This window comes from Sparus aurata, chromosome 5 (genome assembly GCF_900880675.1).
Source record: "Sparus aurata chromosome 5, fSpaAur1.1, whole genome shotgun sequence".
Classification (NCBI taxonomy): Eukaryota; Metazoa; Chordata; class Actinopteri; order Spariformes; family Sparidae; genus Sparus; species Sparus aurata.
Genome location: NC_044191.1, coordinates 24026274 through 24098362, shown reverse-complemented (window position 1 = coordinate 24098362; position 72089 = coordinate 24026274). Strand labels below are relative to the sequence as shown.

General features: G+C 40.3%; 2 protein-coding genes and 1 long non-coding RNA gene across 3 annotated transcripts in view; all 3 read left to right on the top strand.

Annotated features, from left to right (window-relative positions):
• Window positions 1-9396, top strand: part of mccc2 (methylcrotonyl-CoA carboxylase subunit 2) — a 16632-nt gene extending 7236 nt beyond the window's left edge. Inside the window, exons 11-17 of the mRNA XM_030416688.1 lie at window positions 1483-1555; window positions 1669-1745; window positions 3927-3993; window positions 4199-4355; window positions 5476-5590; window positions 7468-7553; window positions 8957-9396. Coding sequence (XP_030272548.1) covers window positions 1483-1555; window positions 1669-1745; window positions 3927-3993; window positions 4199-4355; window positions 5476-5590; window positions 7468-7553; window positions 8957-9074 — 693 coding nt within the window. The 3' untranslated portion in view covers window positions 9075-9396. The remainder of the gene's footprint in view (window positions 1-1482; window positions 1556-1668; window positions 1746-3926; window positions 3994-4198; window positions 4356-5475; window positions 5591-7467; window positions 7554-8956) is intronic.
• A 5476-nt stretch (window positions 9397-14872) lies between these two features.
• On the top strand, window positions 14873-57507 carry tmem8b (transmembrane protein 8B). The gene is made up of 13 exons (XM_030416669.1): window positions 14873-15078; window positions 22145-22334; window positions 22887-23094; window positions 27187-27320; window positions 28334-28602; window positions 30613-30995; window positions 39063-39159; window positions 39655-39778; window positions 45228-45370; window positions 46680-46858; window positions 48604-48750; window positions 53212-53328; window positions 56387-57507. The coding sequence occupies exons 1-13, from the start codon at window positions 14994-14996 to the stop codon at window positions 56720-56722; spliced, it is 2412 nt and encodes an 803-aa protein (XP_030272529.1). The 5' UTR covers window positions 14873-14993; the 3' UTR covers window positions 56723-57507.
• Window positions 57508-66923: 9416 nt separating this feature from the next.
• Window positions 66924-70343, top strand: LOC115581565 (uncharacterized). The gene is made up of 2 exons (XR_003984045.1): window positions 66924-67337; window positions 67929-70343. It is a non-coding gene; the product is annotated as an uncharacterized LOC115581565 (long non-coding RNA).
• Window positions 70344-72089: the final 1746 nt, after the last annotated feature.

The window sequence follows — 72089 nt, the reverse complement described above, 5'->3', positions numbered from 1 at the left end:
ATCAGATAGAGAGATATATCTTATAGAGATATATATATATATTTATTTATATATATATATATATATTTATATATATATATATTTTTTTTTTATATTTTTATATATATATAAAAAAAACAAAAAAAAAAAATATATACTCTATATATATTTTATCTATATATATAAAAAAACAAAAAAAATATATATATATATATATTTTTTTTTTATATACTTGGCTTTTGTAGTTGTAAAACTACTACGTGGGACCACATGATAGTCATTTTAAAATAATTCTTTAGCTCTTTGTATATAGCTGGTTAGATTTATTAAACATTTAAAGTGTGCTTAGCAGAGCATTGCCATTAATTAAACACCAGAAAATAGGAATTATAGAACACGGACACATTTGCACTGTTTTATAATTAAGATATATGAATAAAACAAATGAATCTGGCTTTCACAGGTTCAGACTGAACTGTAAACAACTGTCAGGTTTCTCTAACAGGAGCTCAGTCGATAATGTTACCGACTGCATCAATCACTTTGTATTTGCTCTCTCTGGCAGGGCTTGCCAGATGTTCTCATTTGGTTTAAAGCCCCTGCCTTTGATCCTTGATGTGTAGACCCAGGAGCAAGAATTACTGCTAACTCAAGAGATGTCAAAGTGTTTGTAGTGTTGAACAGTATTGGCAGTCCATTTAGGATGCAGGATCAAGTGGCTGCTCCGTGTTTTCAGGAGTTGTTCAACTCTAATAGACCTTTCAACACAAATATCCCTTACATGACTAATGTATAATGTGTTTAAATTGCATATTAAATTGTATATCTTGCTGTATCTCTCTTTTGCATTGAGTAACTTATTCTTTTAATACCATGAACATCTCAGTTTAGGCATACTCACACCTTCTTAACGATTTGCCCACTGTTCCTACTTTGATTGCCAAGTACTTAATGATGAACACCTGAGTGCTGTCAGTCACACCTGCTGACTATGCCACAAAAGCATGTTGCTGCTGTCCTCCTCCTACATCTCTCTCTTCATAACTACAGCTATTCCTTTCTGACCCACCCTCACTGCTTCAGCTGCCACAGCAGCGCTGGTTAAGGCATTAAACCATTTTTTTTATTTTTATTTAATTGGATAGCTAATCTCCCTGGTCAGAAGGTTCAGCCTTCCTTACATGTGTTTGCTTAAGTTTCTAGGTATGCGTTTTTTTTCCTCTCATACCCCTGGTCCAGATTGTTTGTCTGCTGTTAGCCCTTTTGAGTCTTGTTTTCAATAATCTATTCATCTGCACTGAGGGATCAAACATTTACTTTTGGAGTTAAAGAATTAAAATTCATGTTACCCTCTTGCTCAAGCAGTCATTATTGACTAGCAGCTATATACAGTGTGCCAACTTAAACTTAAAGCTAACCAAAATAAACACTGTAAACTGGTAATGCAAGTTTTGCCTATTTTCTGCATTGTTGGCTTTTACAACTCACTTTATTTGATTGCAGGTCATCGCCAGAATTGTAGATGGCAGTAAATTTGATGAGTTCAAGGCTTTCTATGGAGACACACTTGTCACAGGTATGTTTCCATCTCTATAACCCAGGAATGTATGTATGTATGTTGTTGTTGTTGTTGTTTTCTCATGGAGTCTCCCAACCTTACTGTTTAACTTTCAATAATTTCCTGTTCAGGATTTTCAAGAATATTTGGTTACCCTGTCGGAATCATCGGCAACAACGGAGTCTTGTTTTCAGAGTCTGCGAAAAAGGTAAATATAGTTTGTACCCAGAGATTTCTGGAACAGTTAAACTACATTTTCTCCTAAGAATGGATATAGATTTCTAAAGTCCTAGCAGGGTGTTAATAGAAAACCTAAAATGTACCCTCGGCTTCACAAAATAGTCAGACTCATGGTACATCTTCCATTCTGTGATATTGAACAGACAGGCAACAGGTGTGAAGTGTTTAAAGCTAAGCCTCACAATCATGTTGAATTTCCAAAAGAATAAGCATTGTACTGGCAGTGTGTCTCTCAACTCTCTTAAATGTCAAGGACTTGAACACAGCACTGCAGCACAGTATTTTCCACAGAGATTCACCGCTTACAACACTGACTACCAATATTACTCTCTGGAGGGAGCTTCGGTCTTCATAGATGGTTTGTAGTGACCTTTAACAGTCAAGGCGCCGAGTTTCTCCCTTACAATAAGCTCTCAAATTGCACTTGTCTCGGCCATCTCATGAGTGCTCTGATGAATGGCATTGTAATAACATAGCATTTAGAAACCATGGACAAGAGACAATCATAATTTTCATTCAATATAATTCACTTAATTTGCAAGCCAATCGGCCGTGAAGAGAGCTGAACTTTGCACAGGCTTAGGAAAGATGAGGAGCTGAATTTGTGATTATGGACTAATACGTTTTTCGAACACATTTTCAATTAGATTACAAGCCTGACCTGAAAAAAGGGAGGTTTATTCAGTTCAGTTTTTATGTGAGGTCTCAATGTGACAGCACATGTGTTGGGTATCACATCAGTGTAATTACACTCAAAAGGCACTGATACAGTGCTTCAGACAGACACAGATGTGGAACAGACATGCTCAGAGAGCATATCCAAGAAAAATCAATACAGCACCTGCATTTACAGAGAGGTTTTTGAGACACGCTGTCATCCCTAAGGACGTGCCTGGGCTTTATTATGCTAACAGTTAAAATTGCTGAAAGCTTCTCCCCAGGTGTTTGTGAAAGGCAACAGACAGATTAAATTCTTGTTGTTGAGCGCCAAAACTGCTGGATCATTTTTCACCAAGTGACAGTTTCTAATAGGCAGTCGTCTTTCACACTGTCTCCAACTCCTGTTTGGGCTTTGCGATGCAAGGCAGGATGCTTCGCTGAAAGAAAGCCAGTGGAGGTAACTGCCAAAATAAGGAAAACACCTGAGTAATTCAGTAATACAAAGTATATGGAAATGAGGTGTCTCCGTGGCGTTAGCAGTCCTTTTGTGCTTGCTTTCCTTTGCAATAGCTCCTGGCAGCTTTGTGTTGTGCAGCTCATGTTTTCTGGCAAGTCTGAAGGCCACTCGGCTCCTTCGTATTCAAAGTAAAATTTAGCAAACACAAAGCCAATGTGAAGCCTGATGACCTTCCTCCCACCTTGATAAAATTAATAAAGTTCGGTCATGACTGGTCTTGACTCACATTAAGGTGAGGGCAACTGCTCATGGAAACGCATAAATAATGATTTGTTGAACATGAAGCATGTGTATCCAGAAGAGCTCACTAGTTTATTGATTAGAAGAAAAGAAGAAGAAAATAAATCAACTAACTAACCTGATGATTGGTAAATGTTCTCAGTCGGTTTCCAAGCAAAAATGTCAAACATTTTAATCTGGTGACAGCTTCTTAAATGTGAGGATTTGCTGCCAAATGAAGAGTCTCTTCCACACAGTTTTGGAACCGTTGGTTGGACAAGAGAGGCCATTTGATAGAGTACCTTTCAGCGCTGGGAAATTGCAATAAGAAATTCTTACACTTTTGGCCATTTTGTAGACTAAATGATTTATCACATAATCTTAAAAATTTTATGGCAGATAAAAAACATAATCATTTAACTGCATCCAGCTCCTCAAGGTTGTTCCAGCCTCCAATTATGGTCCAGATGGTACATTTTGTGTCACAGTTCAGCATATACACTAGTGTGCTTTCATTATATAGTATATTAGTTATTCATAAATTACATATTGATTCTGCTTTTTCTGCTAGTGATTGATTTCCAGGTGTTATTGCTGTTCATATCTTTGGGTACCTAGAACAAATAAATCGGTTACAGTTTTGTCATTTGAAATCAGGTGGTACTAACACGTCTGTGCATTTTGTCCTCTGGGCAGTTTGTCTGCAGCAGTGAGAATATACTAGATTTAATAAATATTTGAATTTGTTTACAGGGGACGCATTTCATCGAGTTATGCTGCCAACGAAACATCCCACTTATTTTTCTCCAAAACATAACAGGTCAGTGGGGATTATTGACGTGAGATTCTGTTCTGTTGCTGTGGATTTACTTTCTCTTCCTATTACATCACCTCAGTTCAGAGTAAACACAATCGTTTTTATATGATTTTTATATGAGGGTATTTATTAGTTTTTATGTGCCTCCCTATAGGTTACAACACACAAAGTTTTTATTTGCAATCTCTCCTCTTCATCTCCATCTTAGGCTTCATGGTGGGTAGAGAGTATGAAGCAGGAGGTATCGCCAAAGATGGAGCCAAGATGGTGACTGCGGTTGCCTGTGCAAATGTACCCAAGATTACCGTTATTATCGGGGGCTCCTATGGTGCAGGAAACTACGGCATGTGTGGCAGAGCCTACAGGTATGATGGAGTTAATGAGTCTTCTGTGCTGAATAAAAAGACGACAGCGGTGGCATCACAAGTAGAAGCCTGGCCAAGACCCGTTACATAAATATGATCATTAGCTGTGTCTGAGTTGTTAGTGCATAATTTAAGTGTACAGAGTGTACCGTGCTGTTCAGTATGCAGAATAATATGCATCAGAGATTTTTTACATTTAGGAGAAAGTAAAGCATACAAAGAGGCTCTCAGAGGCGACTCTTTTCAATGCTAAAACACATTTTATAATTTAGCCATGCATTTTAATTTGAATTTCCTGACACTGACAACCTGTCCTCGTCGCTTCATTGTTTGTTTTCTTTAGATAATGTCCCCCGACATTATTGCTTCTCTGGGAATGATAAGACATTCCACTGATTTATTTGGACTCCTATACCATTGTCAGACTCATGATGGACAGGGAAATAAAATCATTAATATTGAGGTGGCAGAACCACAGATAATTATTTTTTTCCCCTTTTAAACATTTCTAAACTGATATTGCCTCAAATGACAGCTCCATACTCAGTTTTTCAAGACATGTAAACAGACTTTTAAAAAGTTCCCTTTATTAAGTATTTTTGTTCCGCATTGTGAACACTTTAATAGAAATAGTAAGATACGCATAGACTAAATATAACGACTCAGACACAAGCTGTATTTCGTCATATTGAAGGATTGAATTAATGTAAACCTTCCTCAGCTTAGTCTCACTCATCTCTTGTTCTCAAATACATTTAGAAAACTAGTGGCAAGCACCGTTCTTGTAAAACCTAAAGAAACGCAGATGATTTTGCCTGTTGGAAATGTTTGCTAGTTCTCACCTTTGGTTGGAATTTTAGACTAATTTAGTATTATCCAAGTTGTTCTTCTACCCAGGCTGAGCTCTCATAAATCATTTTTTGCTGTAGTTGTCATCGGATAATTAGATTATTACTAGAGATTAGATCTTCATTAATGTAGATTTGTGTTTAGATTTCTGTGATTAGATCTTCATGAATGTAGATTTGTTTTTGGTTTTGATCTTCTTAATTGTTCCTCTGTGACAGTTCTGGCCTGGCAAGCATAAGGAAATTGACGTTTCCTTATTTTCCTCTCACAGCCCTCGATTTCTCTACATGTGGCCAAATTCTCGAATCTCTGTAATGGGTGGTGAGCAGGCAGCCACTGTCCTGGCAACCATTACCAAGGATCAGAGGGCACGCGAGGGAAAGGAGGTAATGATTCACATTAATCATCCCATTTGCGCTTCACTGAAAAGGCTCAAATTAGCTTTGGTGCATTTTCTGCCAAAATCATAAACATTATGAAAGATACTTCTCTCTCAGCAGTGCTCTGATATGATACTTGTACAAGGATACAATTATATCAGTGTTAAGTGTTACAGTGGCAGCATATGCTGAATAGTGCAGTCATCAAATGGCTGTAATTAAATAGTGTCAGGTATGCTGTTATGGATCTATTTAGAGTGCATTAATCGCTTTGGAATGACATCGACGCCTTGGTGGTTGGCATTTCAGTCAGTGTTGAAGATAGTTTAAGTGTGAAACTATAATGACTGAAAGGGTAGCAAAAAAATCATTTAATATTGTGAATTTCAAATGTAGTCTTATTATTATTTTTCATTACATTTTTACTTTTGTTTTTTAAATTAATTTACCTGAATTTACAGTGGAAGTGATCCTGTTCTTGTCTTTGGAAATGTAAACAAATGTATCCTAAAACACCTTTTCCAGTTTAGCCCAAAGTAAATTCAAAGCCGTTACTAGACAGTATACAGTATGCAGTATAGTTTTAGGCTCTTTTGAAATAATATATGCTGTTTTATTTCCCCAAAGTAGTGAGAAGCTCTGTAAGTGCTTCTGGCATTAATATCTATACGAGTTTGAAAACACTGAATTATTTTATGTATTTTTCTCGCCTACATTATTTTATGCAAAAATAAGTCTGCAGATAACCCGTAACTGCCCCTATAAGCTGTAAAACACAGTGGGTCCACATTATATAGTCTTACATTTAACATCAAGATCACTGAAAATGAACACTTACTGTAACTCATGTTTTTTTTAAGAAAAGCTTCAGGTGTCTGGCAAAGAAAATGCATATGTGTGACCTCAGAATATCCCTGCTTGAGAGTAACAGAGGGAAATAGTCAATTAATTTCTCCAATTCCTTATTTACACTAACTTTATGCATATAAAATAGTAAAAAATCCTTATGTGGAAAAACAGCCTATTCAAAGAGCAATTGATGTGCAACATGAAGCATCAGTCATCCGGAGGCTGGTGTATAAGTGACTCAAGAGAGAGGAGAAAGAAGAGCGACTGGCTCACTTGTCTACACAGTCACTCATTGGCTATTGTAGGATCAAGGGTGGGCATGCTTTCTTTTAAGAGGATCCAGACATCAGTACTTTGCAAAAAAACTAAAACACAAAATTTAGAATTTAAGTAGACATGTCCCATCCTTCTTCTTCCTGCCAATACATCAGCTTGACTTTAAGTCTCAGTAAATCAGAAATTGGAGTGTGTTTGTCCTCTGTAATGTAATGGAAGATTGTTTGGCTTAGCCAACACAGCAGTAAGACGAGCTGTCTAGGACTGTCAGCCTCCTCCCACACCTCCTCAACCTTGTTATTAGATCAGGGCATGATGGAGAGGGAAAAATGAATAAATTGGACCTCAAGTTTTTGTCAACTTTCATTCAAACACAGACCTCTGAACCATGATATCACTCTTCTTGTTACTGCAACCCACAGGCTAATGCATAAAAGTGGCTTATTATGATGGACATCGTTCACTTGTCACCCCAAATCACATCTGATTCTGTAAATGTATATATACACCCCCAGGTTCAGGATGAGTCACTAAGAATATTGTAAGGTTGAGCGTTTTGGATTTTAAAATACTCAAAATAGCTTTTGTGACCTGTAGTTATTATTTAACAGGAGCTAACTGAATAATTGACAATCTGACACAGGATAAAGAAAGTATATTCTCACTGTGGTTTTCACCAACATAGAGTGTAGTAGCAGTCTCAGAACCCATTGGCTGTTGTCTGATGGCAATCTTTTGTTTTAACATTTTATTCACAGTTCACTGCAGAACAAGAGGCGGCCATGAAGGAACCTATAGTGCGCCGGTTTGAAGAAGAAGGCAGTCCATACTACTCCAGTGCAAGGTGAGGACATATTATACTATATGTCAGAACCTGGTGTGTCTTAAATGATATACCGCCACTACTAAAGTAAGACGTTTAATGCTATGTCTGAGACAAAATATTCCTTGTGGAACAACAATATAGGGCAGAGGTTTTCTACAAACAGGCCATCAGTCTGTGTCTCTGATTTATTTTTAAATCATCTCAATAAATCATGTGATCTTTCCTTTCCAAAGCACTGAGAAACCACAACAATGACTCTTCATGCATGAGGAGTGATGCTGTGATGTGTTTCAAGTGTATTTCTTTTCCATTAGATGTCCTGTTGTTCTGTCAATATGGGCCATCTCTGCTTTTCCATTCAGTCCTGTGGTCTGTCTTTTATGGTGTTTGTTAGTAGGGCAAACATTAGATGGAGTTCTTACAAACAAAATATGCATTTCAAATATTGATATAAGTCAGAATTAGTTAACAGCAGGCCCTCGCTGAGGCTGAAAATATCTTTTTTTCAGGAGTATGCTGGCCGACATAAGTAATAAAACATGGAACACACAACTACAGTGAGTTAGAAGAACAATCAGTATTCACAAATCAGACCAAAATGATTTTAAATGGACAAACAGCTTAAATGAACTAACATCCTGCTGGTTCAGCCAAACCACTAATAACTGTCTAACCATAATTTAAAGCAGCAACAGAGAACTTTTCCCACCTAACTTTTCCAAATGGTATTATTGTGGCACCGCATTTATTTAATAATTGGCTTATACTAGAAATGGATTTCCGGTTAACTTCTTTTCTCAGGTACCCATGTGCCTGATAACAGACAAAGATATGTAGTGATGGAACTAATGTAAATACAGATGTTTCATTATTCTATATCCATTACATTGTGCAATCAATATTAACTTAATAATGATGTGTTGAAGCAAAAAAAAACGTGTCTGTTGCCAGTGTAAGCACACTAGATGTGTAATGGCCAACATTTAGGACAGAACAATGCAGGTGGAATCATAACCTCCGTTGTGATGTGGAAGAAGAACAGAAATGTCGAAAAACAGCCTATTTCGCAATGTTAAAGAAAGTGAGGAAAAAAAAATCCTGGATGTGAATGGGGTCTATTCTGGGCTGAGACACCTCTTCCATCCAAGTTTTGTTGAAATCCGTTCAGTAATCCTGCTGACAAACCAACCAACAAATAAACAGACAGACAAACAAACAGAAGCGGGTGAAAATAACCTCCTTGGCTGAGGTAACAATAGAAAATGAATTTCTGATATATTTTGATATACCTTTGATGAGCAAGGGAGTTATTGAGGGAGAGGAACACAAACTCTCGATCTGAGACTTGCACATGCACGACAACAGGCATCAGATGAGTGAGGTGTGATGCACTTTCATCCATTTATTTATTTGTTTTACAGGCTGTGGGACGACGGGATCATCGATCCTGCCGATACTCGTCTGGTTCTGGGACTGAGCCTCAGTGCTGCGCTGAATGCACCAACGAAGAAGACACGTTTTGGAGTGTTCAGGATGTAGAGCCCTCAGACCTTCCTGTCAAGAGCTGGACGTGTACTGTAATTACACTAGTTTTTGTAGATGTACTTGTGAGAATAAGAGCAACAAACACAGAAAAAAAAAAGAAAAAGAAAAATCACTAAAGTAGACTCACAACAACGTTGGATCCATGTGATTGGATGGTGATGGTGTGCTGTTGTTGTGGGACATTTCCACTAATAAGTTGTGCCTTAACTGTTACTATTCCAGTGTGAATGCAAACTGTTTCCTTCCTCTCTTTGATGGACCTGGTTTTTTTATTTAATATTGTAAATGTTGAATCATAAAGATGTAGAACATAAAAGTGCTGTCTTTTTATTCAGGACCATAACTGCAAGAGGTAATTAAATCCTCATAAGGGGGCGCTGTTTAGCTTTAAATATCTGATCGGCCAGCAGCTAGAGGGCTGACAGAAGCAACATTTGTCAAGCTAATTGCCTTTTTAGATGACACTAAATGGTGTTCTGGTATTGACAGAGGAGCTATTTTGAGGAAAATCCTAACAAAATAAAGTTTTTAAGGACATCCGTGCCCAGTGCAATTATCTCTAAATGCACACTTAGTGTAAAATGACTTGTCCGGAGACATCAGTGCTTTTATTGTGCCGCCTGAGCCACCCCTTCTGTTTGTTTTTGTGTTGCAGCAGGCAGGAATAGGATGTGGTCTATAGATGGCATGTTGCAGGCAGTGTGCCGTGTGCCGAAGCTGAGCCACCGAGGGGAGAGTGCTTAACTTCACCAACTGGCCCCTCTTTCTTTCCCCACCTCTCTCTCTTTTCCATTTTGTACGTTTATCTCTTTGAGCGAGCATGTTGCACACAGTTTTTATGCTCACATATTGGTATAGACCATCTGAATTAACCCTGGCAACAAGTTACAGTTTTTTCCCTCCATAGGATTTCCAGAGGCCAAGGATTAGGTGCAGCAGTGGATTTGAATGTTCGACTGTCTTCTCATGTAGCCAGCTAGTTTAAAATGCTAAACTGGAAGCCCCTTACTGCTCCTGTGTGTGTGACTGTGTAGCGGCTGCACTGAAGCTGTGGAGCGCCTCACCTTAGGGAAAGCAGAAATAACTCGGGCCATGATGTGCATGTGTGTGTGTGTGTGAACGCCACCCACACACATGCACGTCCTCCTACCACCAACTCCTACAACCAATTTTTAAAAACTGGTTTGCCGGTCATGCCTTCATCTACTTCCACCAAATGTCAACGTGGGAGGCATTACCAAACAGCATGAACCAGTTTGAAGAGTCTAGATTTCATTGAAGTGAGCAAAACTTTCTCGAGATTTTTAAGACTCAGAAAAGCTTCGCCTCATTCATGTTTTCAAGAGGAGACACAGCGGGAAAATGTCCATCAGGAGTATTTATGAGGCCTCTCTGTTGTCAAACAGCTCTTAATTGCAGTAATGATCCCTCACTGGGTGGCTTCCAGGTCTCCTCTGACAGAAGGGCGAGGTCGTCCTTTTGTCTGGCCAGAATATCTGGCAAGCTCTCCGTCTGATGTCGAGTATTTTTGGCTTTGAGGTTGCACAACACTTGACAACCTAGAGGATGACAGGCTTCCCCAGCATACACTGGATTAAAAGGGCGATCGGGACAGGTTGCCAGACACGCAGACAGATGCTCTCATTAACGGCTGTGTGCAGCCGGTGTCCTCAAACTTGGATGTTTTTTGGATCATCGGAGGAAATTAGACTGGAAGATCCTCAGAAAACCAGACACTCCACATCAAAAGTTGTCAAGTGTCAAACTTTTCATGTTAGAAATACTTGTAACATCTTTGTCGTATATCTTTATAGTGTCATACAGATGAATTATATCTAAATCTAGTCGGATACAGTGAGGCTGCTTTCTAGCTGAGCTTATCATTGTGGGCGGAAAGTATCACATTACATGTACTCCAATAGTGAACTTTGTGGTACTAACTAGAAATAATTGTACAAATATAGCACATTTTACTCCACTATACTTATTTGACAACTTTAGAATCTAATCAGTATGGTAAATTAACTTGCATTTATGTAGCAGCTTTCCACCTACCAACAATACAGAGCGCTTCACATTCACCCACTCTCATGCACATTTACACACGGATGTCAGTAGATGCCATGCAAGGTGCCAACCTGCTCATCAGGAGCAGTTCATGACATTTCTACGCTCAGCGGTTCTTTCGAGAGTAATTGAGGGTTCACTAGCTTGCAGCTGGTGGATACAGTGATCTCGCCACCGACCTTCTGATTAATGGACGACCCGCTCCACCTCCTGAATCCCGGCAGCCCCGGGAAATTCACAAGACACCTGGCAGATAAACCAGCGTCACCTGCTTTGACAATACAGTGGTGAACAAATGAATGCATCAATAATTATAATCCAATAATACACATCATTCTGAAGTATGCTATATGACATTTTGTGTACTTTTACTTTTGATAGTTTAAGTATATTTTTATTTAAACTTAAATGTCCAGTTTGTAAAGTAGTTGATTGTTGAGTCTCGCTCCCAACTCATGATGTACTTGGCTTGGTGGGTTGAGCCAGCCACCAGCCCAGAGCATCAGTAAATGTCGATTAGTGGATGACACTCAACAGTCAAGTCTGTTACAAATTGGACCTTTTATGTACAAGATCTGAGAACTTCCTCCACCTCCTCATACACAGTAAGTGGCTTTGAGTGGGTTGAGTTTTTCAGGAAATTCCGCAATCTTTACAACACAGCAAGAAGGGAAAACTTCTTGCTGTGTTGTTCCTCATTAAAGTGACAGGAAAGTAGGATCTCCCACTGGCTGTCTTCATCGTTTAAAAAGATTCTAGTTAGATCTCTCAAATTACGATGTACACCTAAACCTCAACCAAACAAAGACCCACAATCTTTAATGGCAAAGTAAAGACAAACAAAACCAGAACAACCTACAACAACACATTTATATCACACATACATACATACATACATACAAATAAGCTCAACTCAACCTCAATATGTCATATCAGAATCAGAATCAGAATCAGAAATCCTTTAATGTCCCGCAGACGGGGAAATTTGAATTGAATATGTTGAATAAAAATACATAAATGTCACGCGTATATTTATTTTCCAAGTCAGGATCTCTTTTCTCTGAATCTACTTCATTTATACACACTAGTTCACCCAGAGTGAACCTCAATCATGGTCTGAAATGGTGTCAAGAACAAACATTTAAAACTCTTGGTTTTGAAAGAGATTCTTTCGGTTTTGAGTTGATAATCGCCCCCTTTGTTCTGCTCTGACCTTCCTGTGGAGGAGGCTAAGTAGAAGACGACTTTCTCCTTTTAGATTTACTCTCATTCTGCATGGCAAACCTTTGTTATCTGGCTTTTGCAAGGCTTATTGTGACTGTTAACATAAATCAATAGAGAGATTACGTGAATTCAGACTTAACTATTCTGTAGTCAGCAGTTACAGGTAGATTGTATTACCTGACCTTGGAACTAATTTACCCAAGAAAACTGAAGTCTGCTGTGTGTCGGGTTAGTTTAAGGTCAACACCGAATTGTCACAATGTGAAACTCAGCCTTCTCGTCATTCTTAACCCCTGAGACGTTTGTTCCCCCCTCAGAGCGAACAATCCAGATGAATGATTCATTTGTGTCAAATAAATTAGAGCCAGTGTGATTCAGGAGCTCATTCACTCTCTGACAGATCTGCTGAGACAATTATGACTCATGTCGGAGTCACCCCACAGCCTAAAAATAATCATGACTGAGAATGTGGGTCAGTCTTAATGTCCACTTCCTGGAGCGAAATTGATTATTGTCTGACGGAAAATGCATTTTATTCTCCCCACTCAGTCAGAACTCACCTGCTGAAACACGGGAGAGAAAATGAGTATTTCAAAGTCCTGGAGATAACCGCTGTGTTCTAATTTTGGAAGAAGAGATATTCTTTGTTTTTCAATTTGAATGAAGGTCATTGACAACAACACAATCATTTAAATAGCCTCTTACGTCCAGTTCAGTGCTGCTATGTTAATGTCATTATTGGTCCCTGGACCAGTAAACAATGTGTTTCTTTAAAGGGTAACGCCACCAATTGTACAAATGAATATGTGTTTACAGGTCTTGTGGAGTGCCACTGCATATGTAAAGAAAGTCGTATAAAACCTTTTGAGGCTCCAGAGAAAGCTGCATGTAAACTGTTCAAAATTACGGAAGCCCTAAATGGCCATGGGTTTATCACAATGTTTCCTCTGTTTTCCCTTGAATTAAATTAAACTGTATTTATTTTCTTGAGCTCATAAGATATTTATGTCATTATCAGGAGATAACAATGTTGTTTTCCTGAGATAACGAGATCATTTTGTCATTATCAGTGCTGACAAAATGTAAAGTGAGCTCGATATCTGTTTTTTTATTCATTCAAAAAACTATTTTTGATAAATCATAAAAGCGCAAAACAAATGCAGATAAAGACTTACTGGCTACATGAGTGATCAAATCGTCCATCAGTTGTCATTGCTTTATTGTGATCTTGAATCAAGGTTATCTCGAGGAAACAAAGTTCCTTATCTGGAGATCTTGACAAACATAATCTCAGGGAAACAACAGTACCCATAATGCATCCAAACCACTCTGTGACATCAGCACTCAATTATGGACAAATGATCAAAATGGATACCGCTGAAAACCTGAGATATCACCTTTTTTTCATTTTCAAAACCTGGTGCCTACATTACCCACAATGCAGCTGAACCACTCTATGACATCAGCGGAGGCAATTCATCAGATTACATGCAGCTTCATCTGGAGCCACAAAAGGCTTTATACTACTTTTTTTCACATATGCAGTGGTGCTCCTAGTGACCGGTAAACAGACTTTAATTTGTAAAATGAAAAACCCTTTGACACTGACTTCACTTCCTTATTGCTGAGGTTTCCATTTAAGAACAGCAAAATAGCTTTTTTGTCCTTACATTTGATGTTATTAAATAGCCAACATGTCACCCAATCCTTTGGGACAAACTGGACTTGAATATCTCATGAATGTGGCCATAAATGAGGACATAAGAGACTAACAAATATAGTCTTGTTTTGTTAAAAAAGGTAATTCACAGACTAATAAATATACTGTACATTTTGTGACATTACACAAACTGTAATAAAACAATAACAGAAATCCAAATACAGGCCCACGTACTTGGTGGTGGTGCTTTGAACACAATCAAGTCTAACATCTGGTTTATAATCATGCATTTAAAAAGAATCTAGGGGATAAAAAATAAATAGCTGAACAGTGTTAAGCTGTTAGAGGAAACACAGGGAGGTTTAAATCATGAAATGGAACAATCTAAACGATTTAAACTTATTAACAGACAGAAACAGAAGCATCTGCTTTGCAAGTGAAACACACTGCAATGCAGACGAAGCTGCAAATCCATCACGATGACCTGTTTCATCAGGACACATGTGAGTTCAGAGCGCTGCTCAGGATCACACCAGGTCACATCCTCCCTCCTCTCAACTTTCTGTCCCGGGTCCTGGGTGAGGAGCCTCCGGGGGCAGCTGCAGCCCTGGTGTCGGTGTATGTGTGTGTGTGTGTGTATGTGTGTGTTGGTGCTGGTGGTGGTGGCCCGGACGCCGAAGTGACGAGCCTTGTGGTGCAATCTACGTGAGCACCGTCCCCGGGACTGACAGGGCCGGAGGTCCAATGAGAACGAGCCGACATATTGAGGTTGTCAAATCAAAGCCAAAGGGGAGGCGCTGTCCCGTCCTCGTCTGGATTACGTCATGCACAAACAGCTGGTCGTTGGCAAAAAAAAAAAAAAAAAAAAAGAAAAAATCTGAAAAAATGTAGACCAGCACAGCGACTGGAGAGAAACTGCACCCGGGCTGGAGCCCCTCCACTCAGTATTTGGCTTTTCAACGATGTGGCAGCCGGAGCGCCCAGGCTCAGGATGGAGCCCTCCGAGGCTCCTCTTGCTTGTTTACACCTCTCTCTGCGCTCTTGGAGGTGAGTGTTGTGTGCGCTGCTCCGATTCACGAGGAGCTGTTCTCTTTGTCGGGGGTGCTGAAATCCTCCCCGAGAGGAGCAGCAGCGGTAGCGGCAGGATCGGATCCCGTCCTCCCTTTGCTTTACAATTCAGTCTACTGAACATCCACAGCTGCTGCTTTTTCTTCCGTCAGAAAACCAAAAAAAAAAACCAAACCAAAAAAAACACCCGATTTCACGCACACAGACCGGGCTTCAGTGAGCTGACGCATGGTCGCCGCTGATAATGGCACGCAACACATTGACAGATTGCTCCTGTAGGTTTGGAGCCGCTGCCGGGCTGAGGTGTCTGACCGTGGCCGCAGGAGAAGCACACCAGGCTGGACGCTTCATGGGGCTGATGCTCGCCTCCCGCTCTGGTTCTTTGTGTGTTTGTTTGTCGTTGTTTTTGCTGTGTTAAAGAGGGCTAGAGACACAAGTTGGCAGGATGCAGAATATGACCAGTGGATGAAATGTTGGGAGTTTACATCTTGTTGTTTGTTTTAATTGGAAAATGAGCAGATTTAATTGGGTTATGTTGAAGTTAAAGATGTCACATCCCTGTAATGTCACATCCCTTTGTCGTCAGATGTGGCCAAAAAGTCCCAAAATGTTCCACCTTGTGTGTGTTTATCGTATTTTCTCAACAAGCAAATGTGTTGGAACACACGAAAGGTGTTTTTTTTTTCCCTCCATCCACCTGGACTGTCTTTGCTGCTTCAAGGCAGAGGCGTGAAACAAAAACCACCTCAGAGCTGAATTGTGGGACAACAATGAATCCATACCTGCAGCACACGCTGTACTGTCTGTGGTCACAGAAAACCTCTCAGCTCTGTCTGAGGACGTTGTAGTCGCCTGATGAGACTTGTTGCTGTTTGTGCTCCATCAGTTTAGGTAAATCATTGAACTTTTGTTGAAGTCAGTCAGATCAATTTCCCCCCTCTGCCCTTTTGTTACTTGGCTTACTAGGGGTTATTTTTCTCTAGTACAGTGAGCAGGATCAGAATGATATTGGAGGACTGACTCTTATTGCAGGATTCAGAAAAAAAACAAAACAACTGCTGTTTATCTGAATGGTTACTGTCTGTCTTTCTCTCTGAATAGACGGGACGCTCGGTTTGATCTTGTCAGGGTTTCACATGTGACAGCTCTGATGTTGCCGTCTTTTGAGGTTGAAAGAAAGAAGGGGTCGTGTAATTTTCATGACTTTGTGTTTTTGCTCCTGTCGGCGGGTGAGGGGCAACATGAAGCAGAATACAGTGCGTCTGACCAGGTGTGGGAATCGATCGGTTTTTGTTTGTTTGTTTCCCTGCCAATCGTTTGTTGTTACAGATGGTTTCCTCTTTTCCATCTGGTGTTTTTAAAGATGTTTTGTAATTCAGCAAGATCTTGTTAGTAGAAGGGGAGTCTGGGAAAGCAGCTTTTACCTATGCCAAAAAAAAATAAAAAATAATATCAAGTTTAAAGACCATCCAGCTCAGCATTCAAGGATAAATCTCTTGTTGAAATAACAAAAAGCAGGATTATGTCTGTATTAAGCCTCTAACAGAGTAAAAAACAGTGGTTGGGAGGCGCTCACTGGAAAGATTACCGAATTCAGAGCCATGTTGTAAGAAAAGCCAGTAAGCACTCTGGCTGCCTTTATCTCCAAATGAAACGTCTTCATTTAGCTGGCAAACAAACGCGCTTATTTAGATATTCTGGCATGTTTACACCTCCACACCGAGCGGAGTCGCAGTGTGTGTCTCTGCTGGATTGTCGCTGAGACTGGTGCTGCTGATTTCTTTCTTTTTTTTTTTTTTTTTCGCATAGAGGGGGGGTTTGAAAATAAATATGCAAGTTTATTATTCAAATCTTCCAAAAATAGCTCGGTATGTGGGTTTCATTCATGCATTTAATTTGTCGTGACAACCTCAGATGCAGATTTGTTTCAAATTAAAGCCTGTCTCTGTTTATTTGGTGTAACTGTATCGTGTTTCTTATATATGACAAAACAATTAAAACCTGGCAAACACAGGCTAGTGACACCCTATTTCAGAATATCGATCACGCATTATATGATATCAGTAAATTTGCTGCACACCACCAGTGCAGAGGAAGGTGTGTAGGAGAATAATTTATTACTAAGAATAACAAAAACAGACCATCGATTCTGACTCTTTTGGTGCAAAGCCACTTCCACACGCCCAGCAGGGTGCAAGTCTTTCAGTTTGGTGAAGTTCAATCAAAGAGCGATTTTTAAATCTGAAAAATATACCTTGAATTTGATTTTCCTACTTCAAGTAATTATCTCAGAGCCCCCTTTGATCCACACTGTGGGAACCACTGACATAAACTTAAGTGTCCTCTGAGACACATCAGACATTCAGAAACAACAGTAACCAAAGATCATCTGCAGCAGCCATCTTCGCTGTCATCACGGTCCAGGCAGACATATAAAGTGCATGTCTACACTTAACATAAGTGCTTCACAGGGTGTGTGGTTCAAGCTCATTGTTTATGTAATAAATTGTGACTTTCTTGTTATTGACATTACAAAGCCTGAAGAATGCAGAACCTGACTGATACTGGACTCTTTGGGCCCCATGCCAATACCAATATTTGGAGGTTTAAATGCTGACATATTGGCCGATATTCATATACATGCAGAACAGGTCGTTAAACACACAATTTCTTGCAGTGATCCGTCAAATTGTGTTATTGGTGAAAATCGGTGATTGTCACACATGCATCCGACCAACAGAAGCAACTGTTTATAGTTTGTCAAAGAGTTTTTAATTATCTATAATGTGAAAGAAACCACGACTGTTCCCTTTAACAGACAGGCAGACGAGGCTCACTGCAGTGTTTGAGCCACGCTCCATCCATCGAGCTATAGCACTTCAGTCTGTGACATGTGACTAGTCACAGGTATCCATGTAATGAAAAGGTAATGAGGACCCTTGACGTGAGGAAGACTCACATATAATGCAGATAGCAAAGCTGAGGAAGGGCTGGGATGAGAGTGGATATAAGGCTGGGGGCTTTGTTATGGGATTAGGCTTCAACTCTCAAGCAGCGAGGTTTTTGCTCCATTCTTCTCAGTTCCTGCCTCCTTATTCTGCGCCTTTAGCATTCGAGGTTGCTTCCGTAGGTGAGAGGCTGCGCGGGCTTTGAGGACTGGCAATAGTGTGGGGGAGCAGAGCAGAGCCATTTCTTGCTCATTTTATTTCCGAACAAACATTAGAACACACTGCACATTCAAGAAGAAAAAAAAACAAAACCTTTCCCTTTATGCGTCCGCTGCTCGCCCGCCTTGTCATCGTAGAGGGTCACTTTGTTGTCTTTTACTCTGTCATCATCAAGGCAACGAAAGCAGACGCAAACGGCAAAAACATGCAGCTGCAGATGACAGCGTTAGTACAGCGGGGCTCGCTTGTTGTCTCGCTGCAATTCTTGACAATGAAATGAATTCATGCCGTTTTAGCGGCACAGGCTTTTCATAGCATCCCCAAAACAGTATTGTGGAATTGTGCTATTTTTGTACAAATATCAGATGAGACAAATTATCCCCCCCCCTCCTCAAAGAAAGAGAACAGTGAAAGACTTCACCACAGGTATTCCGAGTGCAGATGGCTGGTATGCAAAAAACTCAAGAAAAAAAAAATAAATAAAAGTGTGACAAATATTCCACTCCAGTGAAACATCCAGGAGCTGACACATTTTCCCCTTGAAATATTACCTTCTTTCTTATCTACTCATGCTTATGTTCAAGATAAGACTTATCTTATGGACACTATATGTTCTGGTAGAGCAATTAAATGACTCACACGCAATTTCCTTCAGTTTTTGCACACCCGCTGGGTGTGCTTGATGCCAGCTTTGCTCATGTGCGTTATATAGGAGATTACACCTGTCACTTGTTCTGCAGCTTTTATATGCGGTGCCATCGGTGGATGTAATCCAAGGATTTTCCATTATGCAGGGACACGAGTGAGACTACATACCTACATCTCCCTCAGCTGTTTTAAAAGCAGTCTGTGGTCACATATTTAGATGATCTAGCTCTCTACAAGCAGCTTGTCGGGTTCAAGGAGAAGCTTATTATTGTGGACTCAGAGTGGAGTCAGGGAGATGATGCTTACGCCTCTGTTGTGTTTTCGAGAATAAATGGAGAATGTTAAGTCTTCATAAGCAGAAGTCTTCATCAGCTCTGTGTTAGCCAGGGCTGGGGATTGCAGTGTCAGTCTGTTGGTTTGTGGAGCACCCGTTCAGGCCTGTCCTGCTGGAGGGTGCTGGGAAATTTTGTCCAGAAAGATGCTCAGAGGGTGAAGTGCAAGTAACAAATATTAGAATGCCAACATGCAAGCTATGATAGTAAACATTACGTTATCATTAGCAATATTTTAGCATGCTAACACACTAAACTAATCTGCTAACCATTATACCATTGACAGCACGTTGCAAACAATTTGCCCTGCTAACCCGTAGCATGTTAGCATTGTCACTGTAAAAAATGTAGCACACTAACATGCATCACTATACTTGTAGGGGAGAGTGAGGTAAGATGAGCCAGTGGGTAAGTTGACCCACCCCTTGTATCTAGGTAATCGTGCACATGTTTTGTCATGTGACCATAAATTCAGGAATCACCCATCATTTCCATCTTGCTGTGATGCAGAGAAGCACATGGGAGAAGTGATAAGTATTTTTTTACACAAAAAACTGTTTTTTGCTTGTCAAAGTAAATTTTTTGCATATGAGGTATAATGACTGTTATGTCAAAGCAAAATCATCCAGGTCTAAAATTATATATTATACATGTTGGTGATTTGCTAACATATAAAATCATGTGAATCACTTCACTAAAGATTAGCCTGAATTTCTAAGCTAGCCCGTTTTTTCCAAAATGGTGGCTATGGGGTAAATTGAGCCAAAGGCTATGGGGTAAATTGAGCCAATGGTTCAACTTGGATAACCACGAAGCCCACATTTCACTGAAGGCTTTGGACATAGCAAAAACAAATGGTATTGTTATGCTCACAATTCCACCCCACACATCCCATCGCTTGCAGCCTCTGGATAAGAGTGTGTATGGTCCATTTAAGACCTATTACAACAGAGCTCTTGATGGTTGGATGAGATCCAACCCAAGCAAAACAGCCAACATATACCAAATCCCTGGCTGTGTGAATGATGCTTTCATGTCAGCAATGACACCACGAAATATCTCCTCTGGATTCAGATCCACTGGGATTTTCCCTTACAACAGAGATGTCTTCTCCGATGCAGAGTTTGAGCCATCCATGGTGTCAGACAGCCCCAACCTGGAGCAGCAGCCTGCAGGTGATGCACCCATGGTTTCAACCTCCCTTTCTTCTGAGCTACCTTCACCAGGCCCTGCACATGCATGTGTTTCACCAAGTGACACAGATTTACACCGCAACCATGTGTCTCCTACTGAGATTGTACCCTTACCCAAAAGTCAGCAGCCCAGGAAACAAACAAACCGAAAGCGTGTGAAGACAAGAATCCTGACTGATACACCGGAAAAGCTGGCAATCGAACGTGCCCATGAAGAGAGGAAAAATAAACAGAAAGGCAAAACTGAAAGAAGGCTGAAGAGGACACAAACTCAGACAAAAATTGCAATGGAAAGCAGCTCTGAGGAGAGTGATGTTGCCATCCCATTTGATGACACTTCTGAGCATGAGAGCTCCAGCGATGAAAGAAGTGAACCAGATGTCTCAGATCTGGTAGTTGGTGACTTTGTCATCGTAAAATTTGCATCCAAATGCAGGAGCCACCATTACATTGGCTTGGTTGACAGCCTTACGGGCAACGAAGTGAGTGCCAGATTTCTCAGAAGAATCCGAGGGATCACTGGCAGTAAAAAGCCCACCTTTGCATTCAAAGAAAAGGATGAGGCATCTTTCCCACGGAGTGATGTGCTGAAGAAGCTACCTCAACCTCAAAAGGCTGGAGGAACTGCAAGGAGGGAGCAACAGTTCATATTCCCCTGCAACCTTGACAGTTGGAATATTGAATAGTTGTTTTGATTAAATGGTTTGAAACCAACTGGTGGTTTGTTTTGAAACCAACTGGTGGTTTGTTCTCATAAGTTCAAAACTGTTAAAAATGTTTGGTAGCACAATATGCTATGGTTTACATTTTTAAATTCAGATGGTCAGTTTACCCCCAGATGTCTCAACTTACCCCCTGACCTGGTTCAACTTACCCCTAACCTGGGGCAAGTTGAGCCAGAGGAGCACTTTTTTTTGAGAAGTCATTATTTTGGGAAGCTTTGTCAGAGATGCATTCTGTTCATTTCATTTGAAAGGAGACATCCTGAAATAAAGGTATATGTTTTCATTCTATTTCTGTGACATTTTTCCTTGCCTCCAGGACAACATAAGTAAAAAGTGGCTCATCTTACCCCACTCTCCCCTACCCTTAATGCCAAACAACAGCATGTTAGCATTATCATTTATATGTTTTAGCATGCTAACACGCTAAACTAAGATGGCGAACACAAGCACTACACCTGCTAAACATTATACTATTTACAGCATGTCACAGCATTACACCTGCTAAGCCATAGCATGTTAGCATTGTACCCTTTTTTTTTGCACGCTAACATGGTGAACACTGTGAACGCTTCACTGCTGAATGTTACACAGTTAACAGCATGACACTGTGAGCATGTTAATATTACCAGTGCTGTGCTTAAGTAGCCTACAGCCAGACAGATGTTAGCATGGTGATGCAGGACATATTTGGTTCTAATTTATACATATTTGTATGTTTATATGTATGTATATATATATTACCTATTTATTTATTTAAGTATGTATGTATTCATAAGAAATGATCAAATAAGGACGCCTATGCTGAATTACTAGCTAAAGATTAATGGGGAGGGGGTGGAATTTGATCAATTAATCAATCAATCAATCAATCAATCAATCAATCAATTAATCAATTAATCAATCATCGAGTTTTGCTAATCAATTTTAATTTGGCAAATTCTCACAAATCTTTTCCCTCTTTCTCACCTTCTTTCCCACAGACTGCCTTTTTGTGACTGAATACTTCACCCGCACGCCTCGTAAGCTGAATGCTTTCAACTCCTTTGCAAGTGTGGAACTGTTCCACTTCAATGTGCCTGATGACACCATGATGGCCGTATGGAACCTCATCACCTTCAAGGAGCAAGGCGGCACGTTTGGAGACAGCTGCCCGAACCGCAACGTGACTGTGTAAGACGTCGAGCTTGTCACAACGTCCTTCTCTTTTTCTGAAGTTGCCCTGTCTTTTGCTTAAGCTGAAGCCTTCTACTTCTTTGGGTTAAAAAAAGATAATACAAAGCATCCTATACACTTTACCTCTGGGAAAGAGGTGTTACAGTAGCGACTTGTTAAACCTGAGCAGCGTCAGCTAGTACTGGCAGCCTTGACATATGGAGGAGCTGCTGTTAAAGCATTAGCCGCATTTAGCTTTTAATTTTGCTTGTCTATTTCTATCACGTAGGGGGGCAGTATTTGTCAAAAGAGCGGTATCTCAGTTGACTCTCAGTGTCCCTGTGATGTTATGATTGACGTAGACATGGTTATCACATCCAGATATGTGACACTGGATATGATTATTAATGTCTTGGATTTGAATTTTTCATATTTCAAACAGAAGACGCCATCTGTGCTCATGCTGTCAGCTGTTCCTATGGATGGATTATATATTTGGCAGGTGCCTCAGCTGTGTGTGAAAATATTAGGCCTGACACAGGGATTGATTGTCGGCTTTGTGATTAATAGGTACTTCAGGTCTGGGGCTCCTCCAGTAATCAACCCCCTGTACACCAGCTTCCCTCGGGATACAGTCATCCCAGGATCCTTTGCTGTGACACTCACCTGGACCCTTCCGAACCGTACAACAGGAGCGTTCAACGTGACCAGCCCGCTCCCTGGAGACTGGTTCCTGGCCGCACATTTACCCAAGGATGAAGGCAAGATCTCAGTCAAGGTGAGCCTGAACATTTATCACAAGTCACCATCATAGATTAATCTGTGAGTTGTTATTCTGGCATCATGGTTGCTGCACTGCATTTCCTAGATGTCCACTTACACACAAACAGTGTAAACAACACTGTCTCCTGTTTTTGGCACCGTGGCAAACAAAAGCTTGTGATACATGTTTTGTAACTTGTTACTTCATAGCAATCACATGACTTTAACGTCACTACCACATTGCATCTTAACGGTGCAATAGAATACACACTTAACTAGAAAACTGATCAACCTATAAGTTGTAAAGCTGGAGTGAGAATAGTTTGCAACTTAAGTTGGCCTTGTAAAGACGGACTGGTGAGTAGATGAGTCTCAGTGTTCGACGTGATGACGTTTTATGTCACCGACAAGTTCTGCAGTCTTATTTAGCCACTTGTGAGCAACCACCTTTTTCGAGACACGTAGACCTCAACCCTTTATATTTACATGTATGTTTTATATCGTAGAAGTAAATTTGAAAATCTTTTAAGCTTGTGTTAACCCTCCAACCTTATACCTAGCATTTAACTGAAAAAAAAACCCATTGACTTTTAGACGAGGGAACTGAAAGTGCAAAAATGCTAAAATATAAAGTATGGAAGTACAGCTGAGTTTGGTGGGAGTCTTGATAGTTTTACAGGTATTTAGTCATAGACTGAGTAAATGGTTGTAGTGTTAAAAAAATGTAGTGTTAAAAAAACAACCTGATGTTGATGCTAGATGCTGTTGTCTGAATCTCTAAACCCCATTTCAAGCTTGTCAAGACATTTCACTTAATTGTCAACTTCATTTTGTCGTATCAGATTATCACCAAAGTCATTTGGAAAGATTCGACGGGCATCATGAATATCTGCATCAAAAGTCGTGCCAATCAAACTGATAGAGGTCGAGATATGCCACTAGATAAGAGACGATTTTGGCCTGTTGGTGGCGCCGAATGACAAGTCAGAGATTCACCAAAGTCAGTAGCTTTTATCCCCTGGGTACCAAGAATGTATGTACCAAAAGCCTTGGCAGTCCATCCAGTAGCTGGTGAGATACAGTGTGACAGCAGACCCGCACTGGCAGCCCTGCAGCCATGCTAACATGGAGAAAAACGAATCGTTTAGAGCAGTGAATGAGAGGCTTGAGTCACTGTTTCGTTTACATCGCACACTAATTGAGCCTGTTAAAAGTGGAAGCGTAACTCAAATGTGATTTACATCTAAAATATGTTCTTCATGGTTACTTAGGTCTCATTCATGGTGGAGAAAAAAAAATCAAATAAAAGTGATGCAAGTCTTCTTTGGGATTAGTATTCCGGCCTGTGCTGCAGAGCTTAAAGAGGCAGAACAGCGTCAGAGAGTTTTTTCTTCATCTCATCGTGTTCTCCTGTTTGGCCACATAAACACCTGCTGATTTCCATTTCAGGCAATTTATTTGTCATTGGCATGGTGTTCAGTTGTGCTTCCTTTGTGGTTTTCCACTGGCTAGAAAAGGTGTACCTGGAATGCACAACAATCAAAAATATCATCAAAAGTTGCTATCAACATTTCAACAGAAGAATTGATGTGATTCGGGGGCACTGGGAATAGAGGCAGCGGCGGCTAAAATGTGACCAGCCTCCATTGACACACGGTATAGATGGAAATAGCATACCTCCTTCAGATTCTGCTCTCTGAAGCAATTTTCTGGCAGCAAAGATGTGATGTTTGCAGTTCAGAATGGAAACATGGGTGGAGGCAGAGCAAGCGGCACGGAGGGGGATGCACACTGCAATTATACCAATCTCAGTTATGTATTGAGCTTAAAACAAAAGATGGAAGGAGTTAGCACCCAAAAACAAAGAAGTAGTGATCTCGTTATTGCAATTAGGAAACACAAAATGTTTCCCTTTGAGAGCAAGACTGAGAGTAATGATTCTCTGTATGCAGGCAAATTCTTGTATTTCATTCGGGCATTTTTGTTAATTATCTGACCTGTATACCAAGCTCATGATTATTATTTCCGTATTATCATTTCTCCTTTCGAAATCACACCTGCTCTTTTTCCATCGCTTGCTTATCGAGATCAGGTGCATCATATCCTGACTGAAGTCAAGGATAATCAAACAAAGCTCACTGTAAATGAGGAAATTGATAGGAAGTGACAAGAGCGGTGAATGATATTAACTGTTTAGCCATCCATCCAAGCACCTTTTGTGCCCCCAGCTGTTCACTCGTTTGACTTAATTAAAGCATAGGGCAACGGATTTATCTAAATGATGGGGATGTGAACAAGAATCTTAAAGGAGGCATAGTATTCTTATTTTTAGGTTCGGGTTCACTACTAGAATAGGTTCACATGTTTTAATGCTCAAATCAGTGTTCTGAAACGCTCTGTTTTAGCTCCTGTCTCTTAAAAGCCCCTTCACACCAATGATCAGCCAGTGGCTTGGCATAAATCATATGAGTGTGTGAACTGGTGACATAGTGTGATGTCACTAAGTCATCGATTCAAAGGCGGGACTGCTGAAGAAGCACTTCAGGAGCAGTGTTTTCCGTGGGAGAGCGGAGCTTCTGTTGGTGCGGAGTTGGACCTTTTTAACGTTAAAGACCCTTTGTGCACAAGAACATCTGTAAAATGTAAAGAACACTTAAGGAAAGGACAAAAAAGCAGAATAAGTCTCCTTTAATCAGTCACGATTGTGGAGGAGCTCCTTTTGCCCATTACTTACTCTATCTAACTGTTTTATGATGATCTTTATATTGGTTCCATATTGGTTTGACACAGCAGTTTGCCAGTATATATTAGATGTTCATGCTGGACATTGGCCAGTCAGTGTTGTCTACTGTCAGCATAATGAAGCTATTTGTGCAAAAATCTACTGAAACAGTCTGTAAAACCCCCAGGTGCATATGTGTTTTTTTTCTAAATATTATTTCCAAATTCGATTGTTCATATATACATTTGTTTATTTTGTAAATTAGCTTAGTTATCCATCCAAACACATTAAATTATCTTAGCTAATAAAGTGTACCTTTACTGCCTAATGCAATCTAAATTATTATTCTTGCAATAATTCCTTTCCGAGTCTGCCTCAGAATGATATTGTGAAGTGTTCCATTCTGTTCGATAAAGCTGAAAACGTGCTCTAAAAGGTTGCATTTATTGCAGCGCCATTGCAAAGGATTGCATTAGATTGTTCAGGTGTACCTAATAAACTGGAAACGCAGTGTATACCCCAGAGTTTCCCCCGAAATTGCATTTTCTCGCTGGGTCATTCTGACTGAAAGCGCCAAAATAATGCAATTAGTCACAGTTTCAACAGGAAGTTTTACTGCTCTGTGGCCTTAACTGATTATTATAGGGTTTAACATCCTGCCAAGACTGAAATTCAGATGAAAAATAAATTAATGTCTGCAGGTTTTTTTTTGCCATTAAAATGTTCAAATCTAAAGCTATTTTAAAACCATCAAAAGCCATCTGCACTTTAAAACTTTAAAACTAAAAAAATTAGGCTTTGAAACCCATATTGGTCAAGCCTTAATTAAAACACAACTTGCCCTACAAGACACACGTGCCGCTCCGACTGACAGGCTGTAATAAATCAAAGGGTCACCTCGCAGCTCCCGGACTAATGCCACATGCCACAGTAATTGTGGCCCAAACGGGAGGGGTTAGTGACTGGCTGACAGGAATGGACGACCTCATTTGGCATTCACACCTGTCCTTTTGAATCAGGTGCAAAAGGCCTCGGTCCTTTTTTAAAACAAATTTCACAGCAGATCATGTGTTGAAAACAATGCACGCTCGCCTGGCTCCAAGTCATTCGGTCAGCTCGGCTCATCTCACAGAGTAATGCACATCCAGCATTAATGGTTCAGAACCATACCAGCGAAATAGCGGGTGCATGTTACTGTGTGTGGCAGTCAGAGGGAGGACGGAGTCATATTAATCCAGGAGGGTGACAGGCTTTACGCACACGATCCATTAGGATTTCTCGGTCAGTCTGAATTATATCTGATCTCCTCCTTACCAGCTTTTAAGAAATACCAGTTAGTTAACCACGGTAAATGACATTTAAACCACTGTTGTGTTATCTTTGTAGGGTCTTTCTGAAGAATGCCAGTATCTGTTCCAGCCTCAGCTCATCGTCCAGAGGCTAATCGGGATCTCAGTGCTTTATCCCGGATACTTCATCGACCAGATGATCCCCGTCCACAACAGATCTGCACTTTACAAGTAAGTCCTCCAGCTGAGCTTTATTACACACTTAATCAAGAATTATGTGAGAGAAAAATATAGTTTTTTTGCGCACAGTCCACCTCCTCATCTGCCTCTTAAGTTGATTCTCCTGGAGTCCTTCTCTATGAGCTTATCTCTCATTCTCATTTCCAAAAGATGCAATTTCCATGTGTGTGCTTCTAGTGTGAGCACCTTTATTAACTTCCCCTTCTCTCCAAAAGTCACATCAGTTATATGAGCAGAGGCAATAGGATTTTTTTATTTTTTTATTTCAAGGTCTATTGTTCATTTTTTCATGAACTTTTGAAGGTGCCACAAGGAGGGGGATTTAATATTATATGCGTTCTTCATAAATAGAATGATAAGAAGAATATTAAAAAGTTTGTTCATGATTAAGTTGTTGGTGGGTTTGCGATGGCGTATTGCATGTACATATGAACATTATACACTTTTACAACTACTTTTAAAACGCGAGTCTGCATAGTAACAGTGGGCCCTGTGACCAACCAGCAGACCTTTAAACTGGGCACCCACCAGATTCATACTAAAATTGGACCAGGACTAGCTGGTTAGCATGCTAACGACACAAAACATACTGTAGATGGCATGATTTCAAACCTATTTTTATCATTATTATTTATTATTTTTGTTTTTTCACAGTCTTTCTATAATTTAAGTTGAATCAAATTGTTACATTACATTACAAGTCCTACATTCTGCACCTTTAAACCAGATAATGCCACATTAGAGATGGCGTTACTGCAAAGTCACAGTGACGCCATCACATCTCTATTACAGCAGAGATGCAGTCCTTTATCATAATTATTGTGGCCTTTTTGTCTAATAAACATGAATAAACATTAACTTGAATACATTTACATTTAGTGCTATTCTACATTTTCTCTCTATGGTATATCATACAGCCTCGGTTTGTGCTATTGTTTCCTGAAATGTATTCTCGTGTTTGTGTGTGTGTGTTTTTTTTTCTGTGTGCGTGTGTGCTTGTGCAGAGTATTCATCCCCAATTATATATCAAAGGTGAAGGTTCAGCTGGTAAACTGCAGCACCAAGAACAAGAGTAGTGAGAGTTGTCCCGTGGTGCTGAAGATAAGAGCGCGGGCGCCGCCGGTGCATAACTCGAGTGCCCTCGACTGCAGGGAGTGGAACCCTTGTGAATTAGACACCCTTGTACCTGCCTGGGAACAGTGGTACTACATCCTGGTGGAGCGATATCTCACGAACTGCAACGTCTACTTCCGAATCGGGGTGCAGATCACAGGTGAGTTTGTTTTTAGAGAAACAGGATTGATGAGTCTTCAGAGTTTTTTTTTATTTATTTATTTCTATTTATTTCTGGCTTGTAGTGAATTTCAGCTGCCTCAGAGCTCTATTTGTTTTGTCTTCATAAAACACAGCAGCAGTGTACATTCAAGCATATTTCAGTGCACTGGTATTCCTGCTTGTCTTAATGTGAAGATAACCTGCAATGTTTTATTTATTAGTCCCATGCGCAGACAGTTTTGTAAATGAGAGTATTTCACCAATTTTGCCAATTAAACAAAACATTTTAATGGTTATTTGGTGATTAGAGGCAATGTTGGATTTCTCTTCTCTCTCACCGTTTTCAGATGAACCGTGATCATGCTTGTTGCCACAATCTCTGAGCTGTTTGCTTCCAGCGTTGTTCATAATTTTTCTTCCTGCTGCTTTGATGTGTAATTTAAGATGATACCGGAGTCGTTTTCTGTAAAAACCTGAGCACTCATAAATTAAGCCAAACAAAAGCTCAAAGGAGATCTCTGCAAAGATGTAGCCAGAGTATAAAGGATTGTAGCTTTCAGCTGAGATAAAGTAAAAAAAAAATCTCCAGTGTCTTGTATAGCGTGCAGATGTTTGGGGAAATTTAGTTTGAACATGTGTTTTGCTGAAATCAGACCATTAAGAGGCTTGTATAGCCCAAACCGAGGTGATTGGTATGGGATCCCTAAGAGGCCAGTGATACCACGCTTAAGTGCTACACGCTGTTTTGGGGCTCTGCAGAGCCGAGATATTCTTTCTGCTCACTCCACAGGGATGGCTCACAAATCTGTGGGAAGTCTACTCCTGTGTAGCGATCTCCTCCCTCTATACGGTGCACTTTGTCACCATGGCAACACAGACACTAATTATTCACACTCTGTTTCTCTCCTTGCCTGCCAGGCAGATCTCACTTGACCTTTTGTGGATTTAAATTGAAGAACACCTCAGGTTCAGGGACCATCTGGAGTCCTCACCTTTCTCCCGCTTTTCTCGCTGTTGTCGGTTATTGTTGTTTCGCACCGTCTCAGAAATATGTGCCCTTGTTTGAATCCGGTCCAATTTCCGTGCACCGCGGTCGCCGGCTACACAGGAAGCATTGAAACTAGGTTATTTATTATTGTTGTTTGTACAGTATTTTCACTGGAGGTGTCTTGGCCTCAATAGAAGATTGGTCGTTGAATAGAGTTTATGTGTTGTACTCTATACAAGCAAACAGAAGCCAATCCTTTGGATTATAAATGTTATGAAACGATATGTTTTCACAGCCCCTTTCACTCCCGGCCGCCCACACATACATAAATATGTGTGATATATTTGGGTCTTTTATTATTGATTTTGCACAGATTTCTTCCTTGTTTCTACCGAAGTTACATCTGGAGCCCGCAGTATTTGGTAATTGAGTATTTTTAGGGAGTGCTTCAGCTGCCTGAACGGACATCAAAATACTTCAAACCCTTTCAGAGACAACACTATGCAAACGAGGCTGAGCTCGAAAAGCCTTTGAAATCCTTTCCCCTTGGGGACTGGCGGTATTTGATGGTACTTTGCCAGTTGCCATCAATGACCATTTTGCAGCGAGTTGCTTTGTGTTGAGTGAAAGCATACTGTTTGGAATTACCGTGGATCTTTGTCTCATTAAAAAGCAGTGTACAGCGCTGAACCTTGCTGTTTACATTGTGGAAGCCAGCTGAAGGGGATCATTTCAAACATTTGCAAAAGACTCGGTTGCTTAGCATGCATAATAACAGCAAGTCAAATAACTGACTTGGTTATTGTCTGTTTGTTTGAGATTTGCCGGGGATTGGTTCTGCATTGTTCATTCACAGACACAGATTGATTTCATGATAGGGATTATGACTTTACACAAGATGATGATGATGATGATGATGCTGCAAGGTGCTTCTCCAGCAAGACAGTGAACATCCTGCTGTAAAGGAATCAGTTTGATTGATTTCCTCTGTGAATTTGATGTCTTCCTGCTTTTGACTAGATTGCTCCAAGTCCAATTTGTCGAAGGATCAAGCTCAGCCCAGCTCCTCCATGAACATGCCTCAGTCCTTTGGCACCGCGATGGGTTTCTCGCTGTCTGACACCCTGTCGATGGCGGCCCTGCCCGGCCCATCGCAGAACGCCAGTCAACTGCACTCCTCGGAGGACAGCATCGTGTACCTTGCCCCCACCACCGACACTAACAAGTGCTGGCCCATCCGTCCGACTCTGCGCAACGAGCTGGACACCTTCTCTGTGCACTTCTACGTCTTCTTCGGTCCGAATATATCAATTCCACCGGACAGAGCTGCCGTGTTCGCCATCAACCTGATGCCTGTTTTAGACAGTGGAGGAGTCCTCAACATGGAGCTCAAACTCAACATGGTCAGTCATAGTTCCTTTTTTTCTCCTGAAATATTGTTATTGGAATTTATTATGAGCACATCAAGGCACATAAAAATGGATCCCCCAGACATCCCTTTTTTTTTCTCCCTGTTAACAATCCTCACACAAAGCTGCTAAAAGAGAACAAAACAAAAACAAACAGGAACAAGATCCTTTAGATAACACCAGTCCTGCTTGTTCTATAATCCATCGTAATTGTAAAGACCAGTTTTTAAGGACATCTTGCTATTACCCAAATTGGTCGATGGGTGTTTTCACAAAGGTATGAATACTAAATCTAAAGGTACGCCTTTTTCACACAACCCATTCATTGTCTATGTAGGAAGCCGTGCAATGAGATGGGGTGCGGTGTTTCCCGCTCCCGCTACGTTGCATAACATTGAATTATGGCTACTTTATGCAAATCCAGCACAACGAGCCGCCTCTGGAAACTGCTAAAAAAAAAACAACAACATAAAAGCTAACAATAGTTGAGTTAGAAATGAAGAAGGATTCTGCTATTTCTTGCCTAAAATGTCTTCAGAAACACATTTTGCTGAGCTATTTTTGTAATATAAGAGAAAGTTTCCGAACGAGCCACCATGTTGGTCTGGTTTGAGATCCAGGAGCAAATGGCCCATGAGTGGTTTTCATCCAATCAAGTGCAGCCAGTGAGTGATTGCATGGTTGTTGGAGGGAGATGCCTGTTATGGTCAAGTGTTGCATCCCCTCACGTCTCCCGCTTGAAATCATTTGTTTTAAAGAAGATTCTTTTTTAACACAATGTTATTTTTTTTATTGATTTATTTTTATCATGGAGACACTTAAATTAGGTACATTTATGTAAATAAACCTTCAACTTTATGTCTACAAAATGAAGGGTTGGCAAGATTGAGGTGTTGAGTGTCTTGATCATGCAGACATTTAGTTATTGGCGTTGATGAATGAGATATTTTTCATTCAACGTGTTGGACAGCACTCTGTTTCCCCCTCACACTTCACCTGCTGTACACTTAACTACTGCAGAATAGATCAGATAGTAATCAGTAAAGTAAACATGCAACAGAGGGAAAACCCCCAGCCAGCAAGGGCGAATAATTGGGCTCACAAAGTGTCTGGCTGAGCTCGCCTGCTAAATATGGATGCTCGTATGGTCATAGACTTTGCTCTGGGAGATGAAAAAGTTCACAGTGATCCAGGCGCCAGTGTTTGGGCATGTGACATATGCTTATAATTGAGAGGGAACCAAAATACCAAAATTCAGCCATGCAGTATTTGATGTGATGTCTTTGTTAAGCTGTCCTTCAGATCATAACTGCATTAAGGATGCACCTGCAGCTGCTCTGGTGGTCTACAGGGAGCCGAAAAACTGCAGAGCTACAGGCTGGCAGATGGACTTTAAACATTTTCCGCTAATAGAAAGCAAGTCAGCCAACATTGAAAGAACTCGAGGATGAAGCGTAAAACCACAACAAATATCTTTGATTGTTCCGTTCAAAGGAATGTCCTGACATTTTGGGAAATGTGCTTCTTTTCGCTGTCTTCCTGGGAGACAGATTGATATCAGTTTCATCTCTAAGCATTCAGAGGAGATATTGGTCGAGGGTATTTTTAGCATTAGTACCTGTAGCTTAGCATAAAAGGCGTGAGCAGGTGGAAATAACTGGCCGTCAATGAAGGGGGAGAATATCCCCTTTCTGCAACTAAAAAAATCTCAGCGCATGGTCTATCCAAAAGCTTTTCTGGAGCTCTCGACTAGACCGGGTCGTCTTCCTCAACAGATGGAGCTGACCAGTGATCAGTGAGACCTAAATGTTAAAAATGTCCTTTTATTCTGAGCACTGTAAGTACACAGAAACAGGAAGATACACTTGACTGTTGGTCAAGAAATCATAGCAATTGAATTTAACGCCAATTTGGGCTATAAGAACCTGTTTCTCTGAGATTTTATAGATAAAAACATATGTAATGTCATATTAAGGGATAATGAAAAAAAATTGCTTGTTGCAGCCCAACATATGAAAATGGTTGAAAATGGTTTAAAGTTGTTGTCTTGCAGCCACCATGCTGTCTCTCCCTGCCTCCAGACTTTGTGATAAGCTCGGCTAAACACATCTTTCATCTCCATTGAACACACAGAGATGAGACCAATAATCAATCTCCTCATCTAACCCTCGGCAAAAAAAAGCAAACAGTCCTATTTCCCAAAATGTCAGAGAAAAATAGAAATAGCTGTCGTTTAAGGAAATGAGAATAATTGACTGTAATTCATTTGGTGGTTTATTGATTGATTGCTGGTTGATGTGGTGACACGGTGGGTTATTGGCTGCTGTCACCTCACAGAACGATCGCCCTGGGTTTTTATGGATTCTCTGGTATGTTTTTATGTGCATTTTTTTCATGCTTTCTTCATGTTTATGTGATCTTTGTCCCACAGTCCAATCAGAGAGAGAGTCTCTTCTCAGCAAAGTGCATGTCCACCACAGGAACCAGGATTTATTTTAGTTCCAGGGACATTTTAGGCTTAGAGCAGTTATCCCTCCATGATCTTATTTCTCAGAATTCCTAAATACAGTAAAAATTGGTAAGTAAGGACTGTACAGCACCGTACAGTGATTTAGCAATACAGTATTGGAGTTTTACAGTAATGTTGGTAGAGTGACTGAAAACACAGTAAATGTATGTAAATCACTGAATTTACAATAATTAAAGATAATTATTACAGTACTATTTAAATTTTACATCAACATACTGTATTTTTGCTATGAAATTGTCTGATTACTGTAGAAACACAGTATGTTACTGTAATTTTCAGGTATATTACTATAAAATAATTACTGTATACTGCAGTTACTACTACTAGTTCCTCTTAGGGAGTCTCCAGAACTATGTATTTAACCACCCAAAATGTCCCTGTATTGGTCCCTGTGTTACTTTCCAAAAGCACAAGATCTTTGGGGGTGGTGCTTACAAAACTGAAGATTTCTGATTGGTCGAGCGCTTTGCATCATTTTATTTCAGCTACCATTTAAAAAAAAATCTGCATCCTTCAAAACCAGATTATTTTTGTTCACTGTGCTTCAACATATCGACATTAAAATTACAAGAGACAGCATACGATGGGCTGACGATCATTGATTGCATGGAAAAATTGTAAAATGTAAAAACATTTAAACGTCAGTGGGCTAAATTGCCTAATCTTCGGGAGTCTTAGAAGGACGTGAAAACAGACAAGAACCGACAGGAGGAACCTTTTAATTCCTCGAAACAGGACTAAAAGCCCTGGTACGCTAGGTGGAAACATGGCTTAAGTGATAGTTGTTGACTTTGACTTTAACTCAGTGGATTCTACGGATGTTACAGAGACAGTATGCTGTGATGAAACCCGGTTGCCGTGATTGTTGTATGAACCGCAGATTGTATTCCACAGAGAGACTGTCGAACTATATCATTCTATGGACAGATTTCTCTCCCCTCGGCGGTGATCTGTCATTTGCTTGTCACAGGCGCAGAATCCAGTCAGCCGCTGCCGGTGGGGGACTCTGGCAGATTTGCAGGGCTTTAGGAGACAATAGCTGGAGCTGCTTGTCTGCCCTGCGTCACTCTCTGTGAAAGAGTGCGAAAGGAATGCATATGGCTTTTTATTTCCACTGATATCTCAGTTGGCAGCGGCTCGGTTTAATCGCTTTAGATCCATTTTTCAAAGTCTGCTTATGCAAAGAGAGATTGTAAGCACTGTAATGAGTGTTAGTCCTTGAGAACGCATCGATGTATGCCTTGTTAGATTTTATATGTCACACGTGTTTTTTCACAGTAATACCCTCCTCTGTATATGGGGGCCCAAAAGTGACTTTGTAAAAATGTTAATGAAAAGAAATGTTGCAGAAAATAATGAATAAAATGGCGATGGCAGTAAGCAAATAGATTTTTTCTGTACTTGTGCATTTATACATCTCTGCATGTATTTGTATATTCATTTATGTCCATATTTATTTCTATATATACACATACATTTATTGCCACACTTGTAACTAGCCATTTGAGAGCCAAAAGACACAGTTGCTGACACTGTCTCTCAGTGTCACCCAGGAGATTTGCAAATGTGGCACTGAATGTGGAAAAAAAAGAAAACATGAATAAATAAATGTGGAAATAAATTAATGCCCAAAAATGCAATATTCTTTATATATGCGTTGCCCATTAATGTATTCTGTTTGATTTTATTTATTGTAAATTATTTATTTATTTTGTTTGTCACTTTTGGGCCACTGTACATAGGAACTAGTATAGAAAATATTGAACTGAAGCCGAAAGAAAAGGCTTTTTTTCAGTGAGTGAGAAACCTTTGTTTATTTGTTTTTGATTTTGATATCTGATGAGTTTAATATTTTACTGAACAAAATTCAAACTCATCACAGAGTTTATTTTAATTAGTTTGGGCACTGGGCTGTGCAGCATGTAGCACACATGCCAGCGTCAGTCATGTTCACGCATCTGTTGGCATCATGTCCTGCCTGACACACTCCTGGGAAATTTTAGCAAAGCAAATGCCACATGAGGAGACAACAGAGACACAATTGGTATTCATTTTTCCCAATCTGCAGCATTTTTATAATTAAAGTAGAAATATGTGTCCTGGATGCTTTTAAAGACGCGTTTATTCAAACCAATCTCTACAGTAGTTTGCTCAGTCAGTAACCTTGAGCATTGCACTGTTGGAAGATAGCCCCCCTGACTGAATTATGCCCCTTGCCACTCACGTTCCACAAACATAACTAACAGCTGCATAATGGATCAGGCCTATAAATCAAAACATTAAACATGATTAATGTAGCAATGTTCACAGCGGTGTTACAAAGTGCTTTACAAGTAAGAGCAATAAATAAATCCCCAAACAAAATTAGTGTTAAAACTCCAGACATTAATTTAAATGAGGTATAAAAAAAAAGAACTATATTAATTTTACATGAAATAACAAAGATGCCCTGACAACAGAGAGGTCTTCTAAGAAGTGATTGAAATCCTTTCTTGATTGGTTACTGGACAGCAAAGATGAAGAGTGCTGGGAAACCTCTGGCATCCAGCTTCAGGTGAAGTTATATGAGCTGGAGCTGGAAGATGGATTGAGTCTCCACCGTTATCGGTCAAATCTTGATATCAGCTCCACACACACAGACGACAAAGACATTTCCTGGTTAGAACAGCAAATGAATGGTTCGGGTGAAAGACTTCAGAAGGATCAAACATACGGCGAAATAATCTTGAGAGCATCTACCCCCCTCATTTTGAGATGTTTCCTGTTGAATCATGTTGTTGGCAGCCAGTAACCAATATGACAGGAGGGATTCTAGTGCTGGAGGCCGAGTTTAAAGGATTGGTGTCAGTACAATGTAAATAAACCGGGGCCTCTTTTATAAAAATCTTCTTAGATTCATACTGGAAATTTGCCTTAAGATATTTTGATATGGTGTGCTTAATTTTTCGATTAATAAAAGATGCAGAGCGTGAGAAACTTGCTCAAGCAGGTTCTTGAAAAATCCCACTTGTAACCTACACACCTGTAATCTCAAATCAGGTCTTAAATTGACAGCACCTGCCTTTGCAATTTCCCCTCATAGAATGCCAGCACAATGACGGTTCGGTAGAAAATCTAGCTTTTCGGAAGACCAGATCGCGGCCATGGTGGAGGAGATTGAAGCCATGAAACATGTTTAATTCTGCGGACTCAACAGTGGCTTAAATCAAACCTGAAGATCTAAGATCCATTTGATAAATAAGGGCCCTGAATGATGTCAGTAAACCATACAACGTAAATGATACCACGTTTACATCCGTGTAAATCCCTTTGAGACGGTTGCTAATATTGTAATAGCAATCCATACAAAACAGGGCCACGATAAAATGAAGTGAGTTTAAAATAGGGGGAAGAAATAACATTTGTTTTGCACCTTTAATGTGTGCCCAAGAATTTGGGTCAGAATCACTTTTGAGAATAAACTACAAAGAGTTGCCTCCAGGGGAGACTGGGATTATGACTGTAATCAAAAGGGTTTAAGAGAATTTTGTTTCAGATACTTTGTCATTTCATGGCTTGTGCACAACATACGGGCGCTTCTTCATCTCATTTTGGGGGCATTTCATCGTGGACATAAATATATTTCCAGGGTATATTGGTTGTGTTGCGGAGTGTTATGACATTATAATTTTGAACGTTAAAGAAAAATTGTATTTACACCTCTAGAATAGCAGTTAAAGTGAGAATATACAGGGAGTTGTTGTTCTTGTACGTTGCTGTTTTCTATTTAGTGTCATTGTTAGAAGCTGTGGAAATCTGTGATAGTATTTTTGTCTGTGCGCCTCAGTGACGACACAGATGACATGTTATGAGATTTCTCTGTTTGTCGTGAATAACAAGTAATAAGGATTTCAACCAAAGCACAAGAAAATACTTTTCCCTTTTCTGGCTTAGCTTTGAAATAGTTGCCGGGTAGACCAACTGCACTGAGCGAATAAAAAAAACACAAAGAAGTCCTTAAAGGGGAGTTGAGTCATACAAGACCTCTGTGGAGCTTTATCTGGGCCAGGAGGAGGGGCGACAACTTTGAGGGGAACTTGTTTTCTCCTGTCTCAACACATGCCGTGTCTCGCAGTCACACAGGCTTAATAAGGGCAATCTTTACTGTTGCCGTGACTCTCTGGCCTTGATTCTTTACATGGACAGATTATGGGACAGTGGGCACAAACTGCTTGTTTCTCTTGAATGACAAACTGTACCGGATGGAAAACTGCACCTGTAGCCACTTTGTAGCCGGAGAATGTACCATCACCCCTTAAATATCAACCGTACTTGTCGAGATATTTCAGTCTGGGCCAAAGTAATGGACCAACAGACAGATACTGTCATGCAGCTAGCCTGTTTTAAAGCATATCTACTTTTACTTACCTAGAAATGTTTATATCAGTCACTCTACCTGTGGGGGCCTCCTTACCCGTTTTAAGGCCACTGGGCCTGTTTCTGGATGGGCCTGTCTGGTAATCCATCCAGGAGCGTTTGTTGCTCAATCCTTCATCTTCAAACTGCGGGGCAGAACTCACAAAAAGGCTCGAGCCCGTACATTTGCAGGTCTGCCGGGCTGAAAGATGGGAGCAGGAGGAAGGAGACTGTCTTTAAGTGCCAGTAGGTGTGATTGAGTCTTAGTACCAAGAGAGTACAGGCCAGATGGTAAGTTTAGGAAGCCTGAAATCTCAGCACCTGGCAGTGTGTTTGTTGAGTCATTGCATTAATCAACAACTTTGCCAACTCCCTGCATATACATTATGCTCATTTAACGCTCGGGGGGCAATAGGAATCTGATTTATTCAGGAAATAATTGCCCGAAATTATCCCTACCACCAAGCGCAGTTCTCTCCGGACACAAAGCGAAGCATGAAACGTGCTTTTGCTTGTGGTGTAAAGTTCTTGTTTGGCAAAGAATGACTCCTGCTGTTTCTGACTGGCAGGTTTAATAAGTTAGTCAGACACTTTCCACAATAGTCGTAAATCATTTCAATGCTCCTCTTCTTTCCTAAACACAGAGACACTGTGAATAAATTAGAAGACATTTTGTCACATTTGATGCCTGACTGCACACCGATGCTGCACGAGCACATGCAGTCAGTTTTCTTTCTTTTTGTACCCCTGTTGTTCTTGCACTGATACACCAAATTGGACTGGAGTGGTCTCTCTCACCTCCCTGCAGAAAGAGCCAATTTATATAAGCTATGCAGTTCCCAACGCCTGAATAATTCCCCAGGATTTTTTTTTTTTTTTAAACGCATGAGTGCATTAATGTATAATTGATGCTTTGAGGAGATAAACTGCCAACATCTTCATTTAGGTGCCTCGGGCAGACAGAGAGGGAGCAGTTTCACTTGATTTGTTAGTTTTAAAGTTTACTAACTCACAACTGAGGGGAAATGAGACCAGAGGTAATCATGAGCAGTGTTAGCTCAACCAGCGTGATGGCAGCAGATGGTTGATGGTTGGATGGAGGGATGAACGACATGTGCTCGTGTTTCCTCCCGCAGTCTACCCTGAAAGGAGCCAATGTGACAGTGTTTGGCTGCCTGAACCACGGGATGCCTCTCTTCTTACGGGAAAACTCCTCGCTGAAATGTGAATCAGGTAAGTCAAATTTTACTGTGACCTGAGCGCATTTGATATACTGCTGATTGTTCCTTCAGAATATTAGAATCTTTTTTCTGAATGAGTGAAACGACAATAACACTTGACTGTTCATACACAGTTTACACCGTCGGTTTTTCTTTAACACTTCGCCTGACAGCATGTTTCTCTTTAATCGCCTGAGTTGGAGCCAGTTTCTTTGAGATCTTCCACTTCATTGACACGTACAGCTCATTTTATCTCCTACACACAGCTGACCTTTCAACATTTTGAATTCAGCTGAATTTGATCTCTTTTCTGTTCTTCTATTATTATAGCACTGTTCAGTATTTGTTTCACGGCTTGTAGCTCAACTGTGCTTCGACGGTTCTTTAAGTTGCTGAAGTTAATAAACGTATTGTTCAGAAAATGTTGAATTTTCTCATTAAGAGTGAGGCTCTTCTGTTGCTCTTTCTCCATTTTCAGTTTTCTGTCATGGTTTTGCTTCTGTTGCAGAATCGGTGGCTGGGTTTTTCCTCTCCGTGAATACCTCGGCGAATATCACCAAACTAAGGATCCCCTACCCGCAAACAGGCACCTGGTATCTCAGTCTGCGCTCTCTGTGTGCTACTGAACATGGGTAAGACAGGCAGTTCTGCTTCTGTATTTCTTTTATCCCATGCTTACACTCAGCTTCACTGAACTACATTATTATCCACCATATGAAACTGTTGGCAAAAAAAAAGAAGAATGTTTTTTCTCTTAAAAGAAGACAGTAAATATATTGACACTTAGGGGTAATGTGCTGTTTGCTCTCTTGACGTGCTTTAGAAGATCGAAACCGCTGCTATGGCTGTATGCTAACAGCTTAATGCAGATGCTGAGATTCAAAGTAATTGCCAGCAGCTCGTTAAATTAGCTTAGAATAAAGGCTTGAAACAGGGAGAAACAGCAAGCCTGGCTCTGTCGAAAGGTAATAATTCACCTTCGAGCACCTTTAAAGCTCACTGATCAACATGTTACATCCTGTCTGTATCACAGAAATGGCCCAAACACAAGACAAGCAGGCAGGTAGTATAACAAAAAGCTAGCCATAATGAGCTGGTTGACTGAAATATCCCAAAAATCAACAGACAAGGACAACAAACAGCAAAACAGGCAGGCAAAGGAAAATACAAAAGTAACACAAAAAACTGAGGACAAACCAGAGAACAACGGGGAATAAATCAGGAACACAGGGAAAACACAAGGATTGGGGAACAGACACAGGAGCACAGGAGACACAGGAGTGACGCAAAGACGATAGCAGGATGAAGCCAGATGAACAGACAAAGTGTGAGGGAAACGCATTGCCATAAATACAAACTGAACTGAGGAAACTAACCAGGAGCAGGGCAGTGCTGCCCTACTAAGGCAAAAGACCTTAACTCTCCAGAGTGTGAAACTGAGAAAAATATCTTTAAAGTTATCTTAATGTCCTGACAGTTGGGTTATAGGTATAATATTGTAATTTTCACAGTTTGTAGTGTATACCTGTATTAATCTATCTACACATTTTTTTTTTACTCAAATTTGACCTTTGACCCTTTTTCGGAAGTTACTGTATTCTGCCTTTGCACTGCCCATAAAATGACAATTGGTTATACCAAGGCAAAAGACCTTAACTTCTATTTTATAGCACAATGTTATGATAACAGTGACAACTTTCACTTAAAATGTAAGCAATATTGACCCTATTGAACTCACTATGATAAAATGGCTTTATATGTATCAACATCATATGAAAATGATAGATTAATAAGTTTTTTTCTATATTTCATACTCATAGTACCACACAGGCAGTCGCATGATTTTCTGCACACTCTCTCTGACAGACGTCAGCATTAACAATGAGAGTGTTTTGATGTTTTAATGCATATAAAACATGTACTTCTGTTTGGATATGAGGCACTAATATAGACTCATTGTTTATGTGGATAACCAGCAGCCTAGAACAGCAAAGATATTTCATAATCATCCCATTGTAGCATCTTAATGTTGAAAGCCAGTCTGCTGAAAACATAGTAGGAATTAATATTTCTTGGGATTTTACTTGCAGTATTTGCATTATTATCATAAATACAGGAATAAACTTTGATGACACGTGTAGGTCTTTTTAAAAATTATGAATAAACACTGTATTGATATATTTTCCTGTCTTTACAACGTGTCACCTGTGACATCAACGAGTCACATGGTGGATTCGTCCAATGATCAATTTTATTTTCTTTCTTGGCAAATCAAGACGTGACATCTTTGCGACCAGCTTTAATTTCTCCATCAACCCACGGCTACAACAAACTGTAGGACTGCATAGATAGAATTGACAGCCTGTTGCTGACAACCTGGGAGTTTTGACTAGCCAGCAGCAAGTTTAAAAAACTCGTGGTGGATTTAATGGATTTGCTTTTTCGTCGGATGTTTGACATGGATTTTAACCAGGGTTCAGCAAAAGGTAGGCTGTAAATTACTACATTCCTGCTGCTGGTGTGTGTGTGTGTGCGTGTGCGTGCGTGTGTGGAAGGTGTGTCGTTTCAGCTCCAACCAACTCACGCAGTTTTCAGTCAGTGGACCGTCATTGGCAGGCGAGAGCTAGCCTATGAGAAGCACATTTTATTTCAGTTGTACGTGTAGCCTTGTATTACGGGTTGTGAATGAAGATATCCTACAAGCAATGCTCTAAAGCACCGCTTGTTACTGGATAAGTTGTTGATTATGGCTTGCAAAGTGTTTGTGTCTAGTTGCTATTGAGGCTGATGTGAGACAGGTGTGGTCGGAAAATAAGACTGGGGAGGAGCACAGGAACACAGGAGGGCAACAGAACACTGGGAACACAGGTGAGGTAGAAACTGACAAAACCATGACAGTTTGTTGGATTTTCTTACGTTTGGAGACAGCTAGGGAACTCTATTTCCAGTCTTTATGCTAAGCTAGGCTAGGCAGCTGCTCGCTGTACATTCATATTTAGAGTACAAACAAGAGAGTTGTCAGCGTGTTTCCCAAAATGTCAAAGTAATCAATCGAAATGGAAACAACAGTAACATTTGTGGCTTCCGAGGAGTGAACTCAGGAAGTCCTCCAAAACATTATTTATGAGCATAAAATTACTGACAACAGTGGAATGATTGTTGCTCATGAAAGCTTTACAGCCTCATAATCAATTCCTGGCCTGCTGCCCCAGAGCAACCTCTGTGATACAATATTTACCATCAATTAGAGGAAGACAATTGCAAAAACAGGACATTCAGTCTTTCTTAAAAACTCATCTTTGTATAACAATCGCCAGTTTATTTACCTAAATTAATAATTCACTGCCGTAATGAAGACACCATGCTCACTGTTTAACCATCGCAGCCTTCTTCATTCAGCTACGTCCTCGCCCATCTGCCACCCGGCAGATTAATTTGGGATTGGCTTCATGAATGTGCTTCTGCTGCTTACCTACCATATGACATGGAAGAGGGTTACATTTTGAGGTTTAGAAAAGCAGATTCTCCACATTTAAACATTGGCATATGAGTGAATGTGAACAAGGTTTACCAGACAGACCTGCAAATTGAAAGTCCGCCTTTCTTTTGCCAGAGTACCTTTGAACACTGCATCTGTTTTCTGTCTTTCTTTTTGGTGTCGCTATTTCTCTGGTTCGATGTGATTTAACAGCTTTGTATCACTTGCTACAATGAATCAGACGGCAAAACATTTTTGAATCTTTTCTAAAAGGTGAAAGATGGATTCGAAAGTGTTCTTTGGTCATTCATCAGCGTTTGCTATTCACACCTGTCGAAAAGTATTGTGAAAGAGGCAGAGACTAGTTTTTCCACATAATGCCTCACACCTACAAGACGTACAGATATTTTTACACTTTTGTTTGTGTGTTCTTTTAAGTCTTTGTGAGAAATGTGTGAAAGAGAAAGTGAGGAAATGTCTCCATTAAGTTGTCAAACACAGTGTTTTCTCCCCAGTTCTCAAGTATTAGCTATTCAGCAGATTGAGCTGTTTTGCCGAAAACCATAATGGCACGAAAATGTGAACAGAATGAAATTAAGCAGATTTTTTTGCAGGCCACTTGGGAGTTCAAATTGAATTTGAATAACAAATAATAACAGATGGTGTGGGACATGGTCTCATCCTCACATGAGAGCACTGCAGAGGTATGAAAATGTGGGAAACAGTCACATACAGTAGCAGCGTCTTCTAACGATTTCTGAACATTTACACATGCCTAATCAATCAGGTCTTGTTGGAGAAAAAAAGACGTGATGTGAAGGATAGGTGCGCTTTAAGGCTACAAATAAGTTGATTGATATCATTTCGAAATAAAGAAGTGAGCAGCTGTGTCAATTAAAAAGTGAGTTCTGGGAGAAGAGAAAGAAACAGATTTGTTACCTCCTGGAGATTCGTTCTTTGTGACTGGATGTATAAACTAGCAATTTGAAAAGATATACTGCAAGCACAATTAAACAGGGCTTTTTTTTTTTTTTTTTTGCTTCTTATCCCATGTAGTGTAAGAGATAAGTTATGCATACATATGTTCATGTGCAGTTATCAGTTTGTTCTGCATAACAAAACACCCCTTTCACACAGGGAATCCACAAAAAAAAGACCTTTTGGTTGAAATGGTTCACTAGAAATACAAAAAAAAGGAGATCCTGAGAGATGAGAAGTGAGAATTTGAGTTTGTTATTATACACACTGTGGTGTGTGTTGTGAAGAATTGTGTTGTGAAGAATTCCAGGTGGGGGAACCTTAGTGAGATACCTAATGAAGGTTAAACTATCTCTGTAGAATGCTTGCTTCCTTGTTATAAAATATAATTTGTGGAAAATTACTTTTGTAATTGCTTCGTAAGATTGCAGAGGTCGAACAAACTGAAGCTCCATTACTGACCTGTTGATCTGGAGTGCTGACAGGCAGTCTACAGTCACACCAACGTCTCTGTAATTAAGCTTTGATTGAAATGTTTATTCATTAGTTATTTGTTTGCTTATTAATGGTACAGTAAAGCTGATGCTTGTGTTAATGTCATAAGTTTTCCTTATCCTCCTTACTTATTTATCTGGTCATAAACCAAGTATTGTAACTGTAGCTTTGACCTGATGGTGATGATGATGGTAGATGGGCCGCGAAGATGTGCACAGTTCAATATCAACGTCACATGAGCTGCAATTTTTTGATAAGGGTCCAATATGTCATGACAACAAACTCATAAATGAAGCAATGTGGTGCGACAGAGATGCCCCAGCCTACAGCCTTCAGATTTTTTTCTTGCAAATCATTCACCCCTAAGTATATCGATCGGTGCAGAGACATCTGAAACAAGACCAGAAATGTGACACTGTGTTTTGACACTAGAGGAAATGTCAGGGAAAGTCATTAGGATCAATCATTTTGGGAACATGAACGTCTGCACAGAGGTGTTGAGACTTTTCAGTCTGCACCAAAGTGGTGGATCGACTGACCATCATTGGCATCTGTATATCCATGCCTCTACACACACAGATGACTTAAAGGGTAGAGCCTTTTGTGGCTCCAGTGAAACTGCTGGTAATCTGATACATTTCCTCCAGTGATGACAATGAGTTGCTAAATTGCATTATGGGTAATGTAGGGGTCAGGTCTTTGAAAAGCAAGAATAACGCTTAATCTATCAAGGCGATATCTCTGGTTCTGCTCTATTGGTTTTGATCACTTTGATTACTTTTAAAGTATAACAGTTGTTTAAATGGAATGATCTACCAGTGACTGCTTTTCAAAAACCCGGCGCCTACATTACCCACAATGCAACTCAGTGTCATCGCTGAAGGCAGTTTATCCAATTACCTGCAGCTTCCTCTGGAGCCACAAAAGGCTTTACGCTACCTTCACACGTATGCAGTAGAACTCCTCAAGACTTGCAAACACACTGTATGTAAAATAGGTGGGGTTACCCTTTAAGTGCAAAAGGTTTTGAAATACATTTAAAATCCAATCTTTCTTCCTTCACACCACCAGTAGTGCTGCAGCGATCTCCCTCGTGTTTACGTCCATCTAATCTTCGGTGTCTTTTCCAGATTTGAGCCGTGCACCAACATCACGGCCGAGGTGTACATGCGCTCATACCTGACTCCATGCATCAACGACTGCGGGACGTACGGACAGTGCAAGCTCCTCCGCACCAACAACTACCTTTATGCCGCATGTGAATGCAAAGCAGGTAACAAGAGAAGCTCTCTTGTCCTCTTTGTTTGTTGATTTGAGTAAACACTTAAGTTAGGCGGTCCACTCATATTTCCACTTTATTTTTCAAATTGCATTTACCTTCACTAAATCAATTCACGGTGGTCAGCCATTTACTGCAAAAACAAAAACAAAAGTTGTTTCATAGAAGTGGAGAAACAATTGTGTACATATGCTTTATGCTCAACAATGTCTTTAATTATTAATCACTCATAATTAATTAGAAACAAGCGTGACCATGAATTAATAATTGGAAGTGATTTTCAGCAGTCAAAAGCTTTCTTTTTTTCTATCCCTACAAGATAAGATAAAACTTTGTGAGAGGAAATTGGGTCATCGCTGCTGCAAGGAATTTTCTAATTTGTTGAAAATACATCATGCAGAGTGACAAGAAAATGAGAGAGAGAGAGCAAGGTCGGATGACACAGGTCGTCCTCAAGAATTGAACCAGCAATACAGCGATTAAATTGTACGCGCCGCTGTCCAATGAGTCATACAGCGGCCCAGTATTAATCTTCTAATATAAGCCGTGTTGATAAGACAATAAAACAGGCTCCTAATTACGAACAGCTTTTCAATAAAAGATGAGCTTATGAAACTAAACAAAGCATGTCCTCTGAGGCTTTTTTAAATCCTGCCTTTGATCTTCTTTTATCGGAGCTGGTTTCTCTTCAGTTAAACTCATTGTCATACTTCATATGTGTGACTGCTTCCTGGCAGGCGCTCTTGCATTCAGCACTCGCCCTTGGCCCGTCTCACGCTGCAAACCCTCTGTTCAACAGTGCTCGCGAATATTTAATTCACACTGTCTTATCCAATCCAGCGCCAGATAAGGATCCAATTTAGGTGGCGGAGCAGGGCTGTTTTCAACATAGGGACACAGTTCACACCAAGATGCTCTATTGTGCAGGGTAAACAACTTCACATGTGTCTGCTGTGGATTATTTTTCACAGGGAAAATGTGTTTATAAGATACGGATGATGTAGCTTTCATCTTGTCGGGAGATAAATATTTTATCCATTTTAAGAGATTCTGTAAATTCTAAAGGGGATGTGCTTCTGAAACAAACCAATTCATCCGCAGTTTCTTCTCACCCGTTCAGACACAAAGCGTAAGAAGAAACTTTCCAAAAGGTTGTTTAAAGTTTAAGGAAGATGGAAACCATTTTAATTCAAGTTTATTCTCACCTGTAAAGCCTCCAGATGCAGAGGCTCTCTCATCTCTCGGATCTGTTCTTTGTTACATCAACATACAGTAATTCTGACTCTGTGTGTTTGTGTGTTAGGCTGGGAGGGCTGGGGGTGCACAGATAATTCGGAGGCATACTCCTACAGCTTCCAGCTGCTCTCCACCCTGCTGCTCTGTCTCAGTAACCTGATGTTCGTCCCTCCGGTGGCCATCGCCATCCGAAGCCATTACCTGCTGGAGGCTTCGGTCTACATCTTCACCATGTTCTTCTCCACTGTGAGTGACTGCTACACACACAAAGCAGCGCATGTTTCTATCCTCTGGAACGAAAGTTGACCTAAAAAAGTATTTTTGGGTCTGGCGCCAGCACAAACAACCGTACAGCTGCATTATGTGCTGTGAGAGAAAGACATACAGATTATTATAAGCACAGCTGTTTTTATGAGGAATGCCAGTTAAAGAGCTGAAGGTTAAGACCAGAATTTTTTCACCAATCATTGTGCTATTGATCACGCATACAAATGTATGAGTTCTTTCTTCTTTATTGTCGATGCACATCAGCGTGAGAGAGCAGCTGGGTAACATGGAAAGAGGTGTAGCAAAGGTGATGAGAAGACTGTAAGCTAGCAACCTATACGTAAATATAGTATATATACACATAAGGAATTCCCATATATACATATACGTACGAACCATATATGACACCTGTTAAACCACTCGAACTTGTTGGTACAATCCTATATACTGACATAACACGCCCATACAATACATATGTAATTTACGGCATAAATGTCACATATATAATTATTCTTACATATAACATATTTGTAGAAATGTGTAATACAATCTATACATGTGGTAGAATATTATCTAAATAATATACAAAAAATTGATATATGTGTATACACATTTTAATATGGGTATTTCATACATGTTTTAAACTTCTGTCTTTATATATATTGTTACATATATGTATATTTGTTAACATGTATGGTCGCAGCATAACATACCATACAAAATTAGATAGATAGATAGATAGATAGATAGATAGATAGATAGATAGATAGATAGATAGATAGATGTGAAAGGATATGGACTCAAAGTGTTCGTAAGCCTGCGTTCAGACCGACTGGAGCCCTGCATGATAAAAAATGCAGCCTCCCCATTCATTTGAATGTGGGCAGTCCATCAGCACAGCGGGGGAGCCAACGCAGGCATGGGGCCACACAACATCAGTCAGCAGGGCGCTGCGTTGGCCAATCAAACACATGCAAACACACATTCCTGGTGGATTGCTTTGAACCGGGAACAGAGTGTTTCTACTCTTCATACCCTTCTAATGGTGAAATAGACACGAAAACTTTTTTTAAAGTTTTAAAATCCTGCGTTAAAGGTGCAATATGTAAGACTTTTAAATAACAACATTCAAAAATTCAACCAAATTATCAACAGAATGTGAAGAAACATTGTTTACGTAATGTCAAAGAGGCTTATCAACTGAAGTTAGCACGCTAACCAGCTCGCTCCTTGCTAGTTTGTACCTCAAGAGTAAACAACACCAACACTCCCCTGGTGCTCCCTACTCACAGTGAATACAACCGAGCTGTTAACTGAGTTTCCAAGTGATGGCAGCTACAGTTAGCAGCAGTTAGCAGCAGTTAGCGGTTACTCTGGTGATTTGCTGCTTCCCATTAGTTCGGAGTGTGAATTCGACAGGTGGCAATTTCTTACATACTGCACCTTAAGTCGGACCATGAACAAGACCAAAACAGAACCTTTTCAAAAGTAATCGGCTTTAATAATGATGGCAAAAATAGACAGACAATTTTGGGTCAAATTCACAGCAAACCAGAGACCAACCAAGACTTACCACTGAAAATACAGACGGACCATATTCAGCTCATCAAACAACGATGCACCCATCTATTATCAGAGTACATTTTGTTTTTCTCTAATGCAGCTTTGCAGGATGTTTTTCTGCTCGTCTGTCTAACCACTACCTTTCCCCCTTCTTCTGACAGTTCTACCATGCATGTGACCAGCCGGGTATCGTGGTCTTTTGCATCATGGAGTATGACGTCCTACAGTTCTGCGACTTCCTCGGTTCGCTCATGTCAGTGTGGGTCACTGTCATTGCTATGGCCCGGCTAAAGTCTATAATCAAACAGGTAGGCGCCTCCTGTAATTCTACCTATATTTATCTTTAAAGGAGAGTCGAGGACTGTCAGAGAGTGGAGAGTGTAGGCACCGTTTGTCCTGATATTCAAACTGCTATTTTGTTTCCACTTAAATAAAACTGTGAGCTTGTATTTTCCATGTGGGAAGTTCGAGGACACTACATTATCTGCTCGGCATTCCAGGTGGATTAAGTCACGATAAAGTGTAGGAGCCGTGAGCCACTTGCAGAGTTGTTAGCATGTCAGTAGGTTGTTAAAATCAACTTTTTTTTTTGGTAGGTTGCCGTACATGACCCCACTTAAACGCACCATCTGAAACAGCTTAATAATGAGTGCACTCAAATTCTGACAATGCTGGTTTGTGCTCTCTATTAACTCTCTATAGGGAATCGATGCACCCGCGACACACAAGAAAATATGGACGCATGTTAAACATTAACCGCACAGACTGATAAAAGCATACTTTACATGGAAAAGGTAAAGTGTTTTTAGTATTAGCTGATGGGAATTCAGTGTTGTAATATGCCACCTGCCGATTGGCTCGTTTGTGTCTCTCCTAACGATGAAGCAGCAATTCGCAAGAGCAACTCCAGACCTCTTTGATTTGCTTGACGAGCTCTTAGACTTGGGCAGTGATTTAGACGTCTGGAACCAGACATCCTCAGACCATAACACATGTCTGCTGCCATGTGTTGCAGCCTGGAGGCACCTAAGCCGAGAGCCACGTGTTAGTGGTGGGCAACTTGAGATAAGCCCCTCCGAAGCACTGAGGGATTCGAGGACCGGGGAGCGGAGCCGCAGAGCTGTGAAGGAGAGCCATAAATGAGTGCCGCATATGCCTCAATTTTTAGTTCTAAATGAAAAGATCAATGTGTGAGAATCGTTGACGCGCGGCGCTAAATCCTCCGGTTGTTGACATATTGCGGCGGATCACAGTAAACACTAACAGGTGCACCTTCTCCCTGGGTCACTCCCTGGCTGCATACCAAGATGGAGCAGTCTCCAGGAAAGTGTGCACGTGTGTGTGTGTGTGTGTGTGTGTGTGTGTGTCCGTGTCGATAAATGAGACAGAGAGACGGGGGAGGGGGAGAGGGGGCGGAGTAGTGGGAGGGAGGGAGAGCACACGAACATCTGCTGTCCTCTAGAGTTTTCATTTTTGCTGAGCGCTGCAGTACGCACTCACTAATCAAATCGCACATGTCAGGACTGGCAAGTGGAGCTCTGTGTGTGTGTATGTGTGTGTACAAGAGTGAGACAGTGTACGAGTGTGTGTGTGTGTGTTTGTGTGTGTGTGTTTGCTCGTTTGTTTGTGTGTGTTTGTTTGTTTGTTTGTTTATGTCCGTGACCACAGCAGCAGCAGCAGAGGGTGAAGGACTCGGAAGGACCTGATAGTGTGCGTATGACTTTTGGACCTTCAGAGGTCAAAAAAACCTCGCTAATGTGTCGACAGAGTGACACGCAAACATGTTTTACTTTCAAGATTTTTTACATGCACATGCACTAGAAACAGCAAGTCTCCTTGAATCTCGCAGAAGATTATTGCATTGAATCACATAAATCATTCTGAAGGATTATTACGTTTCATTACATCTTGGATCTTGGAAGTTTTGACCCTTGTTTACTGACCACTTTTGATAACCCTATTCTCACCAAAGCAACCACTGACATCTGTGCACAACATCACATGATACAGTAGTGTTCAAGTGATCAGAACATTTTTAGTCAGATGATCTTAACTACTAAAACGTTCGGTTGAACCGGGAAGATGGGCTGTAATCCTGTGATGAATGTATAAACAGGTATCTTGTTCAATAATAAAATTGAGTTTTCACTTTCAAACAGGTATTTAAAACCGACAGTCTGACTGATTGTGTTTCTTGGCCCGTTAGACCTCTTTCACAGCTTTTCCCAATTAACTTGGCGAGTATGAAGTATTACACTTACTGATGGGAACGACTGCCACAGCAAGTTGCAAGAAAAAGCCAGAATTTTCCTCTATGCTATGGCGCTAATTAACATTTTCAAAATTCTGTCATTCAATCATTCAGAGAGCTCGTCTCCTCCAGCATTGTTATTCAAATTACACTTAATGTTTATGCAGATTAGATGCATGCAATTATGTCTAATAGTTAGACAAGGGGTTCAACAAATCAGCAGGTGCACAAAGAATCAGCGGTGCAGGTAGAAACTCTGAACAGCTCTGAACTTGATGTTGCATGAAACATTATTTTATGTTGTGTGGAGCAACCGTAAAGAAAGCGGATAATAGATGTAGATCGGCAGACTGGTGAAAACCTTGAAAACGGGGAGTTGTGAAAGCACATGTAATAACGCAGAAACACAGCGTTTCAACATTAATACATTATTAATTTCAGCGTGTTGAAGCGCCAAGGTCTTGAATTTAGTGAGCGACCGTGAGATTTGTTGAAAGCACTCGTGTGCTTAGAAGCTCTCCACCACTTACTGTTCACAAGGGGCACGAAAGAATGTTCATGGTAAAACATTTATTTTGTTGTCTGTAAACATGTTCTTGTAAGACAGTATATTGTGGCATGTTGTAATCCACACAGGCAGACAAATACAGTGTGAATCCATATTACTGTACATTGATTAGCACGGAGATAAAAATAGACGTCCAACACGGATTCCTACGAGCTCGTCCGTCACAATGACAGATAAAGAATCATTATGGAGAAACCCCTGGCTCCACGCATGAATCAATTCTTTCACGCCTGCATATAATACATGTATGCATGTATGTTTGGTTGCTACCGGATGATCCAGCGGTGCGGCATGACTGATGACTGCTGCTGCACAGAGTCCTCGGGCTGCACCACGCTGCTCCTCTTCTTTTCTCTGTGCCAATTAGTCCTGTTCTCCTGCAGACGGGTCATTCCTTCCCTGCTCCAAAAATCCCCCAATTTTCTCCTCACGTTCCCTGCCAGTCAGTACAGTGCAGACCTCAGGCATCCTGCACAGGCTTAACTTCTCCCAAGGCATGTGCAGCACAGCGTATTGATTTTATTTCCCCCTCTCTCACTTTATCTCTTTTATATCCTGTGGCTTTATGTCAAATTGTGAGCTTGACAGAAAAAAAAAGTTAAACTGATATTATTTATAGCACGGGGCCTCTATTGTTAGTGTTTTTGTATTCATTGATTTAATGCGGCTTTCGCTCATAGAGGGGACGTTCAGTTGGTGTTTTGTTCTGGGAGCACTTTGAAATACTAATTTTGACCTCAGCAGAACTCAATTTTTGTCAGTTACGGGATAGGTCTGACATTATTTTTGATTTTTGCTGTTGTCAACAAATCCCTTGAAAAGAGCAAAAAATAACGCTTTTAATCTCTATAAACAGATGTATCCATATGAATGTAGAGTCAGTAGGCAAGGGACAGGATTTTGGTATCTGAAGTATACATTGTTGGACTTTTAAAAAAGGCTAATCTTCTAAAACAACTGAGCACTGTCATTTAAAATAGTGATTAGTGCATTTGTTGTGCACCATTTTTAGCTACAGGATATTAATAATAATATTAATGTAGTTTTATTCCTGAACAAAATTACGAAGTGCTTCACAAAGAGGAATTAAAACCTCTTGGTAGATAAAGTTGAAGTGAAGTAAGTAAGATTTTAAAACAATAAAGGGAAACAGGTGTGGAACATTTGGTGCTCTAGTGCCTGTTTGCTGAACCAGGGTGCTGCATTTGGGATTAAATCAAAATAAACTTCTGTGTATGACTATGATAATGAAGGAAAATGTCACCCAGTGCCACAGTCTGGGTTTCATTTTATTAAAAGTGAGGCACAAAGGATAAGCTTTAAGGAATAATCAGACTTTGACTACACCGACAATGCGATTCAGTAGGATCAGTTCACTGAAGGTGTTCATGCTTTCATTGGATTGCTTGACAATAACAGAAATATAGATGCTCCAGTCGTAACCATCAATATATAAATGTTATACTCCCTCACTATTTGTCTGAACCTTACTGAACTGACCTGCACCTGCAAAACTAAGTTTCAGCATCTTTGATTTTTTCCTGCCTGTTTGTGGGAACTTAAAAACCTGTTTTTGCTTCCGCACAGCTTTCCTCTAGACCTCCATGAGTCCACAAGCTGTGCTGTGTGGAAAAGTAGAACTCTCACATCCACAATAACAGGACACAGCTGCAGAAATAATTAAAACACATCTCCACAAACAGTCACGAAAACTCGTCTCCAGGTGTTTGAGTCACCGTCAATCATCTCTAAATGATTTGTAGTGCAACTGCAAAGCTTTTTTTCAACACGAGTGGGGAGAAAATTACAATTTTTATGGTATTTTTCTCTCCTACAGCAGCGACAGGCTGTTTTCTGACCACGCAAACATTCTTTTATTAACTGTGGATGTAACAGTGTCAGCAGTGTTTATGGAGGGCTAGTATTGATCCATGTGTTTTTTTTGTAAAGGTGCTGTATCTGCTGGGGGCAATGTCTCTGTCCATGGCTCTGCAGCTAGACCGTCACGGTCTGTGGAACCTGCTGGGACCCAGCCTGTTTGCTCTGGGCATCATGGCCATGGCGTGGGTAAGGGCAACTGTTATATTTATTGCAGTAGACCATTGCTTTACAGTACAGGGAAAAATGGGTTTACACCACATGAGTTTACATTTGAAAACAATGGCCTCTGAATTTAGAAATTACTATTCACAGTGTCACAGTTAATGGAAATGAATGATATAATTTTTGCTTCTTAATCTAGTATTTCTGTTTTTTTCCCCTCAAGAAATGTTACTTCTCAATATGTGAACAACTAGTCAACAGGATTTTTATTTTTTCACAGGATAAAAACACAATTCATTTGAATATATAATGCGTGTTTGACATTCATAGACAAGCTTGTTCAAACATGCAGATGAAACGTGTCAGCGCTGCCCCTCTATTGTTCCTCATGCTAGTTAAGTGTAAATGGACTTAATCCATCATTCAAGCTTAGTGCTGGAACGTGGGGCTGGAACATGTGCATGGCTAAAAACTGAGGGTTTTCTGACCAATGAAGCTATTTTACATTAGCATGGAAGGAGCTTTAAAAGTTTTGCAGCCTGTGGGTATTAGTCATGGCTTGTAGTTCCATTATAAGTCAGCTTGTACTTTCACTGACTCTTCTCCGAGTCATAATGTGCTCCCTGAACTGAGAAGATAAAAAATAATAGTCTTTCAGGCAAGGTTCTTGGGAAAAAAAGCCGTTAACACCAAACCTCTGACATGAGAGTTTGAAAACAAGGTTTGTGGCTTCCTTGGAGAAAGCTTTGCTTTGAATAAAGTGTGGGAGTCGTAGCTGTGAGAGTTATCTTTCTGTGAGCTGTAGGATCCTACTAAAACTGTGGAAGATGAAGCTCTATCTAATTCCACTATGTAAACCCTCAAGTTTTAGCACCAAGGCTAAGAGACAGTATATGTTACCATGGAAGGGATTAACAGCAGTCCTTCAGAATCCGTGCACAGCACTGCTGTATCATTCAAATGTGAGTGTAATCTGAGATTTACATTAACCCACTGGCTCGCACTATTTGGCCGGTTCTTCTAAGACATTGGTACATTCGTCAGTTAATTATAGTTAGCTCTACGGACTCTCCCCTTCAGAAGGGAAGCATGAAACAAAACATGGACAGCGCAGGTCTCCAATATCCACTTATTTAACTTAAGTGAAACTTGAGACGTCACTATTTTGGTGCATATAATTAAATAAAAGTGGATATTTGAGCCCCACAGTGTGTGAGAAGTTTTTTTGTTACGTGTTTTTCTCTTTAAGCAGCTGCCATTTTTGGGTTTGGATGTGCGTGTACACTCCTACATATATTTTTTACAGGATTACAGAAGGGAAGTAAACACAGATTCTGTGTCAAAATGACTGATACGCAGAGACATAATCTCTGATCTTCCGATGGTGATGATCCACATACTAACCAGACACAACAGTAAACTCAGCAGAGCAACTTTTCCACATAAAGTCACTTAGATCTTATGGTAATGCACAGTTTTTTAACATAAAAGCTGGGGCCTCTTGATTTGATTACTTGACACTCCATAATTTATCACCTGCTCAATAGCGTATGTCTACATTTCAGCATTCTCTCCTCGGCGCCGCACCTCTGAGTTTGAGCGCTGCACATTTTCTACAAGAGCTCTTTCATTTCAACTTGTCATGTTTCTGCAAATCCTGGCATTCTGAATGTTCCCAGACACTACCGAATTAGATCAGTCAAGTGGAGGGCACAGAGCGCCTGCTGCTTTGCCGGGGTGTCATGAGCTGTGAGAAGACAGGGGAGAAGTTCAAATCTGTCAATGCCAAATATCCCAGAGTCTCCACACAAAATGAGGCCCCTGACTAATGCACAGAAAGACCACCCTGGTCTGAAATTGTTTGTCTTAACAAGAAGAAATGTGCAAGTCCAAAGGGACGGGAACAGTAAAAACACATTCGTGTTTTTCTTCACTTGGTTTCACATCGATTATTAGCCCTTAACCTAAAATGTGTGCAGCGTAATAACTCAACTCACAGCCATTCTCCTGCAAGAATACATGTAATTATTTTTGTCATTCATGAACAGCTTACATTTCCCCTGACAACGTGGAGATTCTTTATGGTAATGTTTTTTTGGGGGAAAATATAATGCAAGCAATCAGTGTTTATGAAGCGATGAAAACAGAGTCTGAATACTATAATGAAGCGCTCTCTAAATGGTGTTTAGATGGAAATGAAATGAAAAGTCCAAGTCTCAGCGCGCCACACTTTCAGAAAATTGTGGGCCACTTACAGAGCGAGCACATTCTCTAATAGAGACATTATATACAGTTACTGTCAAAAGATACATGAGCATAAATAACAAAAATATCCAAAGCGGTTACTGGCCAATCACTGATGACCAATTTGAAACATTTATCAGCTGATTATGATTGTCATGATGGACTTTATGCCGCAGCAGCAGACGTGAATACAAATTTGGACGATAAAATCGATGGAGATTTATAACGAGTCCCATCCCTCTGTTCGTCCGAATCAAAGTAAACAGCCTGCTGCTCCCGCTTTGAAATCCAATTGGTCTGCGTGTTTGAACGACTGCTCCCTGTGTGATCTCCCACTTCAATATCCTGTTTCTACATGACAAGTCTTCATTAAATTAAGGAAGTAAAACTGAAAGAAGTAAACTGTGAAATGGTGTATTTTATGGGTCCCTTGGTTTGCTAATAATTTCATAGAAAAAACTTGATATCTGACTGTTATTTCTTGATTAGTTTTTTTTCCTCCTTTAAAGGACTGTTTAATTTGGGACTAATTGCACAGGCATGAATTGGCATATTTTATTTTCAATTGGCATAGCCAAGACAGCATTTAAAGCTAGAATTATGCTTTTGTGGAGATGAGCGCAGAGGAACTGTTGATCAACAGGAGCTAGTTTCAGCTAGTCTGAAGAAAAATTCTTATTGGGCTTAAATCTCATTTCATTTCCCGTTATCAAAATTGTGCATCCAAGATGCTTCCAAGAAACAAATGGACCATTCATCAACAGTTCACAGTTTGCATTATAAAAAGGTATTAATTGCAAAGTTGAGAATATTGTTTCATGTGTCTGTTACCTGTCAGACGGTGCGCACCATCCGACGGCGGCGCTGCTACCCGCCCACCTGGAAGCGCTGGGTGTTCTTCCTCTTCCCGGGCACCATGATCGCCACGTCTGCCGTGGCCCTCTACGCCTTCGTGGAGACAGAGGAGAACTACTTCTACATCCACAGCATCTGGCACATGCTGATCGCAGGGAGCGTGGGCTTCCTCCTGCCGCCCCGCGCCAAGCCCGACTCGAAGGTGACCCCGCTGAAGCGTAGGCGGGGCTGCGGCTATCAACTGTGCGTTAACGAGCACGAGGAGCTGGGTCTGGTCGACCCGGCCATTATCTCCATTAACAGCATCTGTACCAGCTGATAAACCACCACATCCCCCAACCTTTTACCTTAGAGACACTTCATTGCCTTCTTTTACTTGGGAAAAATTCACACACGGGAAATTAAGCCACAGAACTTGAACAAGCAATGTAAATACTTTAATGCAGATGTGACACACTGGATTCCTTTTTTTTTTGGATGTTAATGTCATGGTAATTACAATCAATACAACTGTAATTATTATTATCTATAGTTAAAGTTGTTCTGATGAATTGTGGGTGTACAGTGACACACAGTTGTTTGTGAATATGTATTTAAAGTCAAAGCTGAAACACTGCTGCTATCTGACGGTGACTGTAAAACTGCTTCTCTTGGTTATTTATTGGTGGTCTTGTAAACAGGCCAATTATTTTACTGTCGGGGCACAGATCAGGGGGTAGACGTGGGAGGACATTTATCAAGGGCACGGCTTTTCTGAAATTCTTTTGGAATATATCTTTTGCACTGAGACACAAAAATGTTATTCTGTAAATTTTTATAACGATATAAACTACAGTGGGCATCACAAATGTAAAACCTAGTTGTCATGTGGAATGTTAGACTGTCTTTTTGCAATCGCAATGTAATCGCTTTTACACGAATGTGCTGATTGTTCCCTCGACGGGAACAACTCCAAAGTCCAGCTGCCTGTTGAAAGAGAAGAGGGGGAGGCAGGATTATTTCAGAGACCTCAAACCAAGACCTCACCTCCCTGTTCTTTTTCTTGACAGGACCTGTGTGACACCACATTCATAAACAATAAATGTTTTCTTTCTTTGCCTCAGAGTTACGTGTGCTTTTCCGAGCCTTTTAAATTTAGCGCAACTGGTGAACATTGCACAAAGACATCACATTGCAATTCCTGCCCTAATGGAAGCCGGTGGTACTCAGACAGTGAGATGAGACGCTGTCAACAGCATCCTCCCAGGAATAGAGCAAGAGATGAATAATTCTCCTACAGAGCAGCTGTAAGAAGGCAGCTTCAGAGCATGCTGTCGATATGCAGCCTCGCTCTTATACAAGGGAAGAGAGAGTTTTATAACTCCCTGCTTTATGCCTTTATCAGGTGTGATCCATCAGCAACTCGTTAGTATTTGTCACCCTATCATCATCGTCTTATCAAATTATTTGAAACAAAAAAGATGATGGAATTAATATTTTTTTGCGAGTGTGCATATGGTACCATAGCTAATATAATACTAATAAACAGGATTAAGAGTCTCTAGCCCTGCGAGCAGCCCCGTAAGGCTGTTCTCAAGCTTAATGCTTAAATCAACATGCCGATATTGATGATGATCATAATGTTTGGGAGGTGTTTGCCATCTTAGTATAACCTGTTGGCATGCCAACATTTCATAATTAGTACTAAAAGGAAAGTACATCTGAGGTCTATGGGGTTGCCATTAGGTTTGCAGGTATTTGGTCTGGGATCAGTTGGTATAATAACACTTTGTCTGGATGTGGTGATGATCATGGAAGAGCATGATCAGTCAGTATGATGGTAACATGTTGCTTATTACATCTAACAACTAGAATGGGACTCAGTAGAGTGTATACTTCCGCCAAGCCCAAGAAGTCCACTTTTGTATGGCATAGATTCCAGCCATCTAAATACGCCTGATTTTTTTCATCAAGTTATGTGCTTTATTCACAGAGAAAGAAAGAATGTTAAAGAAAAAAATTCCTACATTCTCCAGTCAAGTTTTGTGGAAATCCATTCTGTAGTTTTTGTGTAATCCTGCTGACAAACCAGCCAACAAACAGACAAACAGAGAAGGTAACAATGTCCAAAAACTTAACTAAGAAGGTGGAATAAGAAATAACCTAATAGAAAAAGGGTAGAGATGTTGTCAATGAGCAAAATTGTATTAGCAAAGTACGTGCTCATAATACAGCCTACACACAGTCCAGTCAGTAGATATTGAGATATTTACGGTGGTACTAGTGAGATAAAGCCAGATCTTAAATGTCTTTACAAAATATTATCCAGTTGATCAGTTTTCAAGACCTTTCAGTGAGGAGCAAAGTAGTGGACAGACCAACAAACCAACATGCTACCATGCTGCTAGCATGGCTAAAAATAATCACAGGCCATAAGGAACTAGTTTGTGGGACTAAACTAATTTGCGTTCTTATGGTGCGTTTGTAAATTGTCACAAAGTGCATTGTTAACTTTGAGCACTGTTGGAATAGGCTTACCATTGCAGCAGAGGGCCAGCAGCAGTCCGTGTTTCATGAACAGTTGAAAAGGCAGCCCTAGCTAGATGCTAGCAACTGTGGCCTGATGGATGAGATGTAGATGAGATTAAATAATTCAGCACAAATGAGCTACGTAGCAGCTCGCTTCCTAAAGCTTATTTTCATTGGCATATTGTTATAGCTGCAGGCTGCTCATAATCTCTAACATTGTCATCCTCCTCAATGTCGCCAAGCTTTTGCATAAGACGCGCTACATTTTGTGTTATGTATCTCAGTTTTTTTCTTTCACCCATTTACTCACCCTTTTGTTAATTCACACAGAAACCGTACGCTTCAGTTCTTTGAACAGCCACACTGTAATTTTAGTGTTGAGCATTAGGTTAGATCAACACCGCCTTAGTGAGCACTGGATAAGAAAATTGAGGTAAAATTGAGTAAATAATACAATTTAATTGCTGTTTTTAAAGATGTAAATGGTGGATAACAAAATATTATGTGTGAGTTAAAGGCTTTAAATTTGTTTCTAGGTGTTCCATGGACAGAGTCAGGTTAACTTTCAGTCAGTCAGCTTTTGGTGTTTAATGGCAAGCTAAACTAACCATGTCCCGGCTGCAGCAGAAACATAGGAAGGTGGTATCTATCTTCTCATCTCGCTCTCTGTAAGAAAGCATGTTTTACAAAATGAAACCAACAGAAAATATGTTTATCAGTGTAGATTGATTAAACTGAGAATTGTACAAACCGGAGGAAAGGATTCCTGGTGATACAAAAAGTAACACTAACACCTACACAGAATGGTCGAATATACATCTTTTTTTTCTATTAAAGACTTGCAAGCAAAGCATTTATGTGAAGAGCGAAACAGAAGAGAGAAAAAAACAACTAATTCCTAATCTTTAAGAGGACTGCCACTGCTGCACCTAATTATACATCAATTCTTTACTTGCCGTGTTTCTGTTGAGCTCAGAAAATGAGATTGAATGAGGTCACTGGAGGGTATTCAAAGACCTCACAATAACTTTCCTTCCTTACTCTCTGTCTTAAAAGAGAAAAAAGTACAAGCGCACAAAAGAGATACAGACTAATACACTTTAAGGAACACTGCTCTGAAAGGATGCAGTTGATACCGAAAGGAGAAATAAATTGAAATGAGAAGTGAAACACTGGTTTGCTCAACAAAAAAACTTTGTATAAAAGCTGTATACTGTATATATTTTAGGGCATTTCTCAGTCACTTCCCTGCCGCTTCAATAACAAGACAAGTAATGGAAATTCGCGTAATAAGTGGCTCGATATTCCGAGTGTGGAGTGCACCCCTCGGCGAGAATGAAAGGCCTGCAACTGTACTAAATGAGACAAATTAGACCAAAAATGACAAGGTCTTAGATATTGAAATTTCAAACAGTGGATACCTCGGTGCTTCGACCACACATGAAATCAAACCAAGTACCTTTTTTGTATTCATGGATTCTTGGCTAACATATCTAACAGGATTATTACTCTGACACACCATAACCTACAGCATGAGAGCAATTTCAGCTCAGCTTATTTGCATGGCTGTTTTTTTTCCTTTGGGTAAATCCTGCAGCGTGAGTGCAGAGACACTGTGCCGAATTATGATGAATAGCACGACATCACAACACAAATTTTGCCACTTTATATTTTATCTAGCTCTTGCTACCATACACACTGGTGTTCATTCGATCCTGTCCCACCTTGCTTTACCTGACTTTTCTCTACGGCCATGCTAGCAGCTCGGAGGCTGTTCTCAATGCTAATGTATGTCACCATGCTATCATGCATCATCAGCAACAATGCGTGCAAGGCAGATATGATGATGGCATGTTAGCATCCATCCACTGATTTTTGCGATTGTTCTTGTATGTCGATTTTGCTTTTTGGCGCAAGAGGAGAAGTCGTTGGACTCCCAAAGCCAGAAGGATTCATCCTGTCAGAAACATGTCCTCACAAAATTTCATGGAAATCCATTCAGTGTTTGTTGACATACTGTATTTCAGTCTGGATCAAATCAGTGGACAAACTGACCGAAAGACAATTTGTTGCCATCCCTAGAGCTAGATTGAAAAAAACATTTAATAATTCATCATAATTCATTTAAGATAAGAGAATCAGAAATGTTTTAGTGCAGTCATGGCAGATAACATGGCTAAAAAGTAAATTAAATAAAGCCAACAAGAAAGCCAGATTTAAGAGCTAATTGTTGCTGTCCCTGAGCTATCGAGTTTAGTAATGGCCAGAACACTTTTTGTAGATTATTATCATGTCATAGTGAAGATTAACTTTAATTGTTTCGATACAAACTCTCATTACTTCACCCTTTTACCCTGTTATCATGGAACTATAGCAAGTAAATAACACATAAAGTGTTACAGGTTTAAATGATTAACCTATACGGAGAGGTTTTTTTTTCTCTTCTGAATGCTTTGTACTCATCCACTGAACTAACTTACGAGCTCCTGTTCAGCAGCTGCATATGCTGCAAATGAATTATCATGAAGGCTTAAAGGTGTGTGAGCTTTCAGTGTTAGCAGTTCGTAGACGCTGTTTTTCAATACTAACCCTGCAGAAAAAAGGTGGAAAACTGATGTGCGTGCAATGAAAAGACAGAAATAGACACAGAAGCTTAACTGATAATCAAGATCTTATTTAATTACGAGAGGACAAAATGCCAAAATGCCAAAATGCCGTGACTTTTTTATTCAAATGAGCCAAAAGCAAAGAATAAAAAAGCAGCCACACAGAGAAGCCATATTCATTTGCGTGCTAATTAGTGGTCTAACTAGTGGCACAGGTCGTTAGAGAATGTGAGTATTAAAAGCAACAAAAAGACAGCAGAGTTACAAAGAGGAACAACAGATGCACCTCAGATTGCAGGTGCATCTGTCAGATGGCTTGAGAACTATTGAATGCTGCAGCAGGGAACACTGTAGCAGGGGCAAACTGTCTGCGCTCTCCGTGTTAAATTGAATTTCCATCCCGGTGTCAACAAAACTGCACATCATAAGCAACCCACAGCCTGTAACAGAAAAGTTGGTGCACCGCTTGTATACAAGGTCAACGCGCAGAGGTACATAATGTGTTATAAGGAGCGGAGGCGCTGAGGGCCGGATGAAGAACAAATGAGTCATCTTTCAGCCTCTTTTCATCTGCAACGCTTTGAATTCGAAGAAGGCCAAAGGATGCATTTAACCTACAATGTCTGCTGCCCACCATTAAACGTGATGGTCCTCCTGTAATGGTTTTGGCATCCATCCGGTGAGAGTCACAGCTCCAGTGTTTATTCTGCGCCACGGCAACCAGGAAATATGGGGCCATTTTATACGACCAGATGTACTCCAGTGAGCAGGCACGGGTCCATAATGATGCCACGCTAGGTTAGCTTATGTTAAGCCAATAAACAATCAATTACATCTTGGACAGGCCGATTTAATTTCAGGAAATAAACAAACGTAGTGGTTTTATTTCTCATATTTCATTACGACTGTGTTCCCACAAAACCATCAGGGGGCAAAAGTTCTGGCTTTCCCTGCACTTCATCATGCTATCACTCACTTAAATTGAGCTTGAAACAGTAACAAGCCTCATTTGCCTCATGAGCCAGACATTCTGCATGAAGTTGTGATTTAAATATAAATGAGAGATTAGTGAATGTCCATGAGGGAGATTAGAAGTTTGGAAAAGAGAAGAGAAAAAAAACCCAGCAATGAAGTTATTACAGCGGCTGCAGCAGCAGCTTTATCAGTTAGGAGGAGGAGGCAGAGCAGCTTTAACAGCAAACAGCACAGAGACTGAAGGGAAAGTGGAGACTCTCGAGTTTTATCTCTGCTGCTGAAGTCAGGGCTGCAGGTTAAATACTGTGTTGGGGAACAAGCCCAGCAGTGCATACGGCAGTTAGCGGCAGGCGGAAGATATAAACCTCAATGGGGCTGATGCACAATGAGTCTGATTTTGATTTGAGAGGTGTGTGATGTCATACACTGTCCTGTCTAGTTATCTCAGATGGCAGCGCTGTACAGCCTCTACATGCAGGTCTGATCACGCACTGGCGAACAGTGTGCAGCAACTCGATATCGAGAAATTCCAAGGCCAGATCCTATCCTTTCTGTTTTCTTGCAGGACTTCATGTTGCTGCTGTATGAAATTGAATGATTTACTTGCAATAGTGACGTATTTCTAAATTCTAAAGTCTAAACTGAAATATCTTAACAACTGTTGGATGAAATGCTATGAAATTCTCTTAAATATTGATGGTCCCCAAAGGATGAATTCACGTGACTGTGAACGTGACTGTCGCAGCGCACCAGTGTCTGTGTGCATGATCTTTGTTGCCTGGTCGCAGTTTGGTTAGGATTAGGGAGGCATTGTGGTGTGAGTTCAAATCCATGTAAACATTGTAAACATCATATCTGATTTACATCAGCATGTTAGTATTGTCACTGTAAGCATAATGGCACGCTAACATCAGCACAAGAGAAGCAGCCTCACATAGCTGACAGCATGGCTGAGTATATGCAGATAAAAATGAATAAAACACAAACATCAGATTTTTGTAAAAAGATAAGGGGGCACCAAAATATAAATAAGTTTGTTCTGTTGAAATTACACCACTGCGCGACACAGAAGGAAAAGGCTTTATTACACTGCCATTTTTATTCAGCTGAAATTGTTAACCACATTACATCTTTGGTTCTGATATTAATAATTCAAATAGCCTGTGGTTTTTGTTTATTAGAAATGAAAGCAGACAGACTCCACGTATACGACCAGGATACAGTTATCTGAAACATCATCACATTACTCCGGAAATCACACTATGTGAGGAGAGGATTTTGCACAGAACTATAGAATACAAATGCCTTTGAAGACTTACTTCTGCAGATGTTTCCCATCTTAATCCATTATAAGGCTGGTACACAGGATTTGGAACTAGCCCGTGAGCTATCAGCCTCGAGAACTCAAAATCAAAATGAGATAAATTCAACACACATGAGAGTCTGCGCGCTCATCCGTTACGTTCACACATGAAAAGAAAGCAGGAGTTTAATTATGTAGTCTTTTGACATTTGTGCAGGCTGAATGCTAATTATCATACTTCCATGACCCATGAGCACTTTGTTCCTGCTACCCTGAGATAAAAATGAAAGTGTTATTCCAGGATTATTGCTGTCAACTCATAGATCATTGTATAAAGAGCGATCATGAGTTCTTTGAGAACGGTATGTTTCTGACTAGTCTGAATCTTTTACATACTGATCATTCAATGTCACACGAGTCCTAAATAGAGAGGTACAGAGAGTGGGGGGGATGTCAAAGCAGGGCAGATCTGAATAAGTAGCTTCACATCTCTGACTTGGCTACGCTCTGCTCCTCCTCTGGATTCCTGTCAGCACACACTGGACCCAAACACATCAAGCAGACAGCCTGGCAGCCTGATGGGACCCGAAAGGTCATGCTAGATTTCAGATGCTGTGTAGAGAGGGATCGGCTGAATGTTGGAGCTTGGAGATTTAATAAGGTCTGTCGTGGGTATAGACAGTGTGTTGCCCACACAGACATCTATCATACAGGGCAAAATTATGACTGGCTTTTGATACAGTGAAAAGCCTGGGGTTTTGTAGAGTGCTAATGATGCTCGCTGTTAAAGATGCGACGGTGCTGCGACTGCAAAATTAAGGGCTCTTGTCCTTGTGGTTTACTCTTTGATATGACTGCTGCTGATCAGAGGCGTGGGGGCTTTAATTATCGCTCCTCAATGTCAACAATCTGCTGCGAGTGTTGAGAAGCCTAATCTTTAAGTGTGCTCTAAAGTTTGCCACAGTTTCATGCAACTAACTAATAACGACAAAGATGCAGTGAAGGCCTTTGTAAAAATATTTTTTTTTACCGCATCAGGAGTTATGTTTGCATGAAATCGCACGTGTCGCGAAAAAGTACCAACTTGAATGACTTGCAGTGCTGGAAAAATCTATTCTTTTCCTTCAAATAACTATTATTCATATCTAAACATAATGTATTAAATGATGATGTGACAGTGGTGGTGATGAAGAATCACCTGACTCTGCAGCTCCACTCGGATTGATGGAGATTATTAGTGAGTTTCAGCTCATTGCTAAACTGTTTAACTAACAGATTTACCATTTTGGTTCAGTCTCACTACTCTCAAGTCTTGCCATCTTAGCAACTTCTCCTGGCAGTTAATTCATTCTAACCAAGACCGGGCTCTATGTAAATTAAGTGGGAGAGAACTTCCCTTCACTTTGAATGGTCATTAGAACATAAACACTGTTTGTATAGAACCACTGGTCAAATCCAGTAAAAAACTACACTTTTGAAAAACACAGTTTGGTGACTTTGCCCCAGAATGAGGTTTAAACAACAGAAACTCATTTTTTACATCTCAATGTAGAGCGCCGCGATGTGAACTCTGTCGTTCACAGCTGCATCAGGCAGTAAACTCCAACAACTAGTTGGTGAAAGTGGTAGAGTTTAATCAGCTAACGAACCAGATATTTCCTTCATCTGTTTATTTTGGATGGCATTCAAACCAAAATTGTAACTCTTCACTGTGACTGTGCTGTTATGTAGTAGAGTATATACAGTATGTAAATTAAATGCTTTGTTACTGTACTGTAACCTCAGAGTTGCACTTTAGAGCCAACACAGGCAGCACGCCAGTAAATGTGTCCAAAGTCTTTTTGTTTGGAATTTTTTGTTCAGCCAGCATCTGTGTAATTCGCGCTTTGGTTAAAAGATTCTCCTAATCCCCAAATCTTTCCAAAATCTTCAATTCTCTGGAGGATTTCAGCTTGACTATCAAACAAGTGACTTTTTTTTTTTTAATTTTCATTTTAAATCTCACAATAACACATTTTCTCTTGGTTTTGGAAAAAAACAAAAAAAACATTAAATCTAAAATAAAATACAGCCATGGCAATAACAGGTAAATTTGAGTTTTTCTTAATTTTTGGATGTGTACAAAGATGAGGAGATGTGGTCGAAACGTGGTGGCGTAGAGAAGTTTACGTAGTTTACCCCACTGCTTTCATTTCCATTTTCAAAAGCCTGTTCCTGTTACACTGTAGCTTTCCAAAAAAAGTCCCCCCTTCTTTGTAATTGCAGGAGAGCTGAAAGCATTTTCCCGTGGTCTTTGGCAGTGATTTCATATCATGAGACACATCTGGCCTCCCTGTTGCCTCCAGGGGCTTATGCATTATGCTAAATAGTCAGACCTATCAGCACACCACATGTAGAGTTGTGCCAGCTGCTGAGCGTTATGAAATTATGAAAATCAATTTAAATTATGTGATTAAAAAAACTGAATTACTTTTTTTGCAAACTTTGTTAACAAACTTCGCACCTGCTGAGGTTGTAGTTCATTAGTGATCGGTGTGTGTCTCACACAGTTTGTGAAGTTTGCGTTAATGACCCTCTTCAGACTTTGTAGGAAACAGTGATCACGGCATATATTAATAGAGTTTTATTAATATTTTGAAGCACTGAATGTTCCGTGTGCCTCACACTATATTCAAATCCTGTGAAATGATTGTTTATCCAGACATCCATGTATTAATTCTTTTGGAATGTGTTTGGAGCCATAAAACAGACACCCCTAAAGACTAAACTTGATGTGACAGATGTGTTTTTTTCTGGCTCTCATCATTCACTGCCTTCTTTTGGACAGTGAGGTCTGATGTGACCTGTGCTGTGATCTTTCCACGGGGTGTCTGTCACTCATGTTGGACTCATATTTTAAGCTCATAGCCACTCAGGCTTCACTCGCACTACAAGATTTCAAAATGCTTGTACACCCCAATTTTTTTTGTTTAATTTTCCATTGAGGTGTTTTAATTTCATTTTTGTATGGTTTGTGATGACTTTTACAGCCACGCTGTGCTAGATTGGATCACCACTTTGGGACTGAAACACCTCAACAACTATTGGATGTTGTTACGGTTGATAACAAAAAGGACCCAAATGTGAGGCAGATGCAGGCATGTGTAACCCCTGGTTACTAAAACCCAATTAAAGTCAAATAAATGACCAATATGAGAAGGTGGGGTTTACTGATGGATAAACAATATAACCTGTGGCTATTGATAACACTATGAACAGAAATTATAAAACAACAATATATATATTGGTCATGTGATAATATAGTTTGAGATTTGACTTTGACTTTATGGACGTTATCCACGTCTGTCAAACACTTGAACTTGCCAGTGCATCTAAGAAATCTTTTTCCTCCTACCGGAGCAGCTAAAGAAACGGGACGTGTGTTTGGACAGTTAAGGCATCAGCTACTTACTAGTAAAAGCCAGATAACTGAATCATTGCTCTCATCCAAAAGACCTGTGGTGGTTACAATTCTGCTGCCATTAGCCAAAGGAAAATTCTTGGTGAGTTGTCTAAGATGCTGGTGTGTGACTTCGGTTTGTGTTTGTAAAGAAAGAAGCGATAAATTAGCGTCGCGGCTCTCCCGCTAGCTTAGCAGCATTAGCATTAGCGTCGCGACTACCGCGCTAGCTATATTAGCGTCATTAGCATTAATCATGCTAGCGTTGTTGGCTGCAACAGTAATGTCGATTAGCAGCTTAACTTCCTAGTGCCCAATTGTGATGCCAAAGAATGTGTATATAGATAACTAATCCTTGACTGAGTTGGTGTTAGCATGTCCCTTGGCCTGTACTGGGATTGGAGGTGCCTGTTGCTATTTCAGGCTAAAATTATACAAAGCTAAGCCTATGCAGTGTGTTGTGTAGAATGACCATAGAGATTACATGGTTGTTGTTGTTTTGTTTTGTTTTTTTGGAGAAGAAGAAGAATGCCAAATTGTATTTGATTAAATGCAACAAGGGTATTTCAGTTAAGAGATACAAGGCATTATATCATTTAATGTAAAATGGCAATGCCATAATGATTCAGATCAAGAAAAAAAATGCATTTGAATCACTTATTGATTTATTTTCCCCTGGCTTTGTGGGTACAAGGCCAGGTCTTTTGTTTTCCTGTGTTGATCATTTGTGTGAGACGAGATCCCTGGATTCTTCAGCCGGCTGCTTCTGTTGGAGAGGAGTACAGTTGGTCCTGGAGTGGCGAGCTAACCCAAGAACTGGATCTAAAGAGGATGAGATATGTTTGAAACGTCAGACTAACAGTGGTAGGACAATCGTGTTCAATTGCCCCACGTCCAGCCGTAAGGATTCTCAACGCATTGGTAGGACAATCGTGTTCAATTGCCCCATGCTACAGTCATTGGATTCTACAAGCCATTGGATCCTACAATCTAAGATGAACTTACTGAAACACAAGTGATCCGTCACATGTTATCATTATTGTTTTTCTTTTAAATGTTTGCACCTGATTGTTAGGTATTCTCTCTCTGCATTGATTTGGCGATTGTTGAGATTAAGTCGAGTTGAGTGCATTGCACATCTAATCGTAATGTCTGTTCCTAAATTTACTATGTGATTTGTTCTGGGCTATTTCGGGCCATAAAGGTTATTGTAGCTTTTGAGTAATCTTCATATTTACATTCTTCCTCCAACAGAATTCAGGTTAGTGCAGTGAGAGCAATACTGTATGCATTCTGAACATCCCATGTGTTTTGAAGTTGGGTTTGAGTTCCATTAAGTGAACCGGTTGATACTAAAGTTTGAATTGAGTTATGTGTTAAATAGGGGTCAAAAGAATCACCTGTTGGTTTTCTAGTGGCACTCTAAAATAGGCTACAAAATAGTCGTAACACAAAATAGTGCTAAATTAATGAGTGGTGCCTAAATAACACCATAATACACAAACAAACATTCAAATACCAGGGAGCAAATAGATATACTTACTCAACAGGTGGATTCCTGGTTAGATCTGGAAGAAAGAAAACAAGTGCAAGTCACAAAAGTGATTATTGTTTTGTTTTGGGAATCTGAAGTCATTTTTTCAATGTTCTTGTTGCACTTAAAGTACACACTTGAAAGAAAGAGAGAAAGGAGATAATAAATATTTGGTACTTATCTTCAAACATAACTGCTGAGTCCATGTGTGTCTTGTTTCACCATTGCTGTTTGTAATCCATTCCTCCCGAGCGACCTGTAGCTTCAGATATTCTGGCCCATAGTGAACTTATTCAGTCTCCTCTTACTAAACAAAACAAGACATCTAATGCTCATTGGTTGTTACATATTTGTGCTCAGTATCATAACTGGTGGTGCTGGTTGTTACACATGGTTAAAAAAAAAAAAAAAACAAGATTCAATAACAAAGCCCAGAATCCAAAATCCAAATGCAAGTGACAACACACAGACAACAAAGAGGCAGGAAAAGGAAAATACAAGAAAAACTACAGAGTAATACAAACCAGAGAGCCATAGGAAACAAAGCAGGAACACAAAGGACACGCGAAGACTGGGAGACAGACAAACTAATGGAAAACACAGACTAATTAACTAATGGAACCCAGACGAGCAGGAAAAAGGGCTGGAAAAGAAGACAAAAACAGGAAGTGGAAGATAAAACATGACAACATGAGGAAATGACCTGCAAAATAAAACAGTCCAGTACTTTGGTTGATGATCAAATAGCTGCATAATTAATAACACTGACATCAACTTCAGCTGTTCTTTGTGTCATGTACTCATTGCAAATGCTTGCATGCCGACACAGGACACTAAACTAAGATGGTGAACATGGTAAGTATTGTACCTGCTAAATACCAACATGCTAGAATCATCATAATGAGCGTGTTAGCTCACTGAAATTAGCGTTCAGCTCAAAACATTGTTGAGCACGATATAGAGTCATTAGCATTGCTGCAGCGTCTTGCTTGTGTATCTACTTTATAGTGAACCATATTTAATCATGTGTATTACTAACGTGTACTGATGGTGAAATAACATCATTCCAATTTGAACTAGCATCTGATGCCGCAATTGTGCCAATCGGTGGTGATAATTTTCTAATACTTTTTCACATATAGGCAACTAAAAACAAAGTCAATATATTTGATGTGTTAAATTAGGAAGAGGCGACAAAAGACGGGGAAAGTTTTTGACTGCTTGGAAAACACCTGAATGGCGACAGGTGATATCATGAATGGGTGTGAAAGGAGCAATCTTTGCAAGGCTCGTTTGTTCAATGATGGGACCGGATTCACATGATTGTATAAAGAATATTACTGCACGGGCTGTCATCACTAAACACAGTTTGTTTGCAAATGACTGCATTCTGTTGGAACTGGGGTTTTATGTTGCTTTGACTTGGCCGAATGCCATTCATTTGGAAGGATGGGACAGTAATGTGATTACTGTAGAATGTTTCACTATGATGTTATGTACTTTCCTCAAATGTGCCACATAAAACCTTCTGCTCCGCGCCCCTAATGGTGCGCAGACAGGTGGGGATGTAAGTGACTGCACTGTGTGTCTGTGTGTGTTTGTGTGCTGCTGCTCCCATGATGCTACAAGTAACTATGCCTTAACAAGCTCCACAGGCAGCATGCAGTTCCACTCCTGTGGAGAGGCAGACATCCTGATTGGCTCATACTTTGCTATAAGCCCACAGTCCTCCCAATTAGAGGCTCAGAATATTGCTTTGGGAGGTGAGGGACAGGGAGCTCGGCAAGTTGGGTCAATCACTGGGTCGAGTCTGGTCAGCTCAGAAACAGCTTGTTTCTGTAGGTTCCTCTATGTAAAAGATGGTATGTAGTCGGTACACTGGGAATGTACGGTGCTTTGTGAAGCAAATTTCCCTCTAAGTTTTTTGACAGCCAGGAATGTGCTGCCATCCGGAAATCGGGGAGCTCATACAAACACAGTCGCAAGCTGAGAATGGTGGTAAATGTGCCAGCGCCAAGCCAGCAGCGACATTTGCTTCAGCGGCACCCTGGAGCTCTTTTTGGCATTAAAATAGCTATATAAAGACTTGGTTCATTCTGCATAATCAACCCGTGCAGGTCTTGATCTCCTTGTTCACCTGTAAAGGGCTCTCAGTGATGTTCAGGGTGTGTTGTGTGGCAGAGGCGTGTGCTGAGGGTGTGACATCTGGTTAGGATGAGCAAGTGTAAATGATGTTGGAAGGCAGCCAGAAGCAAAAAAAAAAAAAGGAAGTTAAGTGGGTGGCACAGATAAAAATGAAGACAAACCACGCTCATTATCGAGATGATGCAACCCGTCACATGACACTGTAAGCTGCAGGTGAGAGAAGTCGTGTGAGATTTTTCACAGGTTTTGTCAGACACTGTGCTTCAAGACATCAAACCCATCATCACGCTCCTGCGAACACTCTGAGCTCCTCTCTTTGGAGTACACTTACTGTAAGCCACAGGTTTCCAACAATTTTGAGCTTTTGAAAAAGTAGCATGTAAAAGAGACGGGCATGACATCTTCACACCGATGTGCATATGCCTGTGACTTATGAGCAGCTCTTACAGTGCCTCATTGGAATACATTTTAGAGCTGAAGACGCTGAAAAATGTCAAAATATCCAGTATTCAACCAAATTAAATGAGAAGGTGCCTCCAGAGAGTGTACCTCCTGAAGTGCTCTTGGCACAAACACATCAGGCAAAGATCGAGGTTTAGTTTGAAATTGCAAGTCTATAAAGGTTAGTGGACCTTTGTCGCCAAGGTTACAATAATAACTGCTTGGTTATGGACAGAGAACGGTTGTGGTCATGGTTACAATAAACCAGCGCGCAAGATTTATTGTGAAAGCCCTCAAGGTTGGGGTTCTGACTCATAGGTTGGGAACGACGTTTCTTTCTCTCTGGCGGCAACAGTGATGATAAGAATTAATTGCAGGTGCGGTTTTGCTAGGTTACAGCCTAGAGATCCAATCAGACCTTTTTTTTTTGTCTGGTTTTTGTTTTATTTTGTTTTTTGAAGTCTCATCTTCTGTACTTATCGATCCTTTCTCTGTATTCGACCATAGAAGCCTTTTACTCCCAACACTAGCAGAAGCCAGAAGACACAGTAAGTCTCTCTCTCTGAATTGAAGAGCGAATCCTCTGCCTAACCCTTCCTGGCTGACTTAACAACCATTCTTTATAATCAAAATCTTTGAGATTATAATTTTGAACTTGCACGTTGTTATCATCAACTCGCCATCCTGTTCAGAAATGTGCCAACATTGTTGTTGTCCTTCAGAAACATAGCTATT

Excerpts from the sequence above, each read along its gene's own strand:
- tmem8b (XM_030416669.1), top strand. The coding sequence starts at position 14,994 with ATGTGGCAGCCGGAGCGCCCAGGCTCAGGATGGAGCCCTCCGAGGCTC. Across the intron at positions 28,603-30,612 it reads AATCGGGGTGCAGATCACAG|ATTGCTCCAAGTCCAATTTG; the intron begins GTGAGTTTGTTT and ends GCTTTTGACTAG. Across the intron at positions 30,996-39,062 it reads TGGAGCTCAAACTCAACATG|TCTACCCTGAAAGGAGCCAA; the intron begins GTCAGTCATAGT and ends TTCCTCCCGCAG.